The 66,377-nt window shown below is 39.0% G+C and overlaps 4 protein-coding genes and 1 long non-coding RNA gene across 5 annotated transcripts; 4 read left to right on the forward strand and 1 right to left on the reverse strand.

Moving 5' to 3' along the window:
• The first annotated feature begins 16,908 nt into the window (after positions 1–16,908).
• LOC139122565 (long-chain-fatty-acid--CoA ligase 5-like) lies at positions 16,909–34,371 on the forward strand. The gene is made up of 20 exons (XM_070688106.1): positions 16,909–17,109; positions 19,785–19,925; positions 20,693–20,807; positions 21,457–21,524; positions 22,083–22,184; positions 22,577–22,676; positions 23,581–23,753; positions 24,762–24,794; positions 25,102–25,227; positions 25,896–25,973; positions 26,309–26,443; positions 27,588–27,673; positions 28,045–28,096; positions 28,480–28,575; positions 29,558–29,719; positions 30,528–30,644; positions 30,770–30,913; positions 31,387–31,488; positions 32,202–32,273; positions 32,974–34,371. The coding sequence occupies exons 2-20, from the start codon at positions 19,833–19,835 to the stop codon at positions 33,109–33,111; spliced, it is 1,992 nt and encodes a 663-aa protein (XP_070544207.1). The 5' UTR covers positions 16,909–17,109; positions 19,785–19,832; the 3' UTR covers positions 33,112–34,371.
• Positions 34,372–38,732: 4,361 nt separating this feature from the next.
• LOC139123327 (neuroligin-4, X-linked-like) lies at positions 38,733–42,926 on the forward strand. The gene is made up of 3 exons (XM_070689482.1): positions 38,733–39,098; positions 41,460–41,607; positions 42,667–42,926. Exons 1-3 carry the CDS (start codon positions 38,733–38,735, stop codon positions 42,924–42,926), a joined length of 774 nt encoding a protein of 257 aa, XP_070545583.1.
• A 628-nt stretch (positions 42,927–43,554) lies between these two features.
• On the forward strand, positions 43,555–46,760 carry LOC139122453 (uncharacterized). The gene is made up of 4 exons (XR_011549476.1): positions 43,555–43,744; positions 44,628–44,772; positions 45,704–45,868; positions 46,685–46,760. It is a non-coding gene; the product is annotated as an uncharacterized lncRNA (long non-coding RNA).
• Positions 46,761–51,681: 4,921 nt separating this feature from the next.
• LOC139123328 (uncharacterized) lies at positions 51,682–56,622 on the forward strand. Its single transcript, XM_070689483.1, has 6 exons — positions 51,682–51,850; positions 52,279–54,040; positions 54,651–54,797; positions 55,226–55,414; positions 55,920–56,055; positions 56,336–56,622. The coding sequence occupies exons 1-6, from the start codon at positions 51,789–51,791 to the stop codon at positions 56,620–56,622; spliced, it is 2,583 nt and encodes an 860-aa protein (XP_070545584.1). The 5' UTR covers positions 51,682–51,788.
• Positions 56,623–57,462: 840 nt separating this feature from the next.
• On the reverse strand, positions 57,463–60,162 carry LOC139123329 (uncharacterized). The gene is made up of 3 exons (XM_070689484.1): positions 59,748–60,162; positions 58,381–58,509; positions 57,463–57,704 (listed from the first exon to the last, which is right to left on the reverse strand). Exons 1-3 carry the CDS (start codon positions 60,004–60,006, stop codon positions 57,463–57,465), a joined length of 630 nt encoding a protein of 209 aa, XP_070545585.1. The 5' UTR covers positions 60,007–60,162.
• Positions 60,163–66,377: the final 6,215 nt, after the last annotated feature.

The raw sequence follows: 66,377 nt of genomic DNA on the forward strand, positions 1-66,377 counted from the left end.
TTGTGCGATATGCGGCCGTGTACCCGTGGGATGCTTTTTGAAATTTCATAGGGCGTTCTTGCAGGATATCGAATATGGCCATCGTTCATGGAATAATCAGGGGACTGATCTCAAAGGACAGTACATTACCCACGAAACACGCGCGCACGGTCTACAGATGATATACAATTAAGACTTAGTTTTGCTGGTCCTGGCAGGACGGAAAATGTATCAGTTCTGTAGCGCCTGCTATAAGTACCGAAATCGGTCGTAGATCACCCTAAGGTCAAGTGCCCATACGACGATGCAAATATATGGGAACTGAGAAATATTTTGCTACACAGGAGAAGAAAAAAGGTTATATATCATATGGGTGACAATCTTTCCTCACTTGATTCTTGTAAACCCACTTCATTGATTATGCTGCCGAGCTCATTGCACGTACTGTCAGCCTTATGTGGTACTTCTGCACCTCCGAAGTCATCAAGGTAATCGACACACCAGCCCCAGATTGCTTGAACATATTTGTAATAGCATTACTAGTTCTCTGACATGCAATAGATGCCGTGCGTAGCCCAAATGGCATTTTTTGGTATCAAAGTACAACATATCCTCCTATTTGTAGCCTGGCAAACTATATTCCCCGGGGTCCACTTGGATCTGCCTGTCAGCACACGCAAATCTCGCTTGAACAGTAGGCAACCAGAATCTTTTTTCGTTAATGATTTCTGATAATGCATCAACCCCTTGGTAGGTTACAATAAAGGGGTCGTCTATGTAGCTATCTATGTAGCTATCTGTAGGAATGCCATCATTGGCAGATTGCCCTAATTGGTAACTAAGATCAACGAGTATGCATCTGTTATGCCAGTCCTTTTTGGTACAGTTTGCAATGCTGAAATCATGATGTTATCTATGAAGGGGTTTTCACTGAATGGCATGGAGTTCAGTGTGTATGTATAGGTTACCATGATCACTATATTGATAGACAGAACTATGATTTTTTGCGACCGGCAACGGTGGGTCAGTTGATGTATAATTGATGGGCCACCCATATGCTAGTAAGTCACATATCTCCTTGTCATGGTATGCTTCTTACCAACTGCACTAAATTGGAATGTAGAGGTTTGAATGAACTGGGATGCAAAGCCCTGTGTGTAGTTTGGTTTACCTGACCGCGAAACCATATTACATAAAGTGACATATTTGTCCGCTGTGTTGGGAGTGTTATATTTAAATACCTCAGTATTTCAGATTCCCAACATGGCTTTATGAAAAGTAGATCCACCCAAACCAACTTAGTAAGTTATGCTGATTTTATTACAGATGCTAACGATAAGAAATTACAGGCAGATAGCATATAGATAGATTTCAGTAAAGCTTTCGATACTGTGTCACATACTTTACTGTTACATAAACTGAGCGCATATGGTTTCTCCGGCAATGTTATGTCCTGGCTTACATCGTACCTCCAAAATAGAACACAGCGTGTAGTTATTAATGATCACATGTCATCACCATGTGATGTCATGTCAGGTGTACCTCAAGGTTCACTAACTGGGCCACTTTTGTTCATTCTGTACGTCAGTGACTTGCCAGACATTGTTCATTGTCATAGTTCATCATTGTGTTCAATGTATGCTGACGATGCCAAAATCTATCGCATAGTTAGAACACAGCGTGATTGCTTTTCCCTTCAAGGGAATGGGTATTGTTATTGGCAATACGTGGAAGTTAAAGCTTACATATAATGTCGGGAAATGCAATATTATTACATTTACAAACAAAAAGACACTGATCACCTACAATTACAGTATTGCTAATGGGCCGCTATCGTGGGCTTTATACCCGTTGGTTTACCTGAATAAATAAATAAATAAATAAAAAAATAAATAAATAAATAAATAAATAAATAAATAAATAAATAAATAAATAAATAAATACCATTGCTATAATATTTTATATCCATATTAAATGAGGGGGCCTCTGGGTTTAATGTGTCGGTGCTGCCACTGAATAAATCTTTATACTCAGGCTGTGAGTCAAAATTGGATGCCTTTTTGGCAATGTACTGTTTTGAAATACTACACGGTATCCCAGTGTTCAGTAAATCATTAGCCATGTTCGAATGACTTAGGTTGGTATCATAATTTGTGATATTGTCTGTGGACTTGCATGTTGAGTCGGGTTGATTTATGGCAGCCCCTGAACCATAACTACTAGTTGCGTTTAAGTTACTAGTGGTTACATTTGGAATTTTGTAAGAAGGAAACACTTCAGGCTTTGTAAGATCACTTAACTTGCACTTAGTTCCGTCATTGACCATCAGTACTCTTTGAGCACTTTGTTCCGTGTATGAACTGAATTCACTTTTGGTGGCACAGCGGAAATCATCAATCCTGTGTACCGATTCATCTGAAAAATAATCATCATCAGGAATTTTGGGAACTTCGGTATCGTGAAGCGGCCTTTCGGTTGTGAACGAATCAATTTCATTATCTGTGATGGCATGAACAATATCGATTGTCTGTGTGCTTATTTAGGAAGAGTTATGAGTACGTGCACTTCGCATTGTGCCCGTATGATCTCAGAGTTGTTTGAGTAACAGTCCTTTGAATGAAACAGTATCAACTGTTTCGATGCGGCCGGAATTGTTTTCTAGGTACCTTATTTTTCCTCTCCTGTGTAGCCGAATTGTTGTGTTTCCCTATATGTTGCATCGTTATATAGACACTTAACCTTAGGGTGATCTACGACCGATTACGGTACTAATAGCAGGAGCTACAGAACTGATGGTATTTGCAGTTCTTCTCATTACACTTTCCGTCCTGCTAGGACCAGCAAAATTATATCATCTGTAGACCGTGCGCGCGTATTGCGATTCTGTTTCACTTCCTACGTACGAGGGTAAGGGTACAGTTCTTTGAGATCAGTCCCCTGGTTATTCCATGAACGACGGCCATATTCAGTATCCTGCAAGAACGCCCCATGACATTTCAAAACGGCATCCCACGGGTACACGGCCGCATATCGCATAAGTTCATTTAAGTGTTGTAGGCTGTGTCGTTTTTCCTCAGTTTCGATGTCATCTGAGGGCAATATGGCCGTACAGCCTTCGACAAACTCTTTTCAATGTCATGTTGTCGTACCTGATCCCTTTCCTGGAGCCTAGACTGAGCGACCAAGTGAGGCCATGAAACTTGTGTAGTGACCTTGTCTTTTCGTCTTAGGAAACGCTGGGACTTGCCCGGTTTAAGTTGCAGGTCCGAACTGAAAAAAAACTCGGGTATGTATTGCTTCTGCAGTTTCTTTGGCTCTTGTTGTTGTTTATGATCAGCGGTTTGTCATCATCTGCCTCATTTCAGGTGACAGGTCTGGCGGGAAATCCATGACAGTGTCCGGTGCCTTAGGACGGGCCCCAGAATTTGGCGACGGCGTGCAGGATGTTACATTCTCACATTCCTGGCCGCTGGGAGTGCGGGATCGACAGTGTGGGAAAAATCGATCCCACACTCTCAGAAACCGTCCCACACTCTGCAGTAAATATTACACGAGCTCTGATTGGATGATACAGTCTGTTTTGTTCCACGCGCAAAAATGTTATCCAATGGCACGACGAGTAACACACGGACCAGAACTACAAAGTAAGCAGGTCAAAGTACAGTGGCAGACGACAGACTTGTCACGATTTTGGATAATGTTGTACGTGTCCAATGTGAATTTAACGCATTTTGTGGTCATGTGAGAAAAAGAATCTCACACACCAAGGACCTGGGATCAGATTTCTCACACTCGTTGGGGATATTTTGTCTCACACTCGCCTGCGGCTCGTGTGAGACAAAATATCCCCAACTCGTGTGAGAAATCTGATCCCAGGTCCTTGGGGGTGTGAGATTCTATTATTCTCACGTCCCCAGTGCGCTGGGAGTGTGAGAACACAGTGTGAGAACAATTTGTTCTCACACTCTGTATTGTTGCGCGACCGAACACCTCGTACGTGAAACGTATCTTGATTGGTCAATTCTGCTCAGCTCCTAGTTCTCTGTACGAATTATTTGACGAATAGAACATCGCGTAATGTACAACTGGCACTATAGGGGACAGACGACTGAACCGCAGAGTGAACAGGTTGTTCTAGATTTGAGTACGGTCAGCGCGGCGTCGGCAACAAATACACGGAGGATGACCGCTTTTATGTTGTAACGGGAGAATTCAGGCCATTACAAACCTATCGGCTATTTACGCTCGTCGACATATTTCTGGAGAAGAACTGACTTGACAGCGATACAGTTAGCGAAAGACTTCGATGAGCGAGCCATTTGCACACGAGGCTGTAGCAGACGACAGCTTTCACGAAATTCACGCAATGTCATCAACAGATGGCCACCAGAGCTGTTTCGCAACATTTTCCTCAGATGGCCTGGAGAATTTTGTGGCTGACCAACAAAACAAAATTGCCATATCGGTAATATACATGTTAACGTGTTTGATATGCTCATCAATGAACGGAACTTCATTTTTCTTTGCGGAATGATACAAATGAAACAAGTGCAATCGTGTGCTGGTTTTTGATAGTATAAACCTACCACAATAAAATGCAATTTTCTAAAGATATTGGAGGGACGTGAGAAAAATAATCCCACACCCCAATGGGTTGGGATGGAATGTCTCACACTCGTTGGGGAATTCTGTCTCACACGAGCCGAAGGCGAGTGTGAGACAGAATTCCCCAACTCGTGTGAGACATTCCATCCCAACCCGTTGGGGTGTGGGATTCTATTAGACTTGGTGTGACGGTATAAAGGATCTATTGTTCTCTCCAGGTCTTACAGCTCTCTGATGGCTTGCATCTCCCTCCGCAGTGATCTAAATTGTTCTAGAATTTCAGCTATAGGCGATTCTTCTGCTTGAAGTGTTTGGGCTAGTGCTTTATGTGGCTGTCCTTTCCCGCTCGTTTTCCCTGTTTTCCCGCTACTTTTGGCGCCGGTCTTCGCTCTCGGTTTTGATGCCATGATAGAAAACATTTAGTCAATGGGATGGCGTGGTTAACGATGGCAATGTGTAGCTGCATGCTACTCGGAACAAACGCACTGAAAATCCCCGAAACTATCACAACTTTAACTTGGAAGGGACGAGCGTCATGAAGGCCTTTCCTCAGTGAAAGGACTAGTAAGGTTCGAATGGAACCAGGTCCCTTAGCTTAGCATATAATTATTATAATGAGATCTTTTGACTTTTGTAACTCGGCCTAGGGAACAGGCCGCGGCCAAAATCAGGTAAAATCATAACATGGAATGTACAAGGACTGAAAAATACACTACAGTCGTTTAAATTTGCTGACTATGTCATGGGATTCGATTTTGTATAATTAATGGATACACGGTCTGAAAATGATTTTCCAGGATTCCAGGTTTTTAATGCCATTCGGAAAAGAATTAAAACATTTTAGGAGGTATCCTTGAGGTGTTTGAAAATCGTCCGAAATAATCTTACAAAGCATGTAAAGCATATCAAGTCAAAACTTCGTGATTGTATTTTTCTTTTATTCAAGGAAGATGTTTTTAATTTGGATAGAGACATGTACTTTTCTTTAGTACATGTATTTCTTCACACTACTCTGCTATTTACAAAAGTTTTATGTGGACCGTGATAATCGACTGTTTGATGGGGCTGGCAATAAATTTACATAATGAAAAGCAATCTAGGGAATCGTTAGGGTTAGGGATTTTTAAGGTAGTACGTGCTACGAAATTGAAAGACTTAAACTTTTGCTAAAATTGCGAATGGAAACTTCAAATCATTCCCTTTTTATATCAGGATTAACAAATCAAGGATCACCGTGCAGAATTTCTTAGTAGAGAAACAAAGTACCCAACTTCCCTACCAGAAATCTTCATTTGTGCTTTAAAACTTTAAAGAGGCATAGCTTGCTAGTATGGTTTGTGAGACGTTACATATCGATTAATGAAACATATTATAACCTAATCAAAAGGGTTGTATTTTCCCAGAACATTGATAATTTAAAGTAATTGATGTATGCTTAAACTCGACAATGTAGACAGCAGAGACAGCTCACTTTCTTGTATAACAAATTCTGAACTTCCTGTACTCTCGCTGAAGAGGCCGGTAGTATGAAAATAATGTGAGATCGCTTTTGAATCGCGCTGATAGGCTCTCGACTACTTTCTCAGTACAATTTGCCGCAAATAGTAAATCTCGCGGAGACCATGTCCATATACTTCTCATCCAACTCTGTATCACAAAAGTTCCACGATGTAATACACACCCTGTCACAAACACTCCCACTGCCCTCCACTTGCCCCGTCTGCATTATGTTCCCCAACAAATGTGATAAGCTATTTACACATAATATTGCATCGAGGTTAAAGTTTCAAAGGATAAAAACAAAGGGGCAAAGAGAAAACAAATGACCGATGAGATATGCGATTGGGTCAACTCCCCCTTTATTAAATCAACAAATTCTCAATTTGACGTAAATCATTAATAGTATTGAACATAACAGACAAATGATGTGTAACTGATGACATGTCCTCACTTATATGACGTACATGTATAATGAGTGCTTGGAGTTCCAACAGTACACATACATGTATTTCTAAACACATTCTTTCCATTCGATGGCCCAGTGCAAGAGGGGCGTATCACCTGTGTTAAAGCATAGGAGATATGCCTCTCTAGCACTGGGCCATCGCATTGTTACATTGTATTACAGCATGACCCGTTTGCTGCCACAAACGGCAAAGCTATCTCAAAAATTGTCTAAATTGTTATCTCCATGGCAGTAGACTGCAAAGATAAAGGACAGCCAACAAGTCTACGTGTGAAAAGGTGTCCGAAAACGGTTCCTCGGCTGCTGCCTAGGGCGGTACACTGTACTTGTCTCCTGTCAGCTTGACGGAATAAATTATCCTCATTATCAGTGGGCATTTCTAATTCCGAGTCAAAACCAGCAAATGCATGGGCATGTATGATACTGTTGTCTGAGAGCAAGTGTAAGAACTATAACGACAGGAAGTCAGAAAATAGGATGTTCAGTGTGTGTCAACCACTGAGAAGAGTTTTCGTGCATATTTTGGGAAATGTACTCATTAACCTGACTCCGATAAATAGGAACTTTTTAATTGGGAGGCCTTTCTTTTTTACTTAACACGATTGGAACTAATTTGGGAGAATAGGATCTTTTAATTGTCCAAATGAATCAAAAGCGTTAGGTGCCCTAGAGCTGAACGTTGCAATATTACGAATTTCCCATAAAAACAAGGGAATTGCAAAAAAAGAAAAGGGGACTGAGCTTAAATTTGCTGATTAACGCAACATTACTACAATATCTGGTCTACTGCTTGGTGGGTAGGGTTGGGCTCATGTGAAAACTCAAGTTCGCGTATGAAAAATATTCACCATCTTGTCTTAAATGTCGAAAATTCTATTTTCCCAATAGATTTAAAAAGGGGATGGCGGCTATTTGGGATTTCAATATATAATATAATTAAAAATATTTGTTTCTCTATTACCAAACTTTGCACGGTGACCACCGATGTTTATTCTTGATTTGGTGAGAGAATGGTTGAACATTTCATTAATTTAAGAATTTTGAGAAAAAATTGAACTCTTTCGCTTTAAAGGTGAATATTATATTAAGGTCACGCACGCTTCGAAACAGAGTACACACGTTTTGCAAAAACGTTCCTCAAGCAACCAGATTCGTTTTCGTTGTCAATCTTAAACATCGGGTTGCTCACCGTTCAAAGTTTGGTAGTATAAGGAAGCAAAATTGCCTAAAATTTAACAACACTTCTAATTAAAAAAGTGATGGTCAGTAATATGTTTACTCATATGGGGAAAAATTAAATTTATGATTTTCACATTTAAAAAATGTGTACTAGCGGGAAAGACATTATTTATTCAGGACAAAGGTGCCCAACACATTGTACGGAGTTAAGGAGCGAGATGATGAACGATTTACGTATTGAATTTGAGGAGCTGATTGTAAGGTTAAAGAAAATTCAAAGTTTTGAATGAGTTGGTAGATGAAACGCTCGATGAACAAGTTCTTAATGAGTCAATGTCAATGTGAAAACACAGTTAGAGTACATGTATAAAGAAAGTGCTCGTCGAGCACAGATCCGTGCACAGGCAAAGTGGGTTAAAGATAGTGAGAGGACTACCAAGTTTTTTTTCTGAATTTAGAGTGAAACAGGAGGTGTAGTATGATGCCATTAGTAAATTCATTCACAAAGACAAGGAAATTACCAGTGACAGTAAAATTTTTGAAAATATTGCTGATTATTATCGAGATTAGTTCACCTTTTGAAAGCCGCCTTCTGATAGCATTACACCTATTTAGACATGTCGGCAATGTGTTATCAGATGAGGATAAGCATTTCTGAATTGGATAATCCAATTTCGATAAAAGAGTGTCAAAGACCAGTAGTCCAAATGAAAAGGATAGAGCGCCTGGTCTACCGACCGAATTACTTTCTTAGATTCTAGTGGCTATATCTCGTTTACCAGTCAATCACCGAATGTCTTAACAAAGGAATGCTTTGTCAAAGCCAATGCACTTCTGTTCTCAGACTTTTGATAAAAAAGAACAAATCTTGACAACTAGCGTCGGTCCAATCAACCTGTTTAATACGGACCATTATCCTCGCTAACAGAATGAAGAAAGTTCTTCATAAAGCCAAATATTCATTCTAATTAAACGGCGTATATTCCTGTATTCCTGGAAGATAGATTGGACAAAATATACGCCCGGTGTACAGACTCCATTCATATACTGATATTGAAGATATACCGATTGCCATTTTGTTTCTGGACTTTAGAAAAGCTCTTGACACGGTAGTACATGCTTTTTTGTTTAAAGAACTTGAGAAATTTAATTTTGGTTATAATTTTAGTGGTCATTACGATTTATAATTGTAATCTCTCTGAAGTGGTTAACAATAGGTATGTTTCAAGATCTTTTAGTTATTCCAGAGGAATCAGACAAAGTTGTCTCTTCAGCGTCATTGTTCCTACTGGTGGTCGAGATTCCTGCCACTAGCTTAATATCAATGGTATAAAGGATCAACACAGATTAAAATTTCCCAAGCAGCCGATGACACTACCCTGTTCTTGACAAACGAAAATAGTATCCATGAAGCCCTTCGTTTAGTGAAGAACTTAGGCGACACATTCAAATCCCCACAAAGGTTTAAAGACGGATGGTTTAAGGGTAGGTAAATGAATGACCAGAAATGATATTATCGCTGGAGTAAACTGGTGTGATAAATCCATTAAGTCTTCAGGAATATATGTCGAAACCATCAAGTTTGAAAAAAGTTGATCAGATGAGATTCACTCTAGAAAGTGTCTAACATTCTAAAAGTATGGAGAAATCGAAATCTTACTTTATATGAACACGATTAGAACTAATTTGGGATAATTGGACTTTCATACTTTTCAAATTTCTCAAAATGTTAGGTGCCCTATGGCTGAATGTTGTGATATTACAAATTACTCATAAAAAACAAGTGTGTAACTTAAAAAGAAAAGCAGATGAGCTTACATTTGCAGATCCAATAGACAATACTTCGCCATCCAATTATCCCAAATTAGTTCCAATCATGTTTATGGGAATCTTGAAAACTTCTGCAGTTTCAAAATTTAATTATCCACTTTCTATGTTCGATTTTGCACCTAGTCAACTTACGCAAATAGATGCTTTGTTGTTTATTTTTTATGGGGCTCAAACGCGCATAGAATTTGCATGACACGTACAATTGTTGGAGAATATGACAAAGGTGGAATAAGCATTGTTGATTATTTTTTAAGCAAAATAAGGCACTTAAAGCGTCATGGTCAATACTTTTGCATAAGTACATACATGCAGATAGTGGAGAATAGCTTAGTCAGACGCTTATTCTAAACCTTTGCTTAGAAAGAAAACCTTTGTTTAGAAAGAAACTATATTGACTACATTCGTTTTTACTGAACTATACAAGACCTCAATATTGTCCTGAAACCACTGCTCTTCTTTCTTTTTACAGAGAAATGATTTTAGTTAGGTACGAATGTCTTGAAAAGCAGGTGAAAGCGCCAAATACGGCAGAATCTTTACCTACGGATGTGCTGTGGTCAAATCAATTCATTCTGGATCAAATCAGGTATTACTGTCTTCACGAAAGACTCAGTCACTGGAAATTAAATAGATTTCGATAAGATAACAAATACACTTATTAGCAAGAGTAATATTATAGTGAAATTTTAATGTTAAAAAGCTTTACATGAAAGACCCTAGTTTAGCCCTTTATTTGAGTAGGACGCTGAAATAGACTTGACTAAAACATACAATATTAATGTTGCACACACGTATTGGAATTTAATTGAAAAGAAAACATAAGAGATCATGGGTAAAAGGCATGTGGAGTCGAAAATATGAATTGACCAATTGAAGTGATATTTTATTTTGGTTAAAAAATGTATGAAATGTGCCTGGATAAAAGGAGTTTGTAAGTTTGTGTCTAAGTTTATTCATCACATCTAACCAAATGGAAACAGCTTATACAAATGGAAATAATGACCATCTCCTCTGTGTTACAAGTGTAATGTTGTGGAATATCAAAGGCATATTTTTTCATCATATAAAGGTACAGTACTTTGGGGACAAAATAAGGTCAGTGATTAGAAAATGATTTGATTTCTTTATATGGTACATGTATCAGAAGGCCCAATAGTAGCAACAGATAATAAAGCTTTAAGTTACATAATATCAATTGCCATGTATGCAATTTTCAAAGCATGATGTGTAAATAAGTCAGATGTGTACAACTTGTTTCAAACAGACCCCTAGCTTTGTATACTGTGTGAGACTTATGGAAATAAGAATAAGAGTATAGCGGTAACAAAGGGCGTGGCGGATTTTATGAAGTAACCTGACAGATAGACTGAAAGATCCGTCGCTCAAGCTAAGGACGCTCTCTAGGGGAGCGTACAGAGCGCCATCGAGCGACGGATCTTTCAGTCTACCACTGAGACAGACAACATCTATACTGAACTTCGAGAATTGATAATTGAATGATACACAACAGCGATAATATGCGGTATGCGGTGGTCGTCACACCCAACGAGCGTACTGTACCCTCGAAAGACTCACCACTTTTATTTTACACAATTCCCCCCCTTACAACGCATTGTCTAAAGGCAACGGACTTACAAGATCTATAAAACTGCATTACAAGATTTAGAGAATATACACATAAAAAATACTCGTGTGGACATCGTGGAGTTTCGACCAAGACTGAAGACAAAAGACCTTTACACCAATATATACGCATTCAACACCTGGTGACACAAGTGTCAATCAAAGGAATTCTCTTATGTAACGAATAGATAGTAATTATATGCTAATCTTCGAAACGCATATAATTGTTCATTCACAGGGTGATTAAACCGTGTATTTCAGGGGACAGCAACTCTAACTTTTTATAAAACTTTCATTATTTTTGCTCAGAAAATAAGGCAGCTATGTACTGTTTACAATATGCAATGTTATTGCTGTCGTCAATAACATCGGATATATATTGCACTCGTACAGGCAGTAGGCCTATTGACAAGATGGGAACTGTGCATTTCGGCATGATTTTAGAGTAGGATGGAACAAGTACGTGCATTGTATAAGTGGTAGAACAGAATAGAATTGATAAAGTTCGAAAGCCCAAATATACGTCCCTGAGGCGCGTTCTGTCTTAATATGTATTTTATTTAAGCAATAAAGCACACCCAGCCACGGTATACCAATCGATTTTGACCAGCTATTATATCATAACAATATATTGAAATTCTGGCGTGGAACGTCAAAAACGGATTGTTGCTCAAGCTGAGAGCTCGCGCATATGCCAGCCGTGGTATATCGCCAATATACCACGGTTCTTTTTGCGTCTCAACTAATCAGATCTTTGTATTTGGGCCATCAATATACTAGTATGATAAAATTCACGATATCCAGTGGATGATGTTCATTAACTTGCCTTCTATATACGTTTAAGAAATGCCAACGTGGTACACGAATCGTCGACTAAAAACTATTTGTAACTGTCGATAAGTTTTCCTTTATTCAGTGAGTAAAATGCACTCATGCCGAAGTACGTAATTCTTATCTTGTCAGTACTGCCTGTATGAGTACATTATCCGACTCGGTGGTTATTGACGACAAGTGAATTTCAATCCGGATTACAACTCATATTATAACACCCCTCATCCGCAGTCTGTATACTAATTCGCCAATTGATAGTCACGTGGGGTGCGTTCTTTTATTGCTGATCCACGTAAACGACGTCATCAGGCATTATTTGTTGGAACTGTTGCCTGCCAGGCATCAGTTCCAAAAAATGATGCCCGCTGACGTCAAAAACGACATTGACGCATGCGCGGACCGCAATGTAAACAAAGATGTCGTCTGCGGCTGATCGAAACGATAGTCGAGAAATTTCTAGGTTTATCCTACTTTTTGAAGAAGAATTGAATGCTCTGGTTTCCAACAAGGACTCGAAATGGACGAAAACTATGATCAAAGATGCAATGAACGTTCTGCAGAAGTATTGGGATACTGTTGGTTATAAACACATAATGACTGGCCATGAGGACAACAGCATACGTCTTTAACCCCTCGGGCCTGTGAGTCACCCCCGAAAACAGACTGTAACTCGGCCGAAGGCCGAGGGAAACAGTCTGTTTTCGGGGGTGACTCACAGGCCCGAGGGGTACATAATAATATAATAATAATATTGGGTTCTTATATAGCGCACATATCCACAAGTACATGTGCTCAAGGCGCTTTACAATTATTATTACCCCTGGTCACTGGACCTAATATGATACCACTCGACTCCCTGCGGAGCAAACTACAGCTCACATGTGCAGCCAATAAGCGCAGCAGAGCTAAACACACACATTACAACCATTGTCCTACCAGGTACCCATTACTCCTGGGTCACGGTGGGGAGGAGCAATGAGGAATAACGTGCCTTGCTCAAGAACACAACACCATGGCCATGCCGGGGCTCGAACTCACCATCGTATGATCGTGAGTCCACTGCTCTAGCCACTGGCCCATGATGCCTCCGTATACGTATGCTGCTGCCCATACGGCCAGTCAATATGTGTATATATGTGTATATTGTCATCAATAACATTGCATATTTTAAACAGTACTAGGAGGAGAGTCAGACTGCCTCATTTTCTGAGCAAAAACAATGAAAGTTTTATCCAAAGTTAGAGATGTTGTCCCCAGTAATACACGATTTAATCTTTCCACTGACGTTGTCTGTCTGGTAGACTGAAAGACCGGTCGCTCGGGGGCGCATTCCACGGACCACGCTCATGCCACGCCACATGCTCATTCGGTGTCGCGATTCGGCAAAATGTGTCGTGTGACGGGAAAATAGATACGTCTATTCCCCAAAGGAAAGACAAAAGTGACGTCAGAGGACATTTTTTGAAAAGCTATTTCCCTAGGTAAATAGTTTTGACCAAATTTGGGAAAGTATCCGGTCACGTGACCGTAGTGTCGTCTGCAGCTTTGCAACAATGGCCGGTGACTAGAAGGTGATGTGCGTCCGGGATAGGTGACGACACATTCTCTAAAAAAGATTTTCCAAAATGTTCTCTCACCCCCAGTACTTTCAAATTCTGCCCAGTCAGATATCCTAGTGAAAACCCTGTCATAATACCCATCCAAATTAAACAATATACTATATGGTTAGATACTGGTTATAGCGGGAGCTTTTATATCTTTATTTTATTGTCACTTTGTGCTGTATTTTTGTAAATTTTACAAGTACGTGTATATTGGTATTGAACTTTTTATAAGTGGGGGTCAGTCAAAATTTCTGAGTTAGAGAGAGGGGTTACTCAAATTCGTCATGGTTGGCAGGGGGGTTGCTCAAAATTGTTGAGTTTCCGATGAAATTCCTCCGACCCCCTTCCCGGCGGTAAATGATGACGGCTCCCCTGTCTCGTATTTAATTGCTCCCTCCTCTGGGTCTTAAATTGATTTTGATAGCAGCCTACTACAACATAGTAACTCTTTAATATGCGAGGTGGTGACTGACTTGACTCCGGACAAGGCTTTGGAACAGGAAGCCCCGGGCGTAACCCTTTATGAGCTATTGTAAGCCTATTTATGTTTCTAAATTTAGCATCAATGCATTCTTGTCGTATAGTCTCTGCAAAACCAGTTATGTAACGAATTGAAGAGTAAAAATTTACAAGGTCATCGAATATCGAACATGTATCGCCGACGAAGCTAACGCTATTTCAGAATTTCGTATTTTGATCAATTTCAAGCGATGTGGAGAGATTTGAAGTAGCGAGTGTGACTTGAGTCTATCTAAGTGTCGACCATCTTGTCATTGTGGTCCATCTCTATCGGATTTGGACAACCCTGTATGACTAGACACCCCCTGTACACTAAAACCGTACAGTTTTTCTGTCTGTGCTCGAAAGTGAAGTTCATTTTTGATAGTACAGACACTAGATTGATGTAGCGATAAACGTGGGCCGTGTTTTTATCAACCACAACAAATCATTTTACTGCGTTGCAGACAGTGAAAGTGTGTTATATAACAGTAAAAGTATATTAAAAGCATTCCTACATTAATCAGGCCATTATAATCACCATTATTTTGTTTTCAATGGATGTCGTTCTCCATTTCAGCGTCGTTTGTGTGAATCCTTTTCACTTGTCTTACATGTAAGGGCCGTTTACCATAAAAATAACCTGACACGTGCATGTAACGTCAATACTTCATCTGTTCAATTCGCATCAAAGCCAATGAAATGTGATGTCCGTTTGGTCCAAAATAATAAGAAAATAACAGAAAAATTCACAAAAACTGTTAAAATGTTACACTAAAATTTTGGTGGGAAAAGTTACAGCACTCAAAGGGTTAAGAGTGATTTTGTTATAGGACCAAAGAATATGCAGGAATGGAAAATCTGTGAACTTCTTGTGCTATTTCTCCAGCTACCAGCTTATAATTAAAAGCCTGAATACGATATGGTTTAGTTGTCAAAATGGTTATTAAACTGAAGTCAATTAAAATATGTTTCTGTGACAATAAAGGATGAATTCACAACAGTTCAGTTTTGTCGGAAAAAATTGTGAAATTGTTGTATGCAATGGTGCATTCTAGTGCAATCTGAGAAGTTTTTTCAATTTGTCTTTTACTAGAACTGTTAGAACACCCAGAGGGAGAGAGCACGAGGGATGTACCCGGCCCCTCTCGCGGAGTCGAAAATTTTGAGAAACTTGTGTTTGCAATGGCGCAATCTGAGACGTGTTTTAATTTATTTCGGACAAAAAAATTGAGTAACCCCCTTCTTCCTCTCTACATTTGAGTGACCCCCTTGAAGTTTTCAATATTTTGAGTGACCCCCCTCACATTCCTCCGACCCAAGGTCGTAAATAATGACAACTCCCCAGGCTCGGAATTTTTATACAGAGATTTCAACATGAACTATCCATCCAACTTGAATGAGCTTGAAGTTATGTTAACAGCTCATTTCGGAGGTAGCTACTAAATGTCATTTCTCAATTCACACAAAAGGGTGGCTGAAATATCATCCTCCGTCGTACGACTAAGAAAAGAATTCACTGATCTTCCTTGAAGGCGCTAGTCTCCGAGAACTCAACACTGGCGAAAGTACTAGTGTTGATTCGACAAGTAATGATACTACGAAGAGTACACTGAAAGTTAGTTATTGCAGGTGATTTGACACCAACGAAACACGAAAACAACTTTCTAAGAGGTAACTTTTTCAACAACGCAGTACCCTGTTATTCACGCACCTTGACATTATTCCACCGGACTTTTTTATTTTAAAATAACATATAAGTCTGCCATCCACTGTCGCAGAACAAATCAGCGCACGCTCAGGTGTAGGCTTCATTTGATCCGGGGCGGCACGATTTTAAAATACAGATGACAACGCTTTACGTTCAATACTTATAGAAACTGTTAAATCGTTAAATAAAAACCGGTAAGCAATTTTATCTTAGGGCGTTTTACATATGTTAAATATATTTTCAGAGCCTAGGTGAAAACGATATGCCCAGAGCAGGGGGCAGCACTTACACGAGAGTCATGTTTTTACGAGGTTTTGCGGCGAGACTGCGCAATGCGTAGGTACACTCCGCTGTGTGCAAATCAAATGAAGTCCCTTCTTTCATAGCATGGCCCTGTCCAAGATCTCTATCTTTGCTTACTATGTTTCTAATGAACACTAACCATAAAACTAACCCTAACCTTAACTGCAAACACCTAATTGGTTACTCTTGATATGCTTCGTGAGGCATGTCCTCCAAACCCGCATTCTGGTTTGGGGGTTAAAGAAAGCACACCCCAAAAAAAAAGTTGTGAGTGGAAAAATCAAAATTTGTCGCGATAAGAAACCGATCGGGGAAATTTGTTTTCGTAGACCCGCTAAAGTTTTTTTCTAAGTCTATTTGCACATAATAATATTATTTTTACCTCAATTCTAGTATATTCCAAACGGTAACCGACACGCGACCTTGACATTCCCGGTTGTAAAGCACACCGACTGAGCTGTGTGTCGCGCATCGGTGATTTACAAATTCACTCATGTTGATTCTATGACCGTACGGCAGGGTTACTCCCTACCGGTGTTATCATGTTATAAAATGCAGAGACACGGTCCCTCTAGTACGTGGCAGAGGCTTTCTAGTTTTGCGGTCACACTACATTAAATTAGGACTGGTATCTATATGATCTATGATACTTGTCAATGTTGTCATATATATCTTGTAGTGTTGAAAAGTTAACTGTTGTTTATGTTATGAAATGGTACGCATGCGCATGTACGTCGTTGCAGAGATGAATGCAATTTCGTTTGGACCTTCATTAGGTATTTACATGTAAAGTAGTAGAGTAAAAGAACGCAGCTCTATTGAATCCATTGACACCTTCCACTATCGCTGTCCCCCTCTCCTCTACCATCTTCGCGTGCATGCCAAAGACCGACCAAAGTCGTGACGGATTGTGCTGCGCAGTGAACTCAAGGGCGGATCAAGACTCGCAGTAGAGAAGAATTTTCAAAAATTCTTGACGGGTAACTATTGCTTCCACATGCTTTTATGAATCCGGCTTTTTGTGTAGAGGTCAGAACAAGTTCCGAAGAGAGTGCCTCGCTCCAACGTCCTATTGTCCGAACTGACTATTGTCGATTTGCTTGCACTCAACACAGACAACGCTTTTCTGTGCACTCAACAAGTGTGCCCTGTGGTGCCATTCTACCGCACGTATTCGTGTTTACCATGGAGAACTGGTACACTTTGCCGTTATAACACAGAGCGGGGGAGTGCTCATAGATGTTATAACTTCTGTTTGCTCACTGTATGTCACATGTAAGAAATATTTCACTGGCAAACAGTACACTGCAACCACTTTTGTTTTGGGCGTAACCGGAGAAGTTCAAAAGCTACATGTAGCATTGTCCGCGCTCTGAGAGGCTTGCAATGTTTCAGACCGATCCCTAAGATCCGTAACGCACGTAGAGGCAGAGGCAGGTGGACGAACGGGGATTCAAGTGCAATTCTTCAACCGTGGCAAATTTTGTAAATATTGTTCTGTAGTGCAGACCTTATCGTCAAACAGCTTTCTTTCCACCGGTGTTATTACTGGGCATAAGCGCTGGCTAGCTGTGAATTATAAAGCTGCGCTGAGGCGTATCGATCGCTCTCGGGTCAGGGGTCATCTCCAACCTGTACCTACTTTATCCCCATATACGACAGTGACAACTGGTATTTTCAACCATTTTTCAATGAGCACTCAAGGGTTCCTGCTCGAATTCGAACATTTGCCTTCAAGCGCAGAGCGCATTGAGTACGTTGGAGGTCAAAAGCTCACAATGCGACCAAAAGCCGTCAACGTTTACGACAGCAAAATGGTGAAAAATACATGTTCTTATTGTCGAGGTAGTTAGCAGGGGTAAAGAATGAGTCGTAGATATTCATAAAGCGGTTAGAGGTTGATTTACTCAAAGACAAATACAATTCGTTATTTTGCGTGCTAAATCAGCCATTGGCGTCGTGGTAAACTACCAAAGTGGTTAGCTCGCAGTGGTTCTGTGGCGGTGACCCCTAAACCGGACGCCACTTCCCCTCTGCGTATTCACAGCTAAGCACTAGCCAACGCCCTGTGTGAATGGCACGACTTCTCGCCGCTCATGTCTTCACAGAAACACTCACGTTGAAAACAGCCCCTCCGTGTGGAGGGACTGTGGGTTGAACCATGGAGTCTTTTGGTAGCTCCATGGTTCAACTAGCCTAGTATACTGACGTCCAAGTCCCAAATCTTCACATGAGTGATATAAATCAATACTTTGTAGACCCGTCGAACGCCCGGTGGTATGAGCTAAATAGCTTTAATGCAAAGTCGTAAATTTGCTGTTGTACTTGCTGTGTCAACTGGCCCTGACCCGCAGAGTCAGGACTTTGTACAACAACCTGTTGAACAGTCCATGGGGTATACATACTGGCAGAAGGCTTCAAGGTAAACTTCAGTACCGAGCTGCAATTTATCGGCACAGTGAAATTCCAATGGGAAGGCGTGGGCTCTAGCACGACCCCGGCCTGCCAAAGCTTGCAAAGTGTATCATCGACGTTACGTCCGTGTCCCATGGTATGACCATGGATGTAGTTGCGGAGATGACAAACGTTTAACTGTTTGTGGCTCAGACTCCTTCTGTCAGTATAGTTATAGCATGGATGTAAAAAGTAGATTTTTACATCCATGGTTATAGATACCTTGTAGGTGTTAGAAGATCCATGGACAGTAGAAGGGAAGGATTGTTTTATATTAGAACCATGTACGTAAAAATAGATCCATGGTTAGAACATACGCCTCAGTCGTTGAAGCAGAAACTCTAAAATCGAAAGGATGGATCAAAAGGAGACTGAATGACCACGGTGTCAATGCCATCCGCTTTTTTCTGACTCAATGCCATTACATAAGTATTTTGAATAAGATGTTCACGTGTGTCCACAGGCACCAAGCCCGTCGTTTCGCGAAGTCCCATGTTAACAACAAAAAAGTATGTTGTTATCACAAGGGCTTCGCGAAGCAACGAGCCTAGCGCCTGTGCGTGTGTGCGGATGAAAGTTTTTGACGTTTTCTGCACTGTCCGATGCCACATGACGTACCCACAGTAGGGCCAGTCACTTCGCACCAAACCAATTTACCAGTTCGTCCCACCATTTGTACCAAAACCACCTCGTCGCAACTACTAGCACTTCCTCGCCCCACGCCACTTCGCCCACATACTAGTAATTCTAAAGAGCTGTGGTGAAATAATTGTCCGGCAGTGACAACGTTGTCTCCGCATACGATCGTAGGCAAGCAAAGGGTACTATACAGCCAGTGTCCGGCGCAGTATTGGGCGATTCAGTTTCTCGAAATGTATTCACCTTCAAAGGGTCGCGGGATAAATGGTTGATGAAATTTTCAAGGGCGTTGGTTGGTTATTTTCGGCTTTTATTTACCGTTTGGCGACAGTATGTGGTAAAATGGGGTGTTTTGGGGTCGAACTGTGAATAGTTGGGCGAAGTCGTTCTGGTACGAGGTTGTTTTGGCGCGAGGTGATTTTGGTGCCAAATGGTGTGGGACGAGGTGGTACAGTGCGGTTATTTTGGTTGCGCTCATGTCGGTATGTTTGCGACGGCAGAAAACGCTATCAATTTTTACCGTCGCTGCAACTCAACGATGTAATTCTCTGTTAATTTACAGGTCGGGTTTAGATCAATATTTACCGCTTTTCAAGCCAGATCAGAAGACATGGCTGAACTTTCACTGGAGGAGAAAAGAGCACGTCGAACGTTAGAACTGCCACAACAGATCGATTTAAAAAAACAGTCCGTGGAGGTCGAGGTGAGATATGTAGAGTCATTGAAAGTTATTATTGAAAAAAAGCTGCAATTTTCGTGGTCATTTCTCGCCGGCGGGTTTCCATTTTGCCGTTTTAGCGGACGGGGAATAGTGGAAGATTTTCCTCGTTAGCGGACAAGAACATTTGATATTATTAGTGATCAGGTGACTTGGAAAAAAGCCAAATGGGCGGACATAGAGTATTGATCGGTTATTCCTGGGAGTTTGTCGACAGAATGGGAAAAGCTTTTGCTACAGAGATGACTGTGAGAACTTGTGGGAAAGTGTTGAAAGGAAAAACAGTTATTGGCGGGACAGAGAAATTCAATTCATAGGGAGGGGGCAGTTACGAAAAGCTCAGAGATGAATTCCCCTCCAAATGTTAACTTTCTTCAATTATGAAAAACTCCAACGATTACACTATCTAACAATTTACAGGTTGACTGCCCCTACATGTGACTGCAGATTAGTTTGCTGGTGCATTGTCATAAAGTGACGTTTTACTGAATTGTTGATCTTACCATATACTCAGATTCAGCCATCACATGTCGGTGAATTCATTGCGACAATGTTAACATGATCAACGTCAAGAAATGAAATTTAAGTTTCACGATATTCAACGATTTCCAAATCTCTTAATAAAAACCGTCTTGAAAAAAGCTCAAGACCCTTCACCACACTGGTGGAAAGATGTTACACTGTTGACTAGCGAAGAAACGACCTCTTCTTCTGCCTTTCATGAGCTCAAAGTTGTAATCTTTACATTTTAGGGCGAGAAGAACATTCGAGTGAACCCTGTAGTGGAAGGAAAACCTTTAATCTCGGTATTTTACGATGATTGCACTACATTGCACGAGGCTTTTAAAAGAGGACTCAAAGTTTCAGGCAAGGACAAATTTATTAAAGGGACAAAGTCGGTTTTAGACACGATACATGAAACCATCGCGAAAATGAATTAATGGTCATGACCATTAATTCATTTTCGCTATGGTTTCGTTTATCGTCTCTAAAACCGAGGTCAAATATATGCATGGTCACCCATTCATTCAGTATCTTTCAACATGTCAAACAATATAAGTATTATCTCGTATCAAACAAAATTCATGAAAAATGGCCGACTTTGTATCTTTAATGCTTAAGTCCTCGATTTTTGTTAGTAATTTTATTTCATTTATAAGAGTGAATGCGCCATGTGTGTATGTCATCGCATAGACGGTAGAACTCCTGCCGCCTATGGTCATTGCGACAGAGAACGTATTACGAGCAAATTAAGCAGATTGGAGAAAACATATTTATTTGGTTAATTATTCTGTTATTCATACTTATAAGTGTATTTGTCAATGCAAGTACGTAAGTGGCTTAACATGAAACTTGTAAGAGGAGACACAAATCATGAATTATTTGAAAACTCGTGATACTGACCTCGACTTTCCTTCAGTCATTCAAGCTGATACATATAGTGTTCACATTGTATGACCATTTTGCGGCGTATTACTGTAACATAACCAAATCATATCTTTTGGTTTTTTTCTAGACAACGGTGCTTGTCTTGGCTGGAGACCTGGACCAGAGAAACCGTATCGATGGGTTACCTACAACCATGTGAGTTGAAGACAATATTCATGTGCATGTCAGTTATCATGAAATGTTCGTTAACTTTAAAAAAATCCCTGAAGTTTATATGAAATAATCCGTAAACCCTTTTGTGTATTGTAAAACCTATGGTAGCTATGGATGAATTTTACTATTATGGGATTACCCACAATTCAGTCTGACTGTACACACAATGCTTTCTGAAGTCAAGGCAATGTCGTCTGTGTGCCGTTTACAAATTAATTTTATTCGTTGAGATTTGACGTCCAAGTTATTTCATTCAAATTGCCAGGGAATTGGAAGGCGATGACGTTTTACTGTGATCAAGATATAACGTTTTGTGAAACTATGAAAGTCATTTAATTTGTAGAGAGAAGTTGAAAGGAAAATTTGGAAATCTACGCACTGTTTACGACGCCGCAAGAAACATTTATTTTCTGATAGAATGTATAACAAAGGAACGTATATATATTAGATCATCAAAAGAAACATGACGTAAGATAAATCTGTTATTACCTCGGACCGCATTCAACAAGTTATTTTTACTTTAAATTGTTCTCTTTATAGGTGTACAAAAGAGCTTGTGATTTCGGAGCTGGATTAACAATCATAGGATGTCCAGCAGGTCAGGAAACATTCATAGGAATTTACTCCCAGAATAGAATCGGCGTAAGTATTGTTTTCTCTTGCACGAAACGATTCAACAAACACAACTCTAAGGCATAAAACTACAGTACTTCGAATGAGAGAGAGAGAGAGAGAGAGAGAGAGAGAGAGAGAGAGAGAGAGAGAGAGAGAGAGAGAGAGAGAGAAACTTCGGGCTACCTATCGATGATACTCAATACACTAACATGACCAGTTTTCAACATTATGAGAGCGTGTTTTTATCGTGTTATGTAAATGAGTCCTATAGCAGTTACAATCCCTATCAAAACATCCTTGCAAAACTATCAATGCTATACGATTTCGATATTGGTGCAAAGTAACTAAACTAGCGAAGTGAGCATTATTCTTCCTTTTTTCATGGTTTGTAATTTGTTTTACGACTTTTCTCCCTCAAGTGGACGATTGCTGAGCAAGCCTGCAATAGTTACTCCATGGTGGTTGTCCCGCTGTACGACACGCTGGGACCAGAGGCATGTACACATATCATCAACCAGTGTAAGTCACACCAATATTTGCATGTATCCCAGCGAAACCGCCCACCGCTTTCTTTACTAGTAATCGCAAATGCATGAGTCTTATAAATTTGACTGTACGGCATGTCAAATAATAAGGACAAAGTATCCGAGCACGTGTGTGAATACATGTACATGTGTATATACATGGACATGCTCAAGTATTTGATCCTAGGATGCTGGCCTGTAAATGTATTCCATGATGTTGAGAATTATAACACCCTGGTGTGGTGTGTCAGCACTGCGACTTTTTTATCAGAAAAATACGGACCAAAACTGTTCTAACAGACTTGTGCCGAAGTTATGTTATGGGAGATCTTGCCCAATGAACAGGTTATAAAGTTTTAGAATGCGCCCCAGGGACAGATATTCGGACTCTCAAACTCTACAAATTGTTATGATCGACCACTTGTGGGGGCTTGTTTTGAAGCTCTTGGAGAGAGTAAAGTATTTTACTGTTTAGTTTTGTGAAAATCGGGAGTTTATTATCCCCCTATAGCGATAACAAAGGGATGATGGCCATTTTGAATTTCAAATATCGGTAGGCCTAAATAACGCGTAATTTGATTCCCCAGTACCAAAGTTTGCTCGGTGACCCCTGACTTTTATTCTTGATTTTGAAAGACTGGTTGAAAGTTTGCTTGAGGAAAATTTGAGCAAGAGTTTCAGCCTTTCATTTTCGAGGCGCGAACTGCATGTACCTTAAAGGGAAAAAAACATATCACATTATACTGCTGAACAATGAGTGGACAAGTCCAGCTATCCGCTCATAAATAATCATATCGTACTAAATAGGTGACGATGGATAACATTATAAATTTGGAAGGAGAAATCGTTTTGGTTGAAAAACATGGCTGACGTTGTTGCTTGTTTACAATTTTATTTAGGCGACATAACGACCGTTGTGTGTGACACACCCAAGAAGATCGAGTTGTTGGTAAACAGAGCAGACGACACACCATCACTAAAGAGAATCATCTTGATGGACGATTTCACCGACGAAGACACAAAAAAGGCCACCGAGAAAAATATCGACGTCCTACAATTCCGAGAAATCGAGGTAATCGCACGCAACATGCTTTCAACTCTATTTGCACCTCTGATTCACACATAGGATAAAAGAAACTTTGCTTTTTTAATTTTAAGTATTTAAATTTCTTTAAGCCGTTTAGTGAAGTTGAAGTCATACTTGACCTCGGATAAAGATGATCAATTCGGTGATATTGATCGAGTCAATTACTTTACATCGTAAACGCGTGAGCGCGAAGTACGACATACTGGTAATGTCCGACTGCTTGAAGTGATAAAAGGGGTGCGTTTTGATGTTAAACAGTTATAGTACATCATTTTGTTCTGGGAAAACAAGTTAGTACTTTATTTTCTCCTTCCCCTAATTTTTATTCAGATAAAAGTTTTAGCCTTGCGAACGCAATGCATTCTGTACAGCGTGTGATGTTTTCGTTGAGAAGTGATGAATGCTATAGTAGTGGAAATCAAGGATGACATTCAACACGACCCATGCACGCACAGGCTGTGAGGACATGTTGCACACAAGGCGTACATTGCGGCATGGTTCGGAGTGCAGCAAGTCACTGCATTATACAAACAGGAAAAACCAAAGGAACATTCGTAAATCTTACATCTGATGGAGTCATTAATAAGCCTGCATTGAACAATCTCCGTCAAAATGATTGTCCGAGGTGGCTGCGCTCACACAGTATTTTCTCTTCTTAATTGGAGCCACAAGAGTACCTTTGTCTTGTAGAGCATCAATTATAGCTTTGGAATATGTGTACATACATACTATGTACTACCTATACGGGGAATAGTGTGCATTTATTTACATTTAGTTCAGCCATAAACACCCAAGGTTTTACTGATATAGGGACACCAGCGGTACAGCCATACTGACTTGAAATATCGTCGACAAAATCATCACAGGGTAACATTCTAACTACAAGGTGTAGCTCTATGCAGACTGACTGAGATCTTTGCACGAGACAGACATCTCAGTACGTGCGTGTTCAATCATTTAAAAATGTAAGTTCTGGTTCTTATTTTTTTGTAGACACTTGGTAGGAACAACCCTCAGGACGTCCAGGTAAGGCTGAATGGTTGCTATTTATCATGCTACAAGACTTGAATTTGTATTGACCACTTATAATTTGGGATTGCAGTCTCGAAGAGTCACGTGCTTTCGAATGGAAAATGTCAAAAGCTATCAGAAGTGAATCCTGCAGTTTTCATTTGCTTTTTTCGATTTGTGCCACTCTCCGTCGTTTGCTTCAATATAAGCGTCGACACGTCTAATTTCACGAAATTCTTTAAAGTTGCCACAAGTCTGTATATTTTCTGACTTTTCAATTTCCAAAATGACCCGCTGAACGGCTTCTGTTCCTCGGTTTCAGCCCCCTTCGCCAGACCACATCGCCACGGTGTGTTACACCAGCGGTACAACGGGTTTACCCAAGGGCGCTCTCATTTCACACGGAAATATCATAGCAGTTGTATCGGGGACGCTAGCGAGCAAAGGGGTAAGTTGCAAAATCCGAGTCGAAGACGTTAGAAAAGTGCTCCCTAGTAGAGCGACAAAAGGCCGATAAGATTTAGGGCTATTCGATATCACCAACTGATAAAAGGCTGATTCGATAATATTTACATGAATTATTATGGAAATCATGCTTTAGATGGAAAACAGTTATGACTGGTAATATCATTGTTAGAAGGTAAGGGGAAGTTGGAATGGGATTCAGGACAATTTGTAGAACTACCCAGGGTAGTGAATATTTACATCAAACTACTCGTACTTTTGTAAGATTTTGAACGCAAAGTGTGCACAGTAGGAACTATCACATGAGAACATTAATCGTGTCTACTTCAAGAATAAAAGTCGAAAGTCACAGTGCAAAAGTTAGTAGACCTGAAGTGGAGAAGCAAATTATCAATCGCTTACAGATACTTTAAATTCAAATGGCCGCCACCCCTGCGTTCACTGTATGGGGAAAATTAAAGTTTCGATTTTCGCAGAGTAAGCCTGCGTAACTTTATTTTTAGCCAATAAGCTTAAAAATTGGCCTCCACAAATGTTACACCAAAAGTGTATTTTTTGGAAAGTCCAAATGTCTCTCCAAGAGGTGCATTCTATCTTGACTTTTTTTCCATGTTTGACTTGTTCTTCCTCCATGTCATTATCCATGTACAGGAGTTTTTGTTGTTTGGGCCCGAAGATGTATATATCTCATACTTGCCACTGGCTCATATCTATGAGAAGTTCGTTCAGGTGAGAATTCTCCACACAGATCCATTTAAATTCAACGTAAGCCGTCCAAAGGATTATAATTTTGGAGGAACGCAAGCACTTTCAAACATTTGAAAGACGTATCTTAAAGGTTAATATATTTGTTTGCTACGCGGGATTGTAATCGCATCTTAATTGGATGCCTATAGCCTTTGACCCTGCCACAAAACATGCTCATCCAAACAGCCTTTCGATATTATGAGAACAGTGCAATGGAAAAAAGACAATATGATCTTTGTATTGATTTCTCCCTTCTCTCTCTCGCTCTCTCTCTCTCTCTCTCTCTCTCTCTCTCTCTCTCTCTCTCTCTCTCTCAGGCTATGCTCTTTATGCATGGCTGCAAAATAGGATTCTTCAGTGGCGATATCAAAGAACTGACCAACGATATACAAGAATTAAAACCAACCATTTTCCCACTTGTACCTCGATTACTCAACAGGTTATACGACAAGGTGGGTATAATTTATATACTGTTTATACATTAACACCTCCCTCGGACCCGAATGATCGAGTGTTCTCCCTGTGTTCTCTCTGCTTCCCAACGTGCCAATCGCCTAAACGAACTGCTATATACAGTATGCCCGTGCAGCATTCTAATTACTCGGGGACTCTAACATGCAGAAAGTCACGGTCATCACATTAACACATAGACATATAGGAAACCAAAGTACAGCATAGCCTAAAACAATCGCGATCTAGTTCTGCCTCACATTATGTCAACTTCTTCTCTTTATAATACCCAAATAAAAAAGGGGTTCCTGATCTCCCAAATACAAAAGTAAAGAAGACTCACGGTAATAAAACTCCACGCCTTACCAATTTCAAAAGTTTGTTAATAGGATACTCAACGGAAGAGTTCAGAGACCTTTTATTCAGCATGGCTATAGGCATATCACTCGACCGTACTGTCAGTTTTCAGGGTTAATTTTAGCTATACATCAACATTTACTAGTGTCGGTATACAGTCTGGGATCTTGGGATGGTATTTTAACAGGGAATAAAGAATGCTTGGCGGGCCCTCATCCCAGTAGTCACATACATGCTTTAACTTGAAAGTCTCGTTTGATGAAAATTGATTGGACGAGAACTCAGAGAGTCCACATTTAACGGTGCCTAAGACTTCAAGCCTGCTTGCCCGATGCTTTAACTGTCCAAAAATTCCAATCATCGAATCGAATATCATTTGCCACGCTGAGTCAAATAAAAACAAAAAATTATGTGAATTGTAAAAACTTAACTAAATTTCTAAATTTATCTCCGAAATTATTCACGAGAAACCGGCTGACGGGTTTACAAAGAGGGAATGCGTGAACGAATGCAAGTCTTGTAGAAAGTGATGACGTATCTGTTTACGTCACATGGATTGGAGTGTCGACAGTCCCTCTTGCATTCTTTGCCAAAAGTAGGCGACATAGTCCCTGTGGAAAGAACCGTTGAATATCCTTTCCCCACAGCCGAGAGCGAAAGGCCTGCAAAAGACCTACAAAAACCATAACGGTGCAAGCAGTTGTTGAAAGTCTATAGTTATAGGGAGCCCTACGCACGGGCATGTTAACGTTCTGACTTTGCTGTACCCTGACATCTTGTGATCTACAGATCACCGCCGGAGTCGCAGAAAAGAAGCCGATCATCAGAAAGTTGTTTGCTCTCGCTCTGAAAAAGAAAGAAGAGGAACTGAGAAGGTACAGATATGTTTCATGTATATCCAGTATACGTTTTACTTGTTCTATGTGCATGTGCGTGTCCTGCAGTGATTTGTCAACAAGTCTGGCAAGATGAATTTACAATGGCTTGGTTGCTTGATTTCCTGCTCAAGAATAGGTTTGTCGATGTATATATGTAGTTTTTCTAATTTTTACCAATTTTGTTTCATAACTGCCAACATTTGTGCAATGCATAATAATGAAATAAATAAAGGAGATCAAATACACCTCAATCTGCGAATGAGAAACCGATTGAAATTGCTTATCGATAAATTGAGATTAAAATTTTAATGTCAAGTCTTGGCTGACATATGCAATAAGTGGTTGTGTTCTGCCCTTTCCAATTTCAGGGGAATCATCAGAAATAACGGCGTCTGGGACAAACTGTTGAAGAAACCTCGGGTAAGCATTTCTTATGACATCTTGTCATCAACGCTCAATATGACCAACCATGGTGCAGTGTACAGAGGCACCGTCAGAAGAACCGTGTCGTTTTTTCGCACATGAGAGTATCAGAGCGTGGTTGCCTTCAAGCTGGTAGCCCTGAGATGTAAAATTTGATGCGAAAAACAAATCTCACAAAAATCAGTGCGCTTGCTAACATTTTATCGTGCTTTGTCGGCTGAGACGAAACTACAATGTACGTTCACCTTCACACAATAGTGTGAGGGAGTGAAAGTGCCTTGAAGGTACCGCAGTATGATCAGGCAACTCTCAGAACACCGGATCTTTCAAGTTTGTGTCTAGAAAAGTCAAATTCAATATTTCTTCAAACTGTATTTCAGCAAAGCCTAGGAGGGCGAGTCAGGATGATGACGATTGGCGCTGCGCCAGTATCTCCTAAAATCCTCACATTTGCTCGATGTATATTCGGATGTTACGTAAGTAAATAGAATTTAGATTCAAATATTTTGAGTCATTTCGACAACGAAGACAAAGTTATCGAAATCCACCTTGCCAATTTGTACAACAGTTCATATTATCACAATTATTTGGTACTTATCACAATTATACACACACACACACACATGTATATATCACACACACACACACACACACACACACACACACACACACACACACACACACATATATATATATATATATATATATATATATATATATATATATAATATTTACATATGTGAATCGTTCGTTTAGGTTTGAGATAAATTTAATAATTATCACAATTATATATATATATATATATATATATATATATATATATATATATATATATATATATATATATATATATATATATATATATATAAGGTATACAGATGTCCTCGTGGGAAATTACAGTGCTCGATGCTAAGCAGAGCGTTATAAAAACTAACACAATTTTTCTGTCTAAAGATTGCAGGATGCATGAAACTTAAGTAACATATTTCATTGCTTTGTACTTGATGGATTTATGTTATTATATATATATATATATATATATATATATATATATATATATATATATATATATATATATATATATAATTTACAAATGTGAATCGTTCGTTTAGGTTTGAGGTAAATATCGTTTATATGGTAATTCATGTTAATGACAGTTCATATTAGCATTATGATTTGCATATTCACTAATTAATGTAATTAACCATGCAGCCCGCGTACCTAAGACTCTTATACAACATTTATTCAACTTTCGGAGAAGTTGTCTGGATAGTTTAGAGATCGTAGTTAATTCGTTCATTGCTCTGAAATTACCCATTTTAAAATGTAATGTTCTGTAAGGTGTAATGTAACTACAGCAGTATCTGTGCATCGGCGTCGTTTGTATTACTTTATCTATATTAAAACATCTCTATCGAGGTTCTTTCTCTGAACGGTTTTCTAACTTGTTCACTGCAGTTTATCGAAGGCTATGGCCAAACCGAATGCGCTGGATGCTGTACTGCCACGCTGATGAATGACACAGTAGCAGGTCACGTGGGTGCGCCGTTACCCTGTTTTGAGGTGAAACTTGATGACGTAGCAGAAATGGAGTACTACGCAAGCAATAGCCAGGGAGAGGTAGGTGTTGTTTCTGCCTCCAGATGCCTGATAACTGTTTGGAAATTCCCCGGCCATGAATTTTAGTGATAACGACAGTTTCCGCTCGTAGGCCGTTTACATCTAGCGAGATTTCCTGTGCTGAAATACAACAAAGAAAACGTAAGGCCAAAACAGTCGGCCTTTATGATTTGTGTTGAATACTACGTTGTCAGTGTCATGGCCACTGAGCAGAAGATAAAATATTGAGCAAAAATCGAGCGAAATTACCAGTAGAGCGAAATTACCAATATGCAAAATTACAATCCACATAAATGCTATTGATAAGTCGTCTCGTATCTAATCGCTTTTAGTCTCATAGCTAGCGAGGAATAAGAGAAATGTCGCCATAAAACAGTCATACGACAGAAAAAAAGAAAATCTAGAAAAGAAAAATATAAAAATGGAACTTTTTCAAGTAGCCGAACTAAACTTTTCACATCTAGTCCCAATTCTGTAAATCTTGAAAAACTCCGCGTAATCATTTTCCCGAGATATTACAGTAAAATGCCACATTATCAACTTTTATTTTGGTGGTATTGTATACACAGAAATAACATAACTTCAATTCATATCATTTCTGGACGATTTGTGGTTTACTGAAAACAAATATTTTCAATAGTGGCGTAACCAAATACACAATCCCTAGGCTGTTGTCAGCATAGTGAGTTCGCGCATTTCGCTTTTCTCAAAGCTGTCCGATCAACACTGTCCGGGCCCGGAAATTCGCGGGACAGACACCCTGAATAAACGTTGAATTACTAACAATTGCTCACATACATACCTACAGGTATGCCTGAGGGGCCCTGCTGTTTTCAAAGGGTATTACAAAGAACCCGAAAAGACAGCGGATACATTGGATCAGGATGGGTGGCTCCACACCGGAGATGTCGGGCAGTGGCTACCTGTAAGTATACTTAAAGTCTACTTCAACCAACTCAGAGACCTGCGAAGAATGCTTTAAATGAAAATCTGGTAAACTTCAATTTGTGACCTCTTGGTCTCTTAATTAAATGTTTTCATTTTTTTCAGAATGGCACTCTGAAAGTTATCGATAGGAAGAAGCATATATTTAAACTCTCTCAGGGTGAATACATAGCTCCTGAAAAGATAGAAAATGCTTACACGAGGAGTCCTTTTGTGGCTCAAACTTTTGTGTATGGGGAAAGCTTGAAGGTAAGTCATAAGCGTCAATCTTGGATCATATCCAAATCTGATTCATTTTTAGATCTAGATGTTCTCTTCAATTGCAAAACGGCCAGTTACTTTGACGCTTTTCAATCGTCGTAACAAAGTATTTCCGTTATTTATTTATATAGTTTTTTCTTCATTAATTATAATTGGATATGTTTATGCGCCTGTGTTTAAATGCTTGAAAAGCAAACACGTTTGTTCCTAATCGTGTATTATTTATTAGGCATTTACCCATGGATATGGTAAAACATTTCTTTGCGATTTATGCTTTCTTCTCTGAGAAGAGAATGGATATTACTCATTATGCAATGAACGGCAGCTTTCAAAAGCGACAGGTTGGAACTTTTGTACATTTACCCACGAGCTACCTGGTTGCCCAACTCACTATTATTAGCGTTAATCCATAATTAAAATATCGTACAGCGATGTTCTTAACTTTATGTATTACGCTTCAGTCGACCTTGGTTGGAGTCGTTGTCCCTGATCCCGAAGTGCTGCCGAAATGGGCTGAGTCGAAAGGAATCAAGGGAGATATGGAATACCTGTGTCAGAATGAGGTAATCCTCTCTCTCTCTCTCTCTCTCTCTCTCTCTCTCTCTCTCTCTCTCTCTCTCTCTCTCTCTCTCTCTCTCTCTCTCGCCTCTGCCTCCATCACGTACATATGTGCACCCCACAATCATGGGAGTCGGCGTTGACTTTTCAATGTAAATTGTAACGCCATTTGCGATATCTCCAAACATAATATTGATTATCTACAAAAGACATTCTGTCAGATTTTCAGTTTGGTAAATGTTGCTGCTATGTTGGCATGATGTCTCTATATATCATGCATGAAATACATCATGATTATTTGAAAACAAGAAAGTCGCACATGTGCACTTCCGACGACCGCTTCCCTTTAATTATTGAAGGGACCATAGCGGTAAATCATACTTTTAGTCATCGGATATTTTCATTACTGTTCGATAATTAAATCGAGTATATCTCCGTCAAATATCTTAAAAGTACAAATTATCAGCCTTGCAACAACAACACATTGTTTACAATATGCGATCTTGTTGGTCACGTATGAATTCTAGCCAGGGCATTGGACAAGTTGACGAGTTGTGGAAATGTTATTATGGACCAGTCGGAGAGACATTTTCTCGCGACTCCAGAGCGATTAAAGTGACACTTTTGTAAAACATTAAATATCAAGTAACGTATACTGAAAACGTGAAATTGTAAGTTTAACGATGTTGTTCATTGCTTTTTTTCTCTGTTCCCTCAGGAAATAAAGAGGACTATTTTGACAAGTCTTCAGAATATCGGTAAAGAAGGAGGACTAAAGTCATTCGAACAGGTCAGAGTTAAAGATAAAACTACACAAAATCTTTCCAACTGTTTCAAACATAAGTGCTTCTACATGGACTGCTAAATCGATGAATTGCACACACGAGCCGCTAAAAGTTAAACTTTTAAGAAGATTTAAAAGGGAGAGGTTGACAGCATTCAATCGACGGAAGTCGTGTGTTGTATGGTCGACTTCATTCTATTACATCCCTTAGTAAAAACAAAGTAAATTACGACGTCGGTCACAATCGGCGCTATGACGTCGTACTTTGAGTTGGAAAGATCATTTTAACTGTCCAGAGACTGACGTGTGCCTGACAACATGTGACGCCGTACAACGTTTTCACTTTTGAAAATGCTAGCATCCAAGTTTGTAGAGTTCGAAAGCTTGTCAAGGTCAGCCGTACCAAATCGGTATTATAAAGCGTGATATGTTGTTAGTCCCCATGACCTTTTAATACCAGACTGTGTTGCTGATTATTCTCCTCACACAAAGTAAATTTTGAATTGTTCGTTCCATACGTAGCAAAAGTTCAAGTGCATATGGATTATATGAACTCATTTTTTTTCTATATTTAACTTGCGGAGGCAGACTTTGACAACAGTTTTACGGTAGTGGACCATGCTATGATGACGCGGACAGACGATGACATCACTCTCACGCAGTCGAATCGTCCTATTTTCACGTTTCGTCTGATTTTCCTCTCCAGGTAAAAGACATCTTCTTATCGGCGGAGATGTTTACCATTGAAAACGAATTGCTGACGCCGACGATGAAATCCAAGCGACCTGCTCTCAAAAAACATTTCCAGAGCCAGATTGATACCATGTACGAGAAACTGACGTAACCACCAGAAAGCCACGTGAACTTCAACTTTGTCTTGGACACTTTAATTAACAAAAACAATATTTATACAAACGAAATATGGTTCAATACTCATTATACAAACAATATATGGTTCATACTTATTATTATTAGAAAGTTTACCGCCTCATTTGAGTGAACATCAGCAGGCGAATGTATTCATACTGACATCCTTCAGAACAGAGAACTATAGAGCGCCCTCGCTCATTTTATTTAGAAGCGAGACAGTTAATTTTTGATAACGAAATAACTTTGATGGCGCTACTATAGGTGTGAGAAGGCGGTTTAAAGTATGGTATAAGATGGCAATTTTTGTGCGATGTAATAATATTTTAGTCATTTCTTCGTTTTATCACAGGTTTGTTAATTACTGAAAAATACTATGCAACTAACAGTGATCAAAGTCATATCATGGTGGATAAATATACACGTTAAATGCTGACGTATACTTCAGCATTAAATTATATACATACACAGTTGCTCTCTTGCAAATACCATAATTTGGTCTTAAATCCCGGCAAGCCTGAATGCCTTACATTAAAGTTACTATACCCTGTAAAATGGCGAAAATCAGTATCTCCTTCTTGCTATACTCCGCGTTGTGAGTTTTCCGCTAAAATTTCGACATAGCATGACGCGATAATCTGCCCTCCTAAGTTACGGCTTAAAAAGGACCATAATGATGATAATAATTTAAAAGCTGTACTTTCTGCAATATCGAAAAATCTGCAAAGCATAGAGAATTGCACATACTGACGACTGATAATTCGACTTGTTTGCAAGACACTTGAGAAAAAATCCCTGAAATTAGCATTCGGCATAAAATGTGTTCTGATCCCCCAGATGTTAAAGGGATACAGTCGTCGGAACTGCGCTCAAAGGTCGTATGGGACCCACACGACCAATGTAAACACTATATCCAATGTAAGATGGTGATTGATAAAAGTTAAAACATGTCTGTCACAGTCTACATCGTATAATTTAAATATTGCAGCTATGATGATGAGGTGCATCTAGATATCGTGCACGAATACATTGTTTGTAAACGTGAAACTCGCACAGGCACAGTTCCGACGACTGTTTCCCTTTAAATATCTTGACCGTTAGAACATGAGTGTCAGTTGTCGGGAGAGGGCGGTAAATCAGACATGTATTTGAGTGGTTTGACAAAAGACAACTATGATGATATTTTATACCTTGAAAGCATTAAAGTTAATAAAGTTAAAACGAGTCGGTGGATGAACGCTTGATTTGTATCGCAAATTTTCTAGCTCATTTGATGTGAATTCGTTTATTTAACATATTATTCTGTCTGCTGGCAGCTGCATGTTTGACGTATATTCCTTACAATATTCTGTTTGTAAATTCGTGAATGCTGAGTGTTAATCTTTTTACGCAAACTGTATTTATGCAATATCAGCTGTTAATTTTGTTGAGAATCATCTGAATTTTACTCCTGATAAAATCTGATTTGAACAATAACATTGCATGTGCGCACGATACACGGTCTTTGCAAGTCTGACGATTGGTATTTCAACATACTTTAAAGGTATACTGTCACCTGTTCCAATTTTGCCACAGTTACCATGGAAAGAGAAAATCTAACCAATCACAGATTTTAAGCGGGTGACCGCTTTTTAAAAACAGCGCCCTCACATGGGAATTTTTAATACAAAGGAACGCCCATTTGACCATATATGGGCATATTTAGATTACAGGTGACTGTATACCTTTAAGAGAAGATGAAAATATACTTGTTTATGTAACAGAAATGATGAAAATATTATCAAAAAGTGTCAAAAAGTATAGTTCTTTTACCTCTTGGAATTTTCCAATTAACCGCATGTACATGCAATGTATCGAGCGGAAGCACGCGGCTCGTCATGTTCACACTCTTGGTTGATAAAATGAATGCGGTGTGACTTTTTAAAAATCTTTTATTAGCTCATAATTTTTTCGAAATTTATATGAAGACCAGATACGTTAGAGAAAAGTTCAAAAATTACAAAAGGACGAGTCACAGAGTCCTCATCAGCCACAGTACAGGTTAAATCATCTGCAAAAGCAATTTCCTTCACTTCTTCCCCCGTATGGAAATTATGGATACCAGGATATTTTTCGAATCGCAATTAAAAATGTTTCAAGAGCTGGAATAAATAAGGCATGTAACAGTTGGTCTTCCTTGGCGAACTTCACGCTCGATGCTTAAAGGTATACTGTCACCTGTTCCAATTTTGCCACAGTTACCATGGAAAGAAAAAATCTAACCAATCACAGATTTTAAGCGGGTGGCCGCTTTTTAAAAACAACGCGTGCGCCCTCGCATGGGTATTTTGAATACCAAGGAGGCCATAAATGGGCATTTTTAGATTTCAGGTGATTGTATACCTTTAAGTAACCAGTGGTATAACCATAATTAATAACTGTACTCTCAATATCATGATAGAATGTCTTAATCCAACTAATAAATAATGGAACAAAAATTAAAGGCTTCAGGACACTTATTAACAAAGGGCCACTCCGAGGAATAAAATGTTTTCTGAAAGTCCACTGCCAAAAGAATTCCTGTCAATCATGCTCCTCAATATAAGTCAGATTTCACCGGTTAACAGAATACAATGAGAGATATCCCTTGACAAATGCAGACTGAGTACAATGGATTATACCTGGGAGAATTTTTCCAGACGCTTGGCAAGACGCCTAGAACCAATCTTTGCATCAACATTAATCAAAGAAACAGGCCGCCAATTTTTTATGAACTGCTTATCTTTACCCCTTTTCTCAAATAAAGACAAGTAAGTATACTTTGGCATAGTGAAGTTGAAAGTTTCACACACTCATGACCAAAATTTAAAGAGTTAACAACAAAATGACCAATCTAATGCCAGAAACCAAGATAAAAGTTAACTGCAAGGCCATCGTTACCTCTAGTTTTCCCCTTTGACATGCCACATTGGGCTTCATAGGCTTCATTCATTGTGATAGGACCTTCACATAAAAAGTTCTCATCCATAGATAACCTTGGAATATCATCGCTAATGAATTCTTTAAAACCACAATCTCCATTATTACCAGAGTGAGTGGACTTGTACAAATTACTACAAAAAAGACTAACTCTTTCAAAATTCCCTGTGGTCTTAAATAACGTTCCCATAGAAGCAATAAGCCTTTGAAGATGAGACCTAGTACGGTTCTTTTCTCCATACCAATAGGAAAAACTTGATACTCTTTTCGGCGGACTGTAACACCTTGAGCGATGTAGTCATAATGCTGGTCAAGTTGTGCATTAATCTGACTAAGTTTATCCAAATTTGAAGGGCTGAGGTCCGAACTACAAAGTCTATCTTCTGAAAAACTCTTCTCTAATTCCTTTGACTTTTCTGTACTAACTACTATATTTAACGGTAAAATGCCTGATGTGATACTTTAAAATGCCCCAGAAGACGTCTATTTTCATGGGCATGTACTCAAGACTCCATTCATGAAGTAAATCTTGCAACTGATGAATATAGATTGGCCCATCTAAAAAATCGCATTAAACTTCCAAAACAACGGTCTAAATTGAGCTTTACTCAAAATAAGTGTCATAGTCACCACTGAGTGATCACTGAATGTTACAGGTAAATATCAGTGGAAGCCACAATAGTCTGTGCACAATCAGAAATTAAAAAAATTGTCTAGACGGCTAAAGATAGTAGTAGTTCCACCTCTCCACCAAGTAAAACGATGCACATCTGGTTGCCGTAGACGCCAAATGTCTACAGGATCATGCTCTTCGGGCAGTTTAGTAAATACTACCTTTGACCCCTTCCAGGTAATAGGGTTACCTCCCCGGTGATATATTCCATTATTAGGTGTGTAACTAAAGTCTCCACCCATAATCTGAGTATTTTGATCACAGTTATGGCCACTGATTAGCTGGATCACCCGCTCCAAGAAACTAACATGAGAAATGACATCATTTGTCGCATGATATTTAAGAAAATAAATGTAAAGACTCAAACGATAAGCTAATATGAGGCGCCCGTTAGGATCACACACCCCCTCCTGAACATCATATTGAAGATCCCTAATAATTGTAAGAACCCCCCTACTATTACTGGTACCATGTGAGAAAATGCTATAGCCCTTATATTGTTGTTGCCAATATTTCAAGTCTTTAGGAAGGCTAAGTCTCCTGTAAAAATACCACATTTGCTTTCATCGCGTAACCAACTAAAACACTTTTCCTTTTGGTGTAGTTTCTAAAGCCAATAACATTCAGGCTCAATACTTTTAACGAAGCAATGCGTAAATATTACAGTAGCTTAATAATGCCACTATGAACGAAAATAGAAGAACAAAACAAAACGAAAAGCAAAAACAACACAGTGGAGAGCGTTATAATGCCGACACTTACAAAACAACCCCAACGAGGGAAAAAGTACAAGGGGGGGGGGGAACGAGCCCCAGAAGAAGCCATCAATGGTTCTCGGTCTCAGGTGAAATTTGTACAGAGATCAAAGTCAATATACGTAATGTGCACTGGCATAGTCAGAGATTATAACGTTTCTCGTACCGTAGGCAAAAAACCCCTCATATACAATGTAAAACAGAAGAAAATCAGAATTGTTCGTGTTAATTTTAAAAAAAAACTGACAAAATGAAGGCAAACAAGGTCTCCGTGCGCAAAAGTACGCGTCTGTCTTGATGTTACACACACAAGCGTTTACAAGTTCAGGTAGTGAATACAAGGCAATGCCATCTGTGTTCTTGAGTGTGCGACGCAGGGGGTGCGATGACTAGAATCACAAAAACATCGTGCACCTGTCGAATGAACATATTCAATCCCATCGATGAACAGCTTGCCTTTTTTGAACAGTGGTCGTTTCTGTTCGTTGAAAGCCCTTATGCGTAACACTACGAACCTTCCGCTTGTGTCAAAATCAGACGAGCACAAATCATCCATCAATAATATTGTGAATCATTAAGGTTCTCTGTCTAGCGGTCTTTAAGATTGAGTGTCTCTCCCTACGATGAATAAACCTCGCCACAATATACCGTGGTCCTGAGACAAGCAAATCTTTTGGTGGACGACAATTGGCAGGCACACGATGGGCATTTTCAATGTGTATGTCGGCCATCTTGAATTCGTCTCGTAGAATAGATTTTAAAATCTGGATACAGTTATCAGTTTTTGATTCTGGAATACCACCAATTCTCAAGTCGAACATTTTCATATACCTCTGAAGACTGACCATACCGTTACTTACATCACTCAGCTTATTTGCAAATTGATACGTCTTGTCTGCAAGTTGATTTGGTCTGGGCTGGCTCATTGCTATTACCTTAAATCTTTCCACTTGTGACAGCCAAGTCAAAATGTAGGTTGAAAGAGTCGGTTCGAAAACTTTAAAATCGGGAGCTCCTGACACATACACACGTCTAGTCGCCGAGAGACATGAAAGCGCCCTCCATGCTGAGCGACTTGCCATGAACTCAATTTTAATGGTGAACCGGGAGGCAATAAATCAATATGCCAATCATCTGAATACCCCATAAGTGCATTAGTTTGCTGGACTATTCGGGTGTTTACGCAAGTACAGTTATCGTAATAGTTGCACAATGCGGCGTCTGGTATATTTTTCACTAATTCTGAATCTGTCGAGCGTGCTAGCTCACTCCAGCACCTACACAAACTTTACCTACGTCATCACTGAAACGGTTTACGGTGCCGTACGTGGCATGCGGGTTCTTCAAGACGATGGGAAGTATTTGGACGTCTTCGCCGGGATACCGTTTGCTTCGCCGCCGATAGGCGATCTTCGCTTCGCCCACCCCAAGCCTCCGTTGCCATGGGTTGGCACAATTAAAGATACGTTTAGGTTCAAGGCGGCCTGCCCGCAGCGGGAATGGTTTCTACTGGACAGTTTTGAAAGCTTTGACAATTATGACGAAGACTGTTTGTATCTGAACATCTACGCTCCCCACGTAAGCAGAATATATAAACTTAATCTATACGCATATAATATAGTCAACACTTTAAGGTCACCTCAGAACAGATATGGGCTATATTGTAAGCAAGGCTATCACTGATCAATTGTACGAGTGCAGTGATTGCGTTGAATTTATTTCCAACTTGAATCTACCTTCGAATTTAGATTTCGTATGCGCATGGAGTAATTTTACCTCCATAGTTTCCCGAACCAAGCATCCTAAGTCGACATATCATGAAAAACGAAAAGTCAAATATTTTTGAGTCGTTGCCGTACATGCCAAAGGTCGCCATGGTCACCAGGGCATGTATGAGAAAAAAGCTCATAGACGATAATCGTCATTTCACCACTGAATACCATCATCATAGAAGAACAGAGTCGGTGACTTAAAAGTGAAGCCGTGCAGCAACTTCAACATTCGATATTTCGCCATCTAATTTCCGCGCTTGCCACCTTATAGATGTGCTGATCACCTGATCTTGCCAGGTGACTGTGCTCATTAATATACAGTCAATATTCTGACTGAAACAATAGCCCATACCTAACCCTATTTTCGTTAGCAGCGAAGTCAGAAGTAGAAATGGGACAGAGGACCAGACTAGGAGATTTCAGGGGGACATGAAAAAAATTTACAACATGCCAGGGGGATCTGAAAAAAAATTGACATTACAGGCTTGGAAATTTATTTAATATCAATTCCTTTCCAAATACCTTCTGGCACTTTCATTTCCCGCCATTTCCATTTTCGGCGCCCTTTGGGCGCAAGTTTTAGGATCTATTAAACAATTTATTGGTGATCCAAGCAGTCACCTTGAGGTAAAATATTCAAGTTGTCATGATTGTTAATTACCCAACCCCTCTGTTGTGCAAAACTATCCTTTATAATGACTAACAGTTTCAACTTAACCTGTCAATAACAATTTGGGAGATAATTTATTTGATTACATTCTCCCATTGACAACACATTGGGTCTAGATCAGTGTTAAACGTTCATGTGGCCGTATGCACATTTTTATTTTTTGAGGACTTTGACAGAATATAAAACTATTCAGGTAGTATATGATAGTGTAATCAATAACAACTGGAAGCTTCAGGTTAAACAACCTTTGAATAACACTTTGGGAGATGACAACCTATGTGTTATCGTCGTTTCCTGGTAGACTACAATGTATGGTGAATAAACTTTTTCAGTGAAAATCTAAAATCAAATTTCTTGCACAGAGATGCACTTGTAACCATCTTAGTCATATCAAGTATATTAATATCAATTATCAAACGTCTGTAATTACACAGATTGAGCTAGTTTTGTGTGGTAAAAAGAAATTCATAGTTTTTTCATAGACTACAATGTATAGTGAATCAACATTTTCGGCGAAATTCCGAAATCAAATTTCTTGTACAAATAAGCAAATGTAACCACCCTCTTATAATCAAGTACAATTATGTCAATTATTCAGGGCCTGCATAGGCACAAATATTGCGAGTTTTATATTGGGGAAAAATATTCATAGTTTTGTGATAGACTCCCATGTATCAACATTTCCCACGAAATTCCAAAATTAAATTTCTTGTACATATATGTGCACTTGCAAACACACCCCATGCTAATGAAGTACATTTATGTTGGTCATCAAAAGTCTGTAGATGAACAGGTACTGCTAGTTTTATATTGGAAAATAGTCTCCATTGTTTTCTCATAGACTACCATGTACAGTGAATCAATCTTATTGATGAAATCCAAAAATCATTTTTTTTGCATACACATTTACTTTTTACCTGCCACTTCAAGCAATGTACGTTTACATCAATTATCACACACATATAAATGTAGAGATATAGCTTGATTTTATGGGAAAATGTTCATAGTTTGCCCAATAAACTCCTATGTATTATGATTTGCTATTTTTGGACGAAACACTATATTGGCCACATTTTGACTGCTTTTGAAGAGGGTGGTGGGACTTCAAAATTGTAGCAAGTCAGAAGGGGGACTTGAATACATTGTGTTTGTGGAGGGGGTATTTGAAAAATCTGAGAACTTTGTTTGGAATCTCCCGCCCCCTCTATAAATTTTTGTGACTGCAGCCTAAATAATGTAAAAATATGACTATAGTGTTCATGACCTTCCTGGGCCTGTATATTATGTCAAAATCGCGCAATAGATAGCCCAGTGAAATATAAAATAAATCACGTACCGATGATGACTAGAAAAGTTAGATTATGTGAATAACATAAAATACAGCCAGCATAAGGCTCGTTTAAGGTGATCTGGAAATAAAAACGTGTTAACTAAGATGTACGGTATTATAACCAGTCTAACCTCGCATTTATCAATGAGATCTCAAACGCTTGACAGGTCCCCTCAGAGCAGAATTCGTATCCCGTCATGCTTTGGATTTACGGTGGAGCTTACGAATACGGCACAGCCGAAGAGTATGACGGGAGTATACTGGCGCAGAAAAATGTGGTTGTCGTGACGACAAATTATCGAATTGGAGTGCTAGGTAAATATGAAGTTTACATCGGAATTCGCAAAGGGTTGACAAGCATTTAAACTTTTTAACGTTTGAGGGAGGGACGCAAGTCAATGTATCTTCCGTAAAGACAACTTTTGGCGATTTTTCCCAGGAATGTGCCATGAGTCTATTTTATACCCCGTCTTCTCTCTCCGGAGCATTCAATCGCTGACAATGAAAAGACTTGATGTGTTGAAAGACGTTCAATGTCGTTAACAATAATGCACCAGATTTTAGGAAATCTATCGCAATAACCCTACGATTATTATTTCGTCGAAGCGAAGTTCTGTAAATTTTCATTTTTTTATAATCTCCATGAAAATGACGTGTAACTGCGGATTCTAAATTATTGGCTTACCATGGATCTGCGATGTATGCCATAATGCGTTCAAAGTATTTTACCATGAAGGCATGTCTAATCGCGATCATCATAAACAGACCTGGCATGTGGATTAGATCTTTGAGTCGTGCATAACTATTTTTATCCATTTAATGTACCTGGCAAAGATTTCCACCCTGGGGTGTGGGCCTAACAGGGGAATTTGACATTTTCCAAACCATGTCAAATTTCCCACTCACAGGTTACAAAAAGATGTCAAACGCTCAAGGATGGAGCAAATTAGAGGCTAATTGTACACAATTTAGGACCTAATATCAGTTAAAATACATAAACTACCATTTTGTGGTACTGTCAAATAAACCCTGCCACTTGGCGCATCGTTGCGATCAAATTCCTTTGTCCCGGGATACGATTTGCAATCAATTTCCCCTATTGCCCCACATTCCCCTGATAGAAAACATTGATAAGGGCATAACTTTACCTTGTATGCTATACCATGTTGGATATTTTGGTGTGTATGAAACATGATACGATCTCAAATGTTCACGAGCTGTTGTCACACTATGTTTAAGTCAAATAACCATTATTTTATCATCGAAAACGAAACGAACTTCTGAGTAATTAGTAAAACATTGTCCTTGAATTATCGTACTGAGATGTTCTATTAAGGAATGTTTTATCTGCGGTGTAATTTTATTTATGCTAAGGGTGGCTGAGCACCGACAATGACGTAGCTCCTGGGAATTATGGTCTGCTGGATCAAATCGAGGCTATGAAGTGGGTGAAAGGCAACATCGCCAAATTCGGTGGAGACCCGAGCAGAGTCACCATATTTGGAGAGAGCGCTGGTGGCGGCAGTGTTGGACTTCATTTGTTTCTGAAGTATCTAGAGGTAATACGACAAAAATGTGCAATAGATTTGTGTCGACCAAAGATAGCTTGCTCTCCATTGAAATTGCAGGTTTGAACAAATCGCTGGTACATTAGCAAATAGCCTGAACCCTCTTTGCCTTAATGGTATAAATTCGAACAATTTAAGATTTTCCGAGATTTTCTCGGAAATATTCAAGGTGTCCTTGAAGCATCGATGCAGTAAAACCGAACAATATTCCTTATTGGTTCTATCACAGATCGAAAAGGTGAGCTTTCTGTCAATAAGACAAAAATATTATCTTTCTGTTAACATGCCCTAAAGAAATCATAGGGTAGGTCGGTCGGCCGGGGAATTTTTTTCTATTTTTTTCATTTTCATTTGGGTGCGAGCCATCAAAAGTTTGTAAAACCATCGGTGATATTTGAAAATACCATAATCATTTCGACAGAAGGCGTTTAAGTAGGGTACATGTAGGTCGGGTTACCGGAAACTTCAGGGTTTACCGGAGGCAATTCTCCCATGCCGTATCATCTAATGTTTTCAATTACTCTGACACAAAACAAAATCAACCAAAAAGATCCAGAAGTCTACAATTTCAAGCACGCACGTAACTGAAGAGTTGTACGCCGCCTAGCCTCTTCATTGCAATCTCAAGCTAGGGGAATCACGACTGTGTTTTGCAGTCGATCATAACTGACACATCAAATCTGTCGACAGGCTTGTTTCACGCCGCAATACCACAGAGTGGTTGTGCTGCATCACCCTGGGCTATCTACAGACCTCCACATAACGCCTCTGACGCCACGAGGCAGTTGGCCGAACAACTCCACTGTCCTAGGGAGCCTTCTAAAGATTTGGTCACCTGTCTGAGGACGAAACCTTGGGACGTTTTCCACGACATAACCGTCAGAGTAGGTACTAGGTGACAATTAACATGCTCACCCCTAATGTTTTGTAAAAGGTTCCATAATCATGGTTGATACAATAATGGGCTTGGGCCAGACCATGGCACAGGCGTACGGAATGTTTCCTAGATCGTCTTTGGATGGGAAGTGACTGACACTGTACTGTGAGGCCGAAGGCCGAACCTCGGGTACTGTATTATTCTTATACAGTACGAGGTTCGGCCTTCGGCCTCACAGTACAGTGTCAGTCACTTCCCATCCGACGACGATCTAGGAAACATCCGTACGCCTGTGCCAGACCATGGTGGCGGTGGGAGAGTTAAAGGTCAGGTTACAAATAATGTGGACAAGGACTGCCGAAGTTGCCTTTTATTCTTTTCAGTAGATTATACTTGATATGAGTAAAATGTTTGAATAAATCAATATTGTGGAGGGAAAAACACTATCATGAACACCAATAAAGAGTGATTTACGCCTATACGATGATGTAATGTAACTGTTGAGCAACTTTTGGCCCCTGACATTTTCAAAATTCAACAGCTAATTCCGTAGCAGCATTTTGGTTCAGAAATACCATGAAAATTCTGACGGTGGGCAGAATACACGTTGAGGTAATATCAAGACTTCTAATCAACTCGTGACATTTTATGTTCTTCGTTGTACTTGAAGATACTGTGAAATATCATAGAACACAACTTTGCAAATTTCTCTTCCTGTCCCTTGAAATAAGTTCAAAGTTTCAACAAAAAGGTCTGAATATTATTAATTTATTTAATCTGACCCGATTGTGATCTTGATCCCTCTCTTTGCTTTCTACTTATCTACTTCCGAGTCCACCTCTCTCGTCCTCACACGTCCTCCTTCAATTTTCATGATATATCTTCCTTAGGGACCTGACATGATATCGCCGTGGGCGCCGCGAATAGATGGGTACTTCATCAAAGATACACCCGAAAACTTGCTTAGGTCGGGAAGGTTTACTCCGGTGCCGATGCTGATAGGAACCGTCAAGGATGAAGAGGCTGCTGTCTTCTGTAAGTTCCAAAATGACACCAGAGTGGTTGTTAAGTTAATGTACTTGTATGTAAAGGTTTACTGAATGCATTCAACCTGAAAATTGACTCTGCAGAGACAAGGGCATACGTTTTTTGTTCTGCTAATTTGACAAAGTTTGACCAAAAACATTTGGGAAGCATCCTAGAGTATGCAAAAACATCCTTAGCCCTTGTTCTGCCAAATCCCATTGTTATCACTGGTGAATGTAAACCAGTTTACAGAGAATTTGGGATGGACAGCCTGAGCTTTGCACATTCTAACTACATATGAGAACTTCATCTGTTTAATTTGATCACCTCATGTAGTTACAAACTCTCTCTCTCAAATGAAGCAAATCATTGGCACATTATGGCTTATTGCGGGTTTGAATTGAATTTTCTCCTTCAAGAGTGTTATTATTGTTGTTCCAGTAAGGTTACGTTCGTTCCAAAACTAGTTTATAATTTTTGTGAATTGTTCGGAAGGGCACGTGCACTTGTACGTTGTGTATACGGAGAACTTCGCTGAATCCAGTCGAAAACACTCGGCGTACGAAATTTCACCACCCTGTTCTCATGAAGCTACTACAGGAAAACACAGAGTCACAAAGGAGCAGCCGAAAAAGGCTAAGATAATGTGTTCGTAGGTCATATTATTGAATGATTTTTTTAGCGTGCAAGTACCTTGGAGACAGCAAAACTGTGCTAACGATAAGTTTTCTCTTGCAGTCACCGGGAATATAAGTCGCACTTCCGTTTATAAAGAAAGCAAAAAAAAACCAAACAAACAAAAAAACGTAATAAGATTATTAAGAAAATTGGTTTCTGTTCCTTTCGTATGGTTCTGCGAAGTGCTCAATGACATGACCCCCACAACCACACCCTGCATCCTGTGTAATGCCTCTATGTCTTTATCTATATCTAAATGTAGGGGACCAATTGATGACGAAAGCAAAGTTTGATGAAGAACTTCAAATGGGTGGCGCGATTCGACTACACAGGCAACTCTGACGCCATCTTTGATGCAGTAGAGTATGAATACACCGAACCAACAGACCCGTATGATCAAAGTATGATCAGACATCAGTGGATTATGGTGAGAATATCACGACTGTCAGAAAAATTTTCTTCAAAAGACAAAGATGAAAAACAACAAAATAAAATAATGCCCTATTTCTTCTAATTGACCACCAGAATATGTCTTCAATTAACTAAATTCGTAGATGCCGGGATGTGTTCAAATCAGTTTAATACCTTCTTCTCGGAATTAAAAAGAGGATCCACACATCTCATCCTGATGTGAAAGCTAAAATATTGCGCTGTACTAAAGAAATCGGTATCGAGTATTTTGAAACTTAAGAAATCAATCTTCTTAGTTGTATAGTAATTTGTGGCAAAAGTGGGCTGCAAAGTAAAATAAATATGAAAGGTTATTATTACTTGAAGAAGAGAACCAAAAGAGCACAGCTTTGCTGTCTCCCTGGTAATTCCATGCCAAATACAGGGCATTTTGCTTTCTGTTGATTCCATAACACGTCTTATGATATCTGCCAAACTTGAAGTTGCTCTACTTCCAACGTCTTTCACTTTCGAAATTGTTCGAATATTCACTCCTTGTTTCGTGTACAGTATATAGCACCACTAGAGCAATATTATGCGTAGAACCAACAAAAACGCATCAACACGATTTTAAAAACACGTACTCAGATATATTCTTTTAAATAAATGCCCCTTTCTGTTGACTTATAAATAAATAAAATTTAATTCTCCAGCATTTTATAGTTTACCGTTCATCTGTTCAAAACTATCTGCTATTCTTCAAACTTCAACAATCGCTTTAAATGACTGGTATAAATCAGAAACAATTTACCCGTCTAAGAGAACGAATTAAATAAATTATCTAACGTTTCAGATGAAATCAGATTATGCTTACGTGGCACCATCTTACCGCCAAGCCAAGTATCATTCCGCACAGGAAAAGAACACCTATTTGTACAGTTTCCAGTACAGGTCACGGCATAATCCATTGCCAGAATGGATGGGTACGCATAATTTCCAGTAGTCTACAATACACCTCAAACATATATGCCCTTGAACTAGTCCAAAGCAGCAACACAGATGTAATGCGTAGAAACCTAGCCTCCGGCGGAAGTGACATTTTTATCAGTCGCGAACTCTCAGATCTATTCATATTGATCGCACGATAACACCCATACCTCGCGTATCATGATGATTGACTTCACAGTACGGACTGAATTGGAGGCTAAAATCCGGATTATTTATGTTTTCTAATGAAAATCTTTTGCCATCCATCTGGAGGAAGTCAAGTTTAAATAAACGCCAAATGTAGTTCATGAAGATACATTTGAAATTAAAGATATCGTTTCGTTTTCTTAGTCTTAAGTTTAGAAAAGTGATTATACGAGAAATGTCCATTATGGTTTTGCTTGTTGTTCAAGCTTTAGACAGTCTTCTGTGAACTCCAAGAGAAATAGCGAGCCAAAGTGCGAACGTTTTGTCAAGAATTAGTTCTTTAACTCTTTCGAGTTTAAATTTTAATTTTCCAACCTCTTCTATTACGTATCTGTTATACTAAATCATAGGACTGAAAATAAATAAGTAAATAATAAAAAATGCTTAATGCTGAATTAAACAAATAAATGCATAAATCACAAACAAATAAACAAATAGATAGATAGATAAATAAATGATAAATAAATGAATATGTAAATAAATAAATTTATGCTGAATAATAAGTAAATTAACAGTAAAGAATACATATAAATATTCATTTTCTTTCGAAAATCAAAAATATTATTTTTTCTCACAGAGCTAACACAGGGATATCGATCATTTGAAATTCAAATACCGGTAAATGTCAGATAATGTGTTTCTCTGGTACAAAACTGCACGGTGACTACACTGACTATATTCGTGCTTTGGTAAGAGGATCGTTTGAGCAAAGGTTTAAGCTTTTCACTGTCGAGGCACGAACAACTTAATAGTATCGACTACGATGCAAATTGTGATCACTTTGCGATGTAGTGATCACTTTGCGATGTTTGCGAAAATCTATCAGGACGACTCGTCGTCTTTGAAAATGAAAAGCAAGGATTTGAAAATGGTTTTATTCAGTGTGGAACATATCATGGAACTCTCATGAATGGGACAAGAAACAAAACAAGATAGTCATGTAAAAAGAGAACGAAGTTTTTGACCGTTGACATTTGTTTACGTTTATAAATTGACGGCGATGGTAGGAAAGCCGTGATCAAGATCGCTGTGATCAATTTTAAGTTACGTACTGCTTTCAGCTGCATTGTGATCTATAACCAATTCCAGATTTGTCAACAACTGTACACCTTCAGAGTGCCAGTACGACAGGCACAATTCAAGTGAAAAAAATGGCCAAAATGATGAAAGAATTTTGAATTTTGTGCCTGTTCGTCTGTAGACCATTAATTCTGATTTTTATTCATTTTACTTGGGCCTCAGCCCAAGTACATTTGTTTTCATTCCGTGAGAAAAAACTCTGTAAGGTATAACCATTTCTGGCTGAGACCAGGGAGGGCAAAATGTCTTGGCTTCATCTTTCTTGGCATAATAAATGGCGTAATGATGTTCACTGAATGGAAGTGCTGCTCTCAGCCAGTCTTGAATAAGTGAGATGTGAATATTAATGCTTCTCTATCTGAGTTTTTGCCACAAAATCTTCTGAATATAATCAAAATGTGCATCGAAATGCAACAATTAATGCACCCTCCGTTTCCTAGGCGATGGCACGACCCTTGCTACACCCACTGGACGAGCCAAAGTGGGAGGGGTAATTTCAGTTTGGTCGAACAAGAGGGCTCGAGACCAGAATTTAACATTTAAACTTGAAACATGTTTAATCGCTGACAAGATGTGGACTAGTTTTAATCAAAGTGAAAGTGTAAAAAGGAAAGGTTTTATATTCCGGACACAATGAAAAACATTACGACTGGAAACTGTACCCCCAGTTGAGAATAGTAATGCCCACAGCGATGGAGAACACTTATCCTTGAGCTGAGAAAACCAGACCATCATTTCGAAATAGAGCTGCAGATTCGAGAAGCTCGTTCAAAATAGCTAGGTACACCCCATAAAAGGGGTGGTTTCGAGTTTTGAGGGCAAATTTCGCCTCCTTCATATAGAAATCGTACGTTTGTTTTTCCAGGAGAACACACCATTTGACACAAAATTTGCATGTAAAGGGGTCGCCAGTAAGCACGTGGTCAAATCTGGCATAAGAAACAATATGAAATGTTGGGTAAAGCCAGTCCGAAATAAACTGATTTGAACTTTTGTGTTTTCTAATTTATACCACTGCAGTAACATTACCTTTTTTTGACAACATCACACAATGTAATACGTTTTGAAACTGAATTCTCCGACGTATTCTGTGTCTCCTTTGCTAAAAAATACGGTATGCCGATTACCATGTAAGGAGATGATGACGTCAAGACAGATTTGTAGTGCGTTTGGTCCTGGATGGTGCACGAAGTTTTGTCAAGGTAGCTTGTGTATTTATTTCCTAAATGGGAGAGATTAGGGTCGATCTAAACGAAGGCCGAAGAATGTTATGATACTCTGAGCGAACTGAACTCTAACGCGAATGGTTGGATAATTTGGAGGATGTCTAGAATGATCTCGTCTCATTAAGATTATTTGGCGGTCAGTATTGAATTTCAACTGCGTCACAAGTTTGCGAAATGAGTATTCCGTCGAACGGTCAACGAACGATATTTTAGAAATCTGGAGACATGGCACATCGCATTTTTATTTTAGTATTTTATATTTTACAAAAGATTTAAGAAGCAATGATTTTGTCGAAAATTCTGAAAAAAATACAGGAAGATTTGATCGCGAACACATTTCACTTGGGGTCAACAGCCCTGCGTACGATGCTGTGTGTTCCGCTACAGCTAATCGCCCCGCTCACCACAGCCCTGCAAAGACCCGTACGTAGGGTCGGTGACTTCAAATCCATTTTGGGACTTGACGTAAAAAGCCAAATTACTGCCGAAATTCAGCGTTCTTGGGCCTAAGTCGTATCCCAGCCTACCTCAGCTACTCGATCGCTTCCAAAAAGACAGTCTTTTATCACTTCTCGTAAATAACCGTCGATGTCGGCAACTCTCTCGCTAGCCCTGCGTACGATGTTGTGTGTTAGCTCTAGCCACAGAGTAAGATACACAGAGTGGCAACACCTATTGTTTAAGGCGTGAAGCGGTTACGTAAGCAATCCATGTTTGCCTCGCCTCATGAAGCTCTCGGCTCTCTTTTCCGAAGAGTGCCGACCATGAAACCTTCGGTAGTTTCCGGATTTTCGCTAATTTTTAAGCGAAAGTATGTTCGGCAAAGTTCGTGTTGTTGTTGTCTTTTGGTGCTGAGCGGAATTGGCGCGCTGGCGAAAGCTGGAAAGTTTTGAGCCTTGGAGAGGTGAGTTTTACAGTTTTAAAAATTCCTCTCACATTTTTATGAATATATAATGAGTGTGTTTGAACCAAATTTGAAAGTCTTTTATCGATCCTGTCAGATTTTACTCAATGGTTTACGGTCTGTCATACCGTCTACTACACGTCTGTCCGAAAACGACGTGTTTATGAAACTGCTGGCGTGTTATGTTTTGATTGGCGTGAGGCAGTGTTTCTGCCCTGAGAGCACACAAAGTAAATATCTGAAACATTGTTGCTACGCGACAGGCAGCACGACGCCATCGACTCGTCGTCTTGTCCAAACAGAAGATCAGGAGAAAAAATGTGGTAAAAATCTCAAGGATTGGCCCATTGTGTTGCGTACGTACGAATCGGTTGTTCCCGGGGCACATCGTGTGTTTGCTTTCGAGTCAAAACTGTTTTATACACGTCTGAAATTGAAAGTGAACGTACTATTCTGGCGGCTATCCCACCAAAACAACATGCAATTTTGTTTTCCAAATCTACATCTATCATCATATACCGTACGTACAGTACGCTGTACGTACGTACGTGTGTTGTATACAACTGTGAAACAGCCAGCCATTGTCAACTTTCATCTTTTTTGTTTGCGCGTCAGGCACTTTACAAATCGACGCGTGCCGCATTGTCTGGAAAGTAAAATCACAATCGACATATAAAAACCGATGGCGTGTGACAAATCTAACATGGGAGGGATGATGTACAACCGTGTCCACTACTATGATGGCAAATTGCATGGAAATGACTTCATTAATAGCCTTATATTTTCTCTTTAACCTTTTGAGTGCTGTAATTTTTTCCACAAAAAATTTAGTGCAACATGTAACCAATTTTTATGAATTTTCTGTAATTCTTCTGACAATTTTGAACCAAATGCAAATGACATTACATTTGCTACAGATTTTTATCACAATTTTGGCAAAAATCTGAAAAAAATTGGCAGGCGCATATTTTTTCAAAGTTATCAAAATTGACTTTGGCGCTCAAAGGGTTAATAATGTGTATCTTAGTTTATCTGATACAGAATTACCATGGCAGTAAGTCACCATAAGAAGCTGAAAACTCTTTGTAGAGTGTGTGGCTACCGACTGAAAAAATTAAAGAGGAGAGGCGGTTATGCCAAAGTCTGTGATTTCAGCGAAGAAATTTTGGAATTGTTTAACATTAATGTGAAAGATGATGACCCACAAATCCATCCACCGTATATATGTGGGACTGATGAAACCATCTTGAGAAAGAGTCGTCGGGCGAATAAGAAGACAAGATATAAAGCAGCAAGACCAACTTTAGTGTTCACACACTGTTCACAGGATGAAAACTGTCGTGTTTGCCAAAGTAGCATTAAGAGAGCACCAAGGCGGCCTAAAATATGGAAATCTTCCGTTTTGTCCAACAATCTCAATGTATGTAACTAATTTTCTACATGATCCTATTCAAATCAATGCACTGACCTTGCACTAACATCGGGCATATGTGATAAACTGTATTATTGACTGTTTGTTTGTTTCCTTACCCAAATAGGCACAACAATCTTTTATGAGAGATTTGCCATCAGAAGTTACTCCCATACCTGTATTGGATGATCACAATTTGGGATGGTGAGTTTTGTTTGTGAGTTTTTTGTAATTAAATGACACAAAAGAGAAGTAAATGCCATATGAAGTCTATACTGTATTTGATAATGCATGAGTCACACTCTCACATATCATCAGTGCTGAGATGGAATTAAATAAATGGCTTTCTCTGATAATAATATGTTATAGCAAACAAGTAATCCATGTATGTTTTATTAAGTGTTCTGTAAAGAACAGTCAGGGTATTGGGCACTACTCTTTTTAAATTTAGAAGAAAACAATTCAGTTATCATGATGTAAATTTGTAAAAAAACTGAATGAGAAATTCATGTGATGACAATGTCCCATCTCAAAATTTCAAAATATTATCTTCACATGTACTAACTTGTGAATTTGTCCATTTTTATTTTGCACACATTTACATTATTTTAATTTGCATCTCTTTCTTTCAGCCAAGAAACTGCTATCAAATTTGATGATGAAGGATTTGGAGCAGATGAGTTCTATGTTGAGTATAGTGGCAAGATGTATCAGTATGATCCAAATATCATCAATGATGATGACTTCAGGAATCTTCTTGCTGCACAAGAGAATGAAAGGTGCTTCAGAACACTCTCAGATGAATTGGCAGCTCCTGGAACACTCCCACAAGGCTGGAACACTGCCATTTGTGCAGACAAAATCTACATTGTACATTTGTCATTCAGTGACAAGTTCCCAGTCATTAGCAAGTCAGTCAAAATCAATTCAGATCTTTCTATTGCCATCACTGTACACGGCCAGCAGTTACATCCAGATCATCCAATATTCAACAAATGCTTCATAAAGTCAAAACAACACATTCTGAGATTTCTGTCTGAGTTGGACAAGTTTAACATTTGCTGTGGCAACTTTGATGAGGATTTCCTGGAACTTGTACCCAGCGTAACCGTCCTGTCTCATGCTGGCCAAAAAGCAATTTCAGCATTCCGGGAGGGAAATTTCTGTGCCATTTCTACTGATGGTGTCAGGTATGAGACCACAATTCGTTCTGTTGAATGCAGTTTGCTTACCAATGGAACAAGGTGTCATTCTTGCAGTAAGTACAGGGGGACTTTACGAAGTATGCGAAGTAGAAATACAAGATCACACCTCAAAGACAGAATCAGTACTCAGTCCAGAGTTGCTTATACAAACCTCAATAAAGATGAACTCTGCGGCAGACTTCGTCATACTAAAGCACAGCTTAAACTGTTGCAAGCTAGAGACAAGCGCATCAAAGGCTATTTGCAAGAGACAATTAAGGACTGTGGCATTGAACTTAACAGTGACACCAGCAGTGACATAGCTTCCATGATGACTGAGAACACATCATATGTCATTTCTAATTACAAACCAGATACATTTGAAAGGCTTTTTTGGGAAGAACAGTTAAAGGCAAATGCTTGCAAGTCCCCTAAACGGATGAGATGGCACCCAATGATAATAAGATTGTGCTTGTCACTGCACCTCAAAAGCCCGTCAGCATACAAGACCATGAGAGAAAGTGGATTCATTAAACTACCTTGTAAGAGGACCCTGTATGACTACTCACACTGTGTAAAAGGCATAAGTGATTTCAGTCCAGAAGTGACTAGACAGCTGTTAAGAGAGATGAAATTAACTATGTTAGAAGAGTGGCAGAGGTATGTTGTCTTGCTACAAGATGAAATTAGAATTAAGGAAGATCTAGTATATGACAAGCACAGTGGTGAACTGATTGGCTTTGTGAATTTGGATTCGGTGGGAAATGATTTGCTTAATTACCAAGAGCGAATCCAAGCAAGTTTTGATAGCAGTACTGCTGACAGCAACCTGCGCCTTGCAAGATATATGCTATGCCTGATGGTGCGAGGCATAGCCACAAACTTTAAGTTTGCATTTGCACATTTTCCCACTTATGGTATAACAGCTGATGAACTTTTCAGCATAATGTGGAGAGGAGTGGAGTATCTTGAGCAGGCAGGAGTGATGGTGTTGGCAACAACATGTGATGGGGCAAGCCCTAATAGGAAATTCTTCAAGCTCCACAGACAGCATAATGCACCGAGAGACACTTTGGTATACAGTACAGTAAATCCATTTGCCAGTGAACCTAGGAAGCTTTTCTTCATATCAGACCCTCCTCATCTCATAAAAACAGCAAGGAACTGCTTTGCTAATTCTTATTCCCATAAAAGGAGTAGGAGAATGTGGGTGAGTAATTTCTTAAAATTTATTACTTTAACTTTTTTCAGTGATGTGTAATTCAGCGCTAAACATCAACTGCGCACAGTACAGTAATTTTATATATAGTAAAAACGTGAGACATAGCTTCAAGAGTACACTGGATAGGGACAGTTTTACATTGCTGATAGTGAAATATTGTCATGGGACTGTTAAAGGCAGTAGGAAGTCATATTGCTTTTGTCACTTGGTGAAAATACTTTAGAAATGGCAATTTGGCCCCAAATGGGTATAATTTTAGCTTATAAACCATCAATCTCACTTTGCATAACCATGTTTGCAGATTTTCGCAAGTGTTTTACCACATGAGAAGGGGAATAAAATAATATTAATTTCCTGGATTTCAGTTACTGGTCATGGCGCGCACCGTTTCAAAGTGTGCGCACTGACTCTTTTTTGTCCTGTTTTTCATTTGTCCCTATGGAAAAAAAGGGGAAATGTATCAAATTCCACCAAAAAATTTTTTAAAATCGCGTCGACGCATCATTTTTGCCACATTTCAATGACCAGAAACAATCTTTTTTTTTGGCCTTACTCATAATTTTTATTTTCATACATCTGATTTGGTTTTGTCTTCCAGAGAAATCACAAAGACATATCATGGCTACATATTGTAAATCTATATGAGCAACAGAGTGCAGGACTATATAGAACTGTTATGAAGCTGACACGATCTCATGTCCACCTTACCTCATTCTCAGTGATGAGAGTTAACTTGGCTGCACAGGTAAAATTACGCAAATATTTGTGACCAGATGAAGTGTGACATCCATGTCTTCGACAATACATGTGTGAACACCTGAAACTTCATGTGTCAATTAGAAAAAATAAAGTACGTACTTAAGATAGAGGCTGAATTAACAGGTGGGCTGAAAAGTAATAGCTCAGAACATTTGAAATAGAAAATTTTTATTGCGGGTGTCAGCAGCAAAAGTGATAAATTAAATTTGTCATGCATCAGTTTTTGTGCCTGACAGCTCCTATGTGTCCCTGGATATTGCTGATTTGATAAGTACCAAGAAATTTTTACGTCATAATCATTAGAAAGAAAATGGAAAAATTTCTTCAACATTAACATGTTTCCACATTGGACATGATTCATTTGTAAAGATTCAAAGTAATTTGTTTGTGTATTTTGTATTATTATGCTAACAGGTCTTAAGTCGGTCAGTAGCAAATGCTATTGAAGCCAGTGGATGTCAGCAAGTCACCGAGACTGTGAAGTTTATTAGAATGTTCAATAAATTCTTTGACTGTCTGAATGTAAGGTCAATCAATGAATGTACACGGACTGGCAATCCAGATGTTCGTCCATACACAGACGTTAATGACCCTCGGTTCGAGGTGAGGCTCTGAACTTATGATAGTGGTGTTACCATTTCAGTCTGTAGCAGAAAGATTGACTTTTATCTATTTTTACAGTTTCACAAACTTTATAGTGTCAGAAAATGGTCATGAAATTGACAAATACTTTACATTCACTGCCAGGCCGAGAATGACAAATGTTAAAGTTGATATCAGCAAATTGTTACAAGTCACTATTTTCTTCTTACATGATGAAACTTCATCATTCCAATTCTGTACTCACTTTAAAATCTGTTCAGAGACTTTTATCATGCTTCAAATTACAAGATCTTTCCAAGTTTCCACTTCAATTTACATTTTTTTCAGGGGTGAGCACATCAAAATTTATTATTGGTCAACAGATGCATTTTTCATGTGACATTCAATTACTAAGGGTTTGAATTTTATTGCCTGATTTTTGATCCAGTAAGAAAATTATTGCATGGCTGCTTGTGTCATTGCCTACACTACAAAAGTTTCCCATGTTTTTTGTACCTCTTAATAGTGGCTACAGAATGACTTTCTTCAATACTTTGCGGAGTGGAAGGAGCAAGTAGACAACAGGCAAGGGGTGTTTACCAGGAAGGAAAAGGGCCAGATGATGCTCAGCTATCAGACACTACAAGGAATTGAAATCACAGGTTATTATGTCTTTCATTGTATCTCATTCAACAGGATGGTTTCCCTTTTAAAATCACACTAAGTTCCAAGTTTAATAGCAAGGAATCCCCAAGGAAATTAGCAGACAAAGGAATTTTTATTTTAAAGTCATTTTTGAAACACATTACAAAATTAAACAAGAGGAAAGACAATTTATTATTTCAAATGCACTGTCCATAATTTACATAGTAGTACTTTACATCACTCTGTCAACATGTAAATACAAATTGTGCACAGTCAGTTATTGCTTTTTTTTTTCAGTTCGTTCATTTGTTGAGGCATGTAAGTTCCTACTGCAACAAGGTGCCCAGTTTGTTCTTAGTGAACATTTCAGTCAAGACCCACTAGAACAGTGGTTTGGTAAGCAACGCCAAGCAGGTGGATGGAATGAAAACCCCACAGTCCAAGAGTTTGATTACAATACAGTGAATCTAAGAGTTCAAGGTTCAAGTTTGACAGCGCCTGTTACTGGAAACACCAATATGCACAGAGAGGCCATGCAGTTTGCAAATGACACTCCTCTCGAGAAACGTCCACGTATATCATGATACTGGCAACATACACTAAATTAAGCACTGGCTGTCAGTGTGAATGGAACCACTGATCTACATTCGCTTCAATTGTTTTCTAATCCCTTTTTGTCCTTTTATATTCATTCTAGCATTTTTTTGGTGTTTCTCTGTCAAGGACATATGGATTGCTTTACCATGAACATTACTGAACAATCTACCTAGCACTGACAGAAGCTGGAGCTTAAGTTCATCAGATAGCGGCCTGGCCATTTTCACCCAGTATTCTAAAATGATAGCATCACTACACAATAGCTCCTCGAATTTAACAACATCTATTTTAGTCACATGACCCATAGCACTGTGTACATAGCATTTTTTGATTAGCCGATCCATACTGCGGACAAGTAGAAATGCTTGGTCAGTTGGCTGGATCAGGCCACCACGATTCTGAGCATCAACCCATCGTTTTGTTTCAAGCAGATAAAAGCTTGTGTTACCCGTACAGATTAATTGCTTCAGTACTGATACAAAGCTCTTGCTTTAGTTGTTTTCTGCTTCCAAAATTTTTTTATTAGTGACTTAATCAAATATCCTGTGATGTACCTGATGGCTTGTTGTTCTGTTTGTGACAATGTAGCTGATGAATCAGAACCATTGTTATTATTGTGTGCTTCTACATCATTAGTTGTACGTTTTCTTACAAGATGAAAAAATAATCTTTGTACAAATGTCTGGTAAAAGAGTGTCACTGGATGTCCATCTTGAGAATTCAAAGAAAAAATGCGACACACTGACTCTTTCAAGTCCACATTGAAACGTACATTATGATAACGACACCACATTTCCTCTCTTTGGGTTGTTGGAATGGTATACTTGTCACCAGCTGTACAAGCTGAATGTAATAATGTTTGCGATCTGTTTAACATCCTCTGACACTTGTATCTCATCTTTACGTTGTTGATAGGCACTTCTGGCTTTGCAGGCAACATCTATGATAGCTTCTCCATGCATACTCTCTGGAATAGCAAGGTATGGGCAGCTGATGATGCCATCTAATACTATGTTGATCCCATCAGTTACAATATTCAGAGCGCATTCTAGCAGAAATGTTGGCAATCCTGTAAGAAAGTGAAACTTTCATGAACATAATACTGCAATGCAAAACGCTACTTTTACTTGTTGTAATGTTAAATGTTCTAATGTAAAGATAGTTGACTGCATGACACTTCTTGTTAAATGTACATTGTTGCATTTTGGTAAATAATTGTTATTTACATATCCATGTTGATGTCTTCAAACCACTTATTAATTTTATGTAAAACTTCACAGTGACACCAACAATTATGGTATTTGTCATGCTACAAGTATTAAATGTAATCCCTGTGTAGCTATTGTAAGTGTGCTTAGGTACAAATGATGGCAATGCTATATAAAGTTAACCCTTAAGTTGAAATCAACATGACATATTCTCAAATAAAAAGTATGTGCAGATGTCTAAGGGCACAGAACAACCATGGGGTCTCATGATGGAGCTACAACCAAAAAAGTCAAATTTCTGTGCACAATAGCAAACATTTTTTTTTGGATAAGGAGGGCTTTAATAATTGTACATGTATGATGGTGAATTTATTGATATTTACATATTCATATCAAGCTTTTGTTGAAATCTCAGGAGTTTTGAAACAGTTAAACTTGACAATGGCACTCATTGTACTGGGAAATAATCGTACTTGTCAAAGTACAACTGTGATGTCATAATTGTATCAGACCATGCATTAAAACAAAGTAACTTACGTGAATGTTGTGACCTGGTCTTTGTTCTTGCACCTATAATGGCCTTTGATACACTGTCAGGTTTTCTTTCAGTAGATGATTCTACGCCAACTAGTACTTGCGAAGCAACCTTGCAAATGTGGTCCTTTGCTGTATAGTAAGGAAAGAAGAAGACATTATCCATTAATGTCTAGTTTCAGTAGCAAGACAATTTGAAACAGGTTTCAATTTTTTTGAACATTGGTAAAACAATTGGAGAGACTTCCTTTTGTACCACTATCCATGCTCATTTGAAACATAAATACAAACTTATTTTAATGCAAGGGGTGGGTAGAAAATAAAACAGAGAGAAAGAAAAATGATCTCAGCCTGGGGTGTGAATTATTCTATTTTCATACCATGACTGTTTGTGTGTTTTCAGTAGGATAACAAAAGGAAGTCTCTTTCCAAAAAATTTCTATCTCAATAAATATTATACGTGATAACTACAGACAGCCAGTGAATATGGAAAATAACCATTCAGAAGTATTTTCACTTTACAACAACACCGTCCTGTCTTAGTTCTTTCAATATTTTAACAGAATGCAATATACAATTGTACCAGCAAGAGAAAATCTGTCTTATAATTTAGGACTGGAGCAGAATGCAGGAAATATGGGACAAGAAGAAGCTGACAATTATATAGATGGTACACTTATGATAAGCGAATGCTGACTGTTATGCTGTGTAAAGCAAGAATGCAATATTGTTGCGGTTATCATGAGGTTGTTGCTGTTTTCACAAGTGAAGTGCTACCGTAGCACAAAGGAATAGAAATAGTCTGAGGAAGCAGTGAAAATATCTACATGTATATCCCCAAACTGACCTACCTTGGAAAAAGTACCAATAGAGTACATTTTAATACGTCGTATAGACATAAGACAAGGAGAACTTCTCTGTGGTAATGCGGCAGTCAATGTCGAACCCCCACCTTTGGGCATAGTGCGGGTTTGCAAATTCCTATGAAATTTGTCAAATGCCACGCCCCCTTGGCAGACAACCTGGAAAATACCCACCTAAAGCAAACAAATCCCTATCCCCGATTGGTGGGGCATTCGATTGTCAGTGAAAGTATCAAGGAGGTCCATATGAGGCACTTTCCCCGCCCCTCGGGCATAGTTGCATGTAATCCCCATCGTTCGAGGTGACGGTCCCTCGTGGATTACATTGACTGCTGCATAAAAAAGATACCACTTGCTGATCCTACTCGAGTGATTATTTTTTCGGAAACTTTTGACACTTCTTATAACTTGTAAGGGTGCCGCCAACGTCTGGATTGGACAACAGATCAGTTCAGTTGCAGTACCACACTCTCAACATACCAAAGATGTGAAGTATGTACCACTTACCGTTGTATTTTCCTGAGACCTTATGTACTTTAATGTGATTTGAAAATCCCGAGGCAGATTTTAGGAGCTTCTCACAGATTGGACATTGGTATTGTTGCGAGCACACAGAACTAGCACTTGCGGGAGCAGACATGATATCGATTCCCAGTTCGACATCTGCAGCTTGGCTTTCTTCAGAAAAGGACAGGTCCAAATCACTGCCAAAGCTATCGTCTGAAAGATCGTCGATTTCAATTTCTGCGAGCTCGCGATCGTTCATGTTTGTTTTGATGCGATTACAAAATAGCGCCACGCAAAGGGTTCTGGGAAATCTCGTCCTACAATTCGCATAATCTCGTGAAATTATCAACCACGCATAAAATTCCAAACAGTCTGACACCTGTTAAGCTCATTTTAACATGAAAGGGCCGAGACGACCATGGAACAAAAGGCATGATGTGTTGCCACTCTGTGTATCTTACTCTGTGCTGTAGCACATAGCATCGTACGCAGGGCTAGGGGTCAACATGGGGTCGCAGCCATGTTGCCTCAAAACTTATTTCTGTCTGCACTCAAAACTCAAAAATGTCGGATATGAACCTGAAAAATCGATGCAATTTTGTCAAACTTCGGCGAAATTTCAGCCTTTAGACAAAATTTCATCTAGGTAAGGTAAATTTACTGAAATTTGATCGACAAATAATCCTGAGCTTGAACGTGACAGCTCGCCTTCTCCGGGAAGTCAAGTATCCAGCTGCCCATACACAGTTGCCCATATGGCCAGGTTTATGAGATTGTTTTCAAGCGACGGCGGCAGACCGTACGGGGCTCTGGATATGAACCTACCGCCGGTGTAGCTGTAATAACTGTTGTGTTGTTTTTAGTGCCCACGGACGAAGTCCTGGGGGAGTTATAGGTTTGGTCATGTCAGTCCGTCCGTCCGTCCGTTCACGCAGATATCTCAGACATGCCCTGGTCAATTTCTTTCAAACTTTGCACAAGAATAGTACCCAACACCATACAGATGCATGTCAATTTGTTTTAAAACATGCGATCGAATTTGGCCGTGTTAGAGGACTTTTTAGTTTACACCTCCATAGACTCCCATGTATAAGGCAGCTCTCCATAGACTCCCATGTATAAGGCCAAGAAAAATAAAAATTTAGTTTCTCATCGTATTCATATTGCCTAAAGGATGCAGTGACACAGTTTTTTTGTCCCCACGGATAAAGTCCAGGGGGCTTATAGATTGGTCATATCCGTCCATGAGTCCATCAGTGAGTCCATCGGTTCACGCAGATATCTCAGACATTTTGACAAAATATCATGTGACCTTGGTGACCTTTGACCTCAAATATACATTATTGTCCATAACTCAGTAACCACAAGTGCTAAACCTTTCATATTTGGTATGATGGGACACCTTATTACGCCACATATTGTGCCCCATTATTTATGCGCATATCTAATTTTGAGCGAGCCAATAGAGCTAGAGGTCTGATTTTTGGTATATAGGGATAAGTTAACAATATAATTTGTTTGACAAAACGTCACTTCCTCAATGACCTTTGACCTCAAATATACATATTTGTCCACAACTCAGTAACCACAAGTGCTACACCCTTCATATTTGGTATGATAGGACACCTTATGACACCATATATTGTATCTCATTAATTATGCACATATCTTATTTTGAGCGAGCCAATAGAGCTAGAGGTCTGATTTTTGGTATATAGGAATAACTTAGCAATACAATTATTATGACAAAATGTGACGTGACCTCAATGACCTTTGACCTCAAATATATATATTTGTCCACAACTCAGTAACCACAAGTGCTACACCCTTCATATTTGGTATGATGGGACACCTTATGACACCACATATTGTACCTCATTAATTATGCACATATCTAATTCTGAGCAAGCCAATAGAGCTGGATGTCCGATTTTTGGTATATAGGGATTACTATAGGGTAGAAATCTAAATAAGCCCATCTAAATATTAGACATCTACCATCGAGAACAAAAGAAATTTGCTGTAATTTGAATATTTAAGGAGTTTAAGCAATTTCCACTATAAATAAAGAACCCCTGCCTCAAACTCCACAAAAATTGCTAGACATATTTTGCCGTTGTCATGCATTAACCAGTTAATCAAATGCCTAATTGACAGGAGGAAATTCAAGACCATATTTGAATAGTAGTATATATTGTCCTCAAAATTACTCTATCACGGCCCAAGTACTCATTGCCTTCAGCAATACTGCCTTGTTATTACTGAATTCATCAGCAACCCGACACCTACGCAAGCTGATGGACAAGACGTCGACTGGGAAGAATTCAACAACACCGGCAACGCCTACCTGGAAATCAACAACCAATCAGAAGTAAAGTACCATTTCAGGTCACGTGAAATGCACTTTTGGGAGAACTACTTTGACAAAGTTGCGTTTCGAGAGCCACAAGTCGTTGAAGAACCGTGTCCCGTGTCGCCTTCCTGGTCCGCGAGGTCTACAAACATGATCACGATGGTTCTTGTGACGATTGCAAATACGTTCTCTGCTAAAGAGTCTGACAGGGAAGATGGACACGTGTACATGTCACTGTGACCTATATCCTTGTATCATAACACAGCAACAGAGTGCGATATGGCTTGCAAATATCCAGGATCCTTGAGAGGAATGAAAAATGTTCTCATTAGATTCTAATACAAAAGACCCATCTTTAGGCACTGTAGGTAACACATTACTTCTAAATCAACTATTTCCCACGCTTTGCTTGAAGAAACGCTTATAGGGTAATTTTTTAATCAAGAGTAGTTCATATTAGAGAATTTATCCTCCTTAAATTAACCAATTTTGAAATTGAAAGTGACGTCATTATCTGTGCTAATTCCATCGGTGTTAATTAAAATTTCGGGTTTTTACAAGTACAGAAAAACCAGCTACAGTGAGTGTGTAATTTTTCTATTGAAATTCAAAAAAAGCTTGTACCCAAACTTGAGATCAGCAAAAGACTGATTAACCTAAGAGGCATCCTTCCCATATCCTTCCTAAAGTGAAACTGTATTATGGTCGCCAAAAGGTGGTGTCGTTCCCTTGATTTCCAATTATCCAAAATACACAAGTTGTCTTTAAAAGATGTGGCTTTTTCGTACATTTTAAGACTGACAGGTCAAAAGGTCAGGTCAGATCATGATACAATAAATAGAAATCGAGTCAGTATTGCTTTATAGAGAGGTCCACTTTGAAAATCGAATATATCGGGCAAAATTTATCCCAAAGCCTTAAGAAATTAATCGACCGATGTATAACCTACCGCTATTGTATATGTAAACTTTTTCATATTCGGACCAGTAGTTCTCTGGAACTTGAATCGACGGTTTGCTTATAAGTTGTTTCGTAATTATAAATTTATGTCTGATAAAAAACCTACAAACTATTTCACTCTAGGGCGATTGCCATATGAACCCATGGAATTTGTGGCGAGAGAGATTACTGAAGGCATGCATATGGAGTTATATATATATAAATTTTAAATACTGCATATACAGCCGTGCAACTTAAGGGTGATCGAACGACTAAATTGTTTACCAACAATTTTCGTTATTTTTCTCTAACATTAAGATTTATATGTGAGGATGAGATTACGACAAAAAATCAATATGTCACCAGATTAATTTGGCGGCTAGAAGGATTCGAAATACACCCAATTTATCTCATTCGAATGACGGAAATTATGAATCTCCCGTAAGCGTTGCCTAACCCGCGGTTCCTTTCTTGAAATGCTTCACTTGTTTTATTTACATGTGAACCATATTGAATAATAAATGAAAGTTTTAGCTATTTTTCCGCTGAAAATGTGCATAAGAATTTAAATTATCACTCCTAAGGCCTTCCAAAACATTAGTTAACGCTATTGTAAACTTAAATGTAATGACCACGTCTTATCAATACTTTGTAGAATTATTTAGATTTCCACATTTTTTTTTCACATAGATTATTGTTCAGATATTGCACATTATATGCATCAAATAAACATATGGGGTCACAAGCCTATTTACAATGCTACATCGCCTAACATCATCCCCTCCCAGGGCTCGAAAGTAGCGGTAGTCCCGCGTCCATAGACTACCAACTTTTCTCCTGGACTACCAAAATCCGTGAAATGGTAGCCCACACGGACTACCAAAGCGTGGGACCTGAAATTCAGTCAGTACTTGGCATGACATGACCGGTATGTTATTTTGGGACGAGCTAAATGCAGTCAAACCCAGATGAACACAGAAAGGCCAGAGTATGACTTTGTTATGCAAATTACGAAGACCATCGTGCAGTGGAACTTTGCAATAAAGTTTCAATATCTGATCTGACGTATAACAGGCACAGGAAATGATGGCCAATGGAAACGCATTTTCGTTGCATTTTGACAGGGACCATGATTTTGGTCATTATGAATCATTCACAATTACATAAAAATTATGCTTCCTCCCTACAGAAAGCCCATGGTCTATTTTCAGCCCTGCAACAGTATGTCTCAGTGCCGAGAAGGTTCTGCCGTTGTCATGACGACTATCAAAATGTGCATACAACTCTGAGAGTGAAATGGGTTGTCCTTAGGTCACCAATCTTTTGAGTATCACCATCACCCATTTACCTGTTTCCGTTGGTATTAAAGGTGCGCAATATTCTCATCAAATGACCAGAAAATTCACTTCATAGGCAGAATCTTGAAAAATAGCCCTTTCTTGTCTAGTTCACGAAAAAAGATATCCTTGAACTAAAATATGCAGGGACTACCAACCATTGTTACTGGGCTACCAACTTCAGAAAATGGTAGCCCAAGTGGACTACCAGGGAAAGAAGTTAATTTCGAGCCCTGCCTCCCCATATGTGAAATGGGAAAAATTACAATTTAATGAGAAATATGTCCTTTCCAAATGACTCAATCACCCTTAAGTTCTGAAATAACATGTCATCCCATATCTATCTATCTATCTATCTATCTATCTATCTATCTATCTATCTATCTATCCACACTCACGTATATGTAAGGGGTTGAATATTAATTATATTAAAGCGCAACTTGTTGTTTTAGAAGACCATAAGGACCGCGTGAATTACACTGTAGCTCGATACCGATCAAATACGCTTCACAGGGTCAAAAGAAAATTTATGAGCCCTTTACTGCAGTGCACTCGGTTGTAATCAGTCCAAAGGAGGGCTTGTCTCAGGTGATAACTTCGAGTCGATTGTTCTACGTCTCACCACGTGATTCTACCCAAAACCATATATTTTCCCTCCAAGTGGTTACTAAACTAGGTCGGTGTGTTCTAGCCTTGTTACAGAGTTATCTCATTCATCCAAAGATAAAGAAATGTCTGTGATTCATCCAAGACTTTTGAAGGTCCTCACCTAGTAGTCATTGAAACAAAGCAATGTCTGTGATTCATCCAAGACTTTTGAAGTTCCTCACCTAGTAGTCATTTTAACAATTGCAAATGCTGGCAATTTGGCAATGGCAGTCCAAGCATCAACTTACCAATATTTACGTGCCCGGCGCCCACTCCAAACCCATAGTGAACGAAAGTAAATTTTGCACAACATAATATACGATGCAAAGCCGAGTACATTATGGAGTGCAAAATTTGCTAGAGTCCATGGTAGAGACCTCTGGGGCACAACACTTGATAATCGGATATATTATCAGTTATAAGCCGAGTGGATGACGTGACAAAATCCACTTGTATTGACAAAGCTATAATATATTTCACAATAGAGATTCCCAAACAGGTATGTTTGTTTGTCGTACTTTTCGCTGACTTAGAGACGAATTGTATCATGGTGACTTAACGGGATACAGTAGATGCATTGTGGATCAAAATGTTTCGTTTTGTTTATCTTTCCGTCATTCAAATAAATCACGCTTCAAAGTATGACAGCTTACACAAACACATAAACTTCACCTACTTCACCGCTGAAACAATGTACGTGGCATGCGCGTTCTTCAAAACGAAGTATTCGGGCGTGTTCGCCGGCATACCATTTGCTTTACCACCGCTAGAAGATCTTCACTTCGCTTACCCGCAACCATGCACCTGTGTCATCGGTTGGCACAATCAAAAGCAAGTTCAGAATTAAAGCGGCCCGTCCACAGCCAGAATGGTTTCTATCGACCTATAGTCTTATGTAGTCTTGAAAATTAGGGCGAATACTGTATTTGAATATATATACGTTGAATATATACGCTAATTACGTATGTTTTCAACTTCTGTAGAATGCAGACAATTGTAACTGTTTCGATGACCTGAGCTGATACTTGGAAAATATCAAGGAATTAAATGTAAATACTCTGAGAAAAAAATCAATATGTGAGATATTTTCAAACCCTCTTACTTTACGTATAAGGTCATTTTTTGACCGGGAAGGTCGTGTTCATCATTATATTTGATACTACACTGATATGTTGTACACTTCGAGCACGTTGACATATGATCATGTAACTGAGGTTTTTTATATACGCTCTTATGTAGAGTGCTCCTTGTGGACAGATATTCGGACTCCCAATTTTTTACAGTACATGTTTTTGTAGCACATACAGTAATAGAGCTTTCACCGCCCGGTTTCGCTGGCTTTTTGTGCAAATT

This window comes from Ptychodera flava, chromosome 22 (genome assembly GCF_041260155.1).
Source record: "Ptychodera flava strain L36383 chromosome 22, AS_Pfla_20210202, whole genome shotgun sequence".
In the NCBI taxonomy this organism is placed as follows: domain Eukaryota; kingdom Metazoa; phylum Hemichordata; class Enteropneusta; family Ptychoderidae; genus Ptychodera; species Ptychodera flava.

What these genes read in the sequence shown, in the direction of transcription:
- LOC139122565 (XM_070688106.1), top strand. Translation starts at nt 19,833, where the DNA reads ATGGCTGAACTTTCACTGGAGGAGAAAAGAGCACGTCGAACGTTAGAA. An exon ending in AAGAGGACTCAAAGTTTCAG is followed by an intron (nt 20,808 to 21,456) that starts GCAAGGACAAAT and finishes GTTTTTTTCTAG; the next exon opens with ACAACGGTGCTTGTCTTGGC. An exon ending in AACTGTTGAAGAAACCTCGG is followed by an intron (nt 28,097 to 28,479) that starts GTAAGCATTTCT and finishes ACTGTATTTCAG; the next exon opens with CAAAGCCTAGGAGGGCGAGT.
- LOC139123327 (XM_070689482.1), top strand. Translation starts at nt 38,733, where the DNA reads ATGCGGCGTCTGGTATATTTTTCACTAATTCTGAATCTGTCGAGCGTG. An exon ending in TGAACATCTACGCTCCCCAC is followed by an intron (nt 39,099 to 41,459) that starts GTAAGCAGAATA and finishes AACGCTTGACAG; the next exon opens with GTCCCCTCAGAGCAGAATTC. An exon ending in TTATCGAATTGGAGTGCTAG is followed by an intron (nt 41,608 to 42,666) that starts GTAAATATGAAG and finishes ATTTATGCTAAG; the next exon opens with GGTGGCTGAGCACCGACAAT.
- LOC139123329 (XM_070689484.1), bottom strand. Translation starts at nt 60,006, where the DNA reads ATGAACGATCGCGAGCTCGCAGAAATTGAAATCGACGATCTTTCAGAC. An exon ending in GGTCTCAGGAAAATACAACG is followed by an intron (nt 58,510 to 59,747) that starts GTAAGTGGTACA and finishes CTTACTATACAG; the next exon opens with CAAAGGACCACATTTGCAAG. An exon ending in GACCAGGTCACAACATTCAC is followed by an intron (nt 57,705 to 58,380) that starts GTAAGTTACTTT and finishes ACTTTCTTACAG; the next exon opens with GATTGCCAACATTTCTGCTA.
- LOC139123328 (XM_070689483.1), top strand. Translation starts at nt 51,789, where the DNA reads ATGAGAGATTTGCCATCAGAAGTTACTCCCATACCTGTATTGGATGAT. An exon ending in AAAGGAGTAGGAGAATGTGG is followed by an intron (nt 54,041 to 54,650) that starts GTGAGTAATTTC and finishes TTTGTCTTCCAG; the next exon opens with AGAAATCACAAAGACATATC. An exon ending in GAGTTAACTTGGCTGCACAG is followed by an intron (nt 54,798 to 55,225) that starts GTAAAATTACGC and finishes TTATGCTAACAG; the next exon opens with GTCTTAAGTCGGTCAGTAGC.